This window comes from Aythya marila (genome assembly GCF_965140915.1).
Source record: "Aythya marila genome assembly, chromosome: 6".
Lineage (NCBI taxonomy): Eukaryota > Metazoa > Chordata > Aves > Anseriformes > Anatidae > Aythya > Aythya marila.
This window is the reverse complement of record NC_139047.1, coordinates 11,875,454-11,946,924: the sequence shown is the minus strand read 5'-3', so window position 1 is coordinate 11,946,924 and position 71,471 is coordinate 11,875,454. Positions and strand designations below refer to the sequence as shown.

The window sequence follows — 71,471 nt, the reverse complement described above, 5'->3', positions numbered from 1 at the left end:
TATCTGCCAGTTAGTCAGCTTCTAGTTTTTGTAGACTCATGGAATGTGTTTATTGGCAGTTCTTAAAACAGGCCACCCTGTACTTGCCCAAATGTTTTACAGTATAGCAGGCATGTTGAAGCCTGTTCGTTTTCCTTTACAGTACAGCCAATTGCTGCATCTGATTATTCTTTTCTTACATCCCTGTATATATTTCTCCTTGGCATTCAATCATTTCTTCGAGCAACTGCCATTGTAAACAGTGGGTTGGTTCCATGCAGTAGCAAATTTTGCACTGACATCAGTGTTGGTAGTTGCTTTTGAGCCCACTCAGCCCTCAGAGCCCTCTCAAAATGTGCAGGGCAGGACTTTAAGGTACTGGGCACTCTCAGCTTGAGCTGGAGTCAAGGCAGCATGTCAAGGTATTGCTAGCCAGTGTGCCTGCATGTAAGAATATTGGGAAGCCTAAATTTACAAAGAAAAAAGATAAAGCTTCTGAAGAATGATCAAAACTCCTTCCTATACTAGCTCCTGTCTTTCCCAGCTCTGCAGCTAGCTGCAGCTGCTGAGGCAATGCAGGGCTGGCTACATGAACGAGGTTTTAACGGGAGCAGTGGTTGGATGGGGGCTTGTGGTATTCAGATAAAGGTAAGAAACAGCGCAGGCAGTCTTGAGAAGCAATTGGGCTGTGCTAGCCAGCAAAGCTAGACCTTGCAGCTCTTTGTTTTTTGTTTGTTTATTTTTTTCCTTTTTCTATGAAAATCTAGATCTGTCTTTTTTAAATGACAGGTGGGAAAATTTCCATTTCAGCTCTCAGGCTATCTTAGGGAGTCTTGCAGCAAATTTGAGAATATAGAACTCAGTACAGCTGGCCCATTTTTAAATAAAAAGGAGTTGTTTTTTTTGAAAAAAGGAGAAGCCTTTCCACATTTCTTGTCCATGGATGTAATGCCGCAGGTAGCTTGGTTTTGTCCTTTTTCTGAGCATCAAATATAATATTATTTGAATCCAGAATGTTATCCTGCTGTTTGTACCACATTTTCCACATGCTGTGGTGTTCAGAAAGGCTTTCCATTTTCCTTTACCCACCACCCAGAATCAGCAAGTGTCATGTCCAATCTGTCTTCCTGTGTTGATCTGCTTGCTGCATGATGACAAGTAGGTTGGGTACTTGGGAGCCTACTGGTGCTCCGCAAAGATGCATTGCGATGCACACTAGACATGGGGGCAGAGGGACAAGAGGATCTGCCTTCCTTGGAGACCCCAAGTCTGGAGCCTTTGAACCCTTGCTGCTGAATGAGAACCCTAACCCAGATATCTCTGTCCCAGCTCAAAAAAAATAATATTTAAAAAAAAAAAAAAAAAAGAGAATTAAGCATGGATTTCCTGCTCTCTAACTGCAGGTTTCTGTGTATAACAAACTATTCTTCAAGCCTGATCAGAAGGCAAGGCCTTAGGAAAATGAGTCTTTTTCATGATGAGAAATCTTGCAGCTTCTTCCCCATAACAGCCTGTTGTTACGGCTGCGGACAGCAGGATGGGTTAATCGTGGCCCCATTTCCTGAGGTCTCCTGCGGTCATGATTTGTGAATGCCTGAGAATACCCCTGCTGAATTCTAATTGTTTGTGGCAGTCGGCACATGATTTCAAGTGTTTGGTCACAGCAGTGTTCGTTTTCTGCTCTTTTAATCTTTGATGGATGTTGCGCCTGGCTTCACTGATGTGGTTCACAACACAGTAGGCAGTGATTTCCTATAAGATGTTTTGTCTCGACTACAGGGGTGTGGAGTCCTTCTACGATGACCAATATTTATTAATGACATCTCAAGGCTTCTAAAGAGAAAGCTCTGCCATAGACCATTAGAACCTAATCTATTCCAAAATGTCAGATGCAGTTAAGCAAGAGTTACCTAGATTGCGCTGAGACTTTCCTCATTAGTTCAGACTCCGATTAGAAGACTGATTAAAGGCTTTCTTTCTGTAGAGGTTCACTCTTTATCTCTGCAGATATCGTTACTATGCAAGATGTGATAGAGCTAGCTTAAGGCTCATGCAAATACTAAAACTCAAAAGTATTTGTGTGTACATATCTGCACCGTCATTCAAGTCCATACAGTGCACATGCATGTTTTTTGAAATGCCTTTTATCAGTAACATGAAAAATGTTCATTTCTGAGAATGAATAGGATTGTATTTTATTGCACCTTTCAAACTGTTCAGCTGGTGTTAATAGTATGCACTTGTATAAAAGGTCAAATTTTCGTATCATATGTAAAGCTGTAGGATTAAGATTTTAACAGTAATTTGGGGGGTTGCTGGGATACAAAGTATTTTGTACAGAATACTTGGTATCTGAGATCATTAAGACTAGCCAAATTGCTTCCTGTGATTAAAGGTTGCTCTTGCTGTTCACTCTAAGCTACATGATTGTGACAGTGCTGAAATATTTAAGGCTCCTCCTGATGTTTTACCTACAAATAGCATTAAGTTTTAGCATATGCCTTAAATTTCTTATGATATCAGTGAATATGGTGATTTTATATACAAGCTCTTAGAAGAAAGGATTGTTGATCTGTTCCATGTTTGTATAGTGTTTAGCACAATAGGGATGAAGTCTCTTGATACTTCTGGAGCCAAGGTAATAAAATAGCATTATCAAGAAATAAAAACATTAATGAGGCAACTGCCAAAGCTTCCAAATGATTTTGCAAGATAGAGTTCGTAAAGAATTGGAGTTTTCAACTTTTATTCTTGTGTATTTTATAATTAACTGTCTTGTGCTTGAATGGTTTTACAAACATCTTGTAGGGTCATGATAGATAAATGAGAAAGTACAGACAGCTTTAAGAAATTGTGTGTAAGTCAGTGTTCTTACAAGATCGTTGTTTTCAGTCTGGTCAGAATAACAACTAAACATTGGTGCCATTTGATAGCTTGGCTGTGGATATTTTCACGTGAAGGGGAGAACATAGTATTAAGTAGGGGTATTGGTCCAGTTACTGCAGAACAGATAATTTGTTAATTATTGACAAACTAGCAGGGAGACCACTCTCTGGATGCCAGGAAGCATTACCTCACTTCTGTAAGGTTAACTTATAGACCTTGAAAGGGATAGGAGGGGATGGGAGATGGACACGTACCCATTTATGTGTCAAAGTCAATTTCGTTAACCTTGTTCTATGACTAAAAAAAAATAAAATAATTTAGCAGTTTAATTGTACATAAATACCTTGTATTATAGCTGACAGACAAGAGATCTTGGTTTTGTGTTTTCATGAGTGTCCCTTACGTAAGTGACTGAAGGTTGCCCTTTGTACTCGTAGATTTTTGGGGTGATCGTTTTTGGGATAGGGTTGCCAGAGCTGCCAAAGATGGTAGCAGGGCTTCTGTGAGCTTCTACAGAGCTGTGAAAGTAACAACTAGTCATAGGATTAAAACAAATCTTTCAGCTGCAGATCTGTCTGCTGACTAACTTCTAATTAACTTTGCCAGTTTTATTACAGACTTGCGGTTTGCCCTCAGCGTCCTGCACTAGTGACGCAGTTGTTTGTCAGAGGTGTCTGATTACTTTATATTTTAATGGTGGTGACCCCTTTTAGTTAAACTTGGGTCTTCTGAATCCCAGGCTGGTGTTCTTATCCCCTGCTATTTGTGACTTCCAACAAATTAATTTGAGCTAAAACATAGAGAGGAAGAAAAATTCTCAGTTCTCCAACTGGTACAGTCCTAAACACATACACATGCAGGCACACATTTTGTAAATACTATGTACTATTTTCTTTTTCCAATCTTGAGACTGTTTACTCCTCCTTAATGAAACTAATAGTGTGGATAGACAGCTGACCAAGGAAAGGGAAGCCTTAAGGGCTGTGACCACAGATTATTTAGATGTGCCACAGACTTGAGGGGAAATAGTTTTGTTGTAATTTATTTCCCAATCAAAGGTTGAATTCCACCTTTCAATGCTGTTTTTCAGGAAACATCTACTCTGTGCAGCCAGAGTTTTTTTTTTTGAGAACACCTGCAGCTGTTGATGACTTTAGCTGGGCTTGAGAGTGTTTCTGAACATCAGGTCTGGCAGTCTCAGTCTCCTGGTAGGTGTGTGGGCTGGATCCTGCAAAACGTGTGCTAGTGACACTCTGCAAGGCAGTATCTCTGCTTCTTGCTCCATGCCCTCCCAGACCCTCAGGGTATGCTTCCAAAATATATTTGGCAAGCTTCAACCCATGCCTCATCTAAATGCTAAGATCAACCTACTGCAATATTATCTCCAGAAAATGAGCGCAGAGGCACTCTAACAAGGAAATGTTAACTGTATCATATCACTGTGAGGCAAATCCTTGGCTCCACTCTACTGTTTTTACATTATTGCAGGAATAAAAAATTGCACATCTAGATAAATCAGTCACTTCTTTAACTGGTGTCTAAAGTTGTTTGATTCCTAAGGTGAACCTTCAGTGTTGGGAAATCCCTGAGTGGAGTATTAGAAAACCAAGATAGGGGCTCCCTATTCTCCTTCCCAAAGAATAAGGGATTTAGTTAGAGACGTGAAGATGTTGCCAAAATCCTCAGCTGCCTTAATTCTGTTGAGGTTGTTGGATAATAGTGAAGTAGCTAATGCTTAAGCCACAGAATTCCAGGATCAAGGAACTACAAAGGGTGGTTTCCAGTCATACTTGTGCACAACGCTTTTTGTCACCTAGCTAGCTCGCTGTGCCCAAGCAGTTGCTCATCAGGGCTGCTATAGTACTGACAAGCAATGTAATTTCCATCAACCCACGTCAGAGTGCCATCACTGTACCTAGACCCTGAAGTAGAGGGCAGATCATAGAATTATGATTTAGATCCCAAGTTGGAGTCCAACTTCTACGATGATCAGGAGAAAAGACTTTCTTTTCCATCTTCTTTGGACAGTTTTGGAACAAGAGCCTGGTCTCTGACATTTAGTTCGGAGACAGACTTGCAGGAAAACAAAATGAACAACCACTAGGAAGTGGCTGGAAGAAAAAAAGCAGCCTATGTTTGTTTTGTAAATTGTTTGGTCAACTCTGACTTGTCTTCCAGCATAAAAGCAAGCAATATTTAAGTATTTGTCAGAAAATATATCATACTGGATGAGGATTCTTGCTACCTGATGCTCATCCTAAGTTACTAATATCCTGGGTTATCAGGAAAATGGCACAGCTTAGTCTTGCTTAGTTTGAGAATTTACTGTCATAGACATCTGTGAACCTATAACTGGGTGTATATATAGAACAGATCAAGATGTAGGATGTTGTTAAAAATGAATAAATAAATTCTTGCCACAAGTTTGGGATGAACTCATTACATCACTGATGGTGGAGCCAAGAACGATTTAAGCCAAGTCTTCACAGACAAATCTGGTAGCAGCTCTACAGTATCTCACACCATCAGTGATTGCTGAATAAGTCTTGTCGTCTTACAAAGCCTCAGTGTGCTTTCTACCTCTTTTAAGGTAGAGTTGCTGCACTGCAGAAAAAAAATCATGTCATTGGCATGGGTGTAGCTTACTTGTTTTAATAGCAATGAGTTATGCAGAATACAAAATACTATTATGTAATTGCTCTGAATATTATACTAGGACTTGAGAAATATGGGAGCCAGAGTGATGAGTATCATGTGGGATGGCTGACACTTCCCTTTCTAATCCAAGGAAGAAAAAAGCCTCAGCTAGTTAGCATGAAAACTTTTTTCCAGTTGAATAGAAGTTGAGAAGGTTTGTTCCTTGTCAGGGTTCATAGACACGAAATCCACACATGAACTGGCTCCGTTGATGCTGATGGCAAAATTCCAGCAGACTTTACGAGAGCCAAAATCCGGCTCCATGTGGGCTTCAAAGGAAGCAGCTCTCCATACAGCAATGTGTTTGAGAAATAATTCACCCTATGTAGAGACACAGAGACCATGTTGGCACCATTTAAAACCTTAGAACAGGTACAAATTTAATCATGATAAATGAACTATAGCTGATAACTTTCAAAGAAACGAGGGGAAGATTATAGGGAAGATGATGCTAAGAATATGTTTCAGTATTGGGTTAATTTTATTAGCAGCTTATTAACATCAGCAAACAGCAGTAGTCTTTTTGAGGTTTCATGGAGTGGTTGTGTAATTTAACATCTAGAGGAACAGAGCCAGGGGCCTCATGTAAGTTGTTGGTTCTTACCTGCTTTCCTCCATATGCCATGATGGCTTTATGCAAGTCTTGCAGGGTGTGCAACTTCATCTGTAGTTTTCTTCCATATCTGTGGCCGCACAGATGCATTCTGCTACTGCCCATTTTCTATGAAGGCTCAGCCAGTTTCTCAGAATACAAAACCAGTGCACCCACTCTCGTACTGTAGGTTTTTGGAAGACACAGACCCAAGCAGTCCTTCATAATGCGCTTTGCATTTGAAGTCTTGCTAACATGGGAGTGACTGTCATGAGGCTTCCATTTCAAATAATCCTGAAACAGAAGGGGAAAAAAAAGGAGAAGGGGTAAAAGCAAAGGAAAATCTTTTATCAGTTTGGAGTTGGGCTATTTGTGGCTTACTTACTACACAGGAAATTATTCTTTCCTTACGTGCTTTCACCATTGTGGCTTTATCTGCTGCCATCAGCAAGCTCTGTTGTCTGCACCTAAGAATCACTGTACAGCATGGCTAGGACCTGAGCTATGCTGTTTTCCAGTAGATCACCTACAGCAGAAAGTACTGAACAGCCAGAGTTCAGGCTATGAATTAATGATCAAGACTTAGCCCACTTTGAATCTGGCAACATACTAGATGATTTCAGTGGGGACTTGGATTGACTCCTCCTGGATTGGAAGACGGCTTTGTGGATGAGGTCCAGACAAGTCCTGTTCTACCTGAAGATACAGTAGGTGTTTGCTGAGGGTAGCAGGCCTGCTGGGCAGTGCCTGTGAGCGTGCAGTGTACCTTGTGTATAACCTCAGCCCTGTAAGGCCAGGCAGCTACTGCTACTGCCACCAGGGTGGAGTCTCATTTGACAGGGGCATTCTGGCTTTTCTCCCTTTATCTCAGTGGCAGGAGCCTACATCTGCAGAGCTTTGCCTTTATTCTCCCGGCTCTGCCCATTTCAGATGCATCTCCCATTCCTGTGGCTGTTGCAGCCCCCAGTTTGCCATGGGAGCATTTTGCCCCCATTGCTGAGAAGTGGAAGGCACAGTTCTGGGCGCAGTCTGCATGTGCATGTTAATAAAGGATGCCCATTTAGAAACGTTTTGGGGATACTTCAGTTTTTACGTGGAGACCAGAGTGTCTGATGGGCTATAGAATACAAGAAATGAAGTAAAAGTGCTCTTAGGATACTTCTGAGTGAATCTGAGAAGTGCTCTAAGTATGGGAAGCACTTCAGGGGCAGTATTGAAGACATTAAACACTTCCCTGAGAATTTCTACATACAAGCTGTGTCATGCATAGTATATTGCTGTACTGAGAAAGTAGTACAGATGTCTGTTGATAAGCCTGACTGCTAAAGCCATATTCCTGTCAGTACTCAATATGGTTTGTATCACACCAGTTCTTCAAGACTGGGGGGTCACAGACTACAGCAGTCATGTTGGTTTGCTTCATTTCATCCATGACTACTATTATTGTGAAATGATTTTTTTAAAAAAATGCAAATTAATGGATTTGAAATGTAAAAGTAGAGGGATAAAATGTGTTATCAATAAAGCAATTGTAGCTCACTTCCTGATTCAGCTTAAATTTTATCTTTGCCTTTTCTCTTTGTTTAACTGATCTCTTTAGAAAGGGGGGTACCAGCTTCAGAAGCGTGGCCCTGGCCTCAGGTGGGGCAGGCAGTTGTTATGTTATAGAGATAATAATTATTTCTGTAGCATTCAAATCAGGCCATGGCTTTTTTATGCTGGATCCTCTGTGAATAGATAAGTCTGGCCCCTGCTAGCTTGAGAAATTTCTCTTCACACAAGCCCTTACATAAGTCATCAGCAGCAAAGAGAGAGTTAAATGTGCAAGAGAGAGGAGGTTAATGTAAAAAGACCTTAATATGGGGTCTGCTTCAAAAACTGGGGCTTCCCTCACAAACTTCAGCATGTTTGGGAAGGCAGCAACAGCCATGCATCTCAAACAGATTATGCTATCTTGACTGGGGGAGTCCATCTTGGTCTGAAATATCTCCCTGTGCACTCAGAGGTTAGAGGAATGGCTGCCCTATAAAGGCCGCAGATAAGATAGATGCTTTGCATCTGTTCTCCATTGGTGTGCCTTAAACGAGGTGTGTGAGAAGGGCTCTGATAAATCAGTTATCATGGATCATTGAGAGAAAAAAGTAATACTTGTATACAACAGTTTCTCTCAGGAGACTCTCTGGTATCTTGAATGCAATTAATAAAGTAGAGGTTTCCAAATTATTCTCATTATTGAGGTGTTCACATACTTTCTTTGATGTAAAGTTAGTGTCACGTTCTGGTTCCCACTGACCGAAAATTATATCTTAGGTGATTTTTTCTGGTAGTAATGCTAAACAGAGGAAATGGTCATGGTTCTTCTGGGCTGTACAACAGAGATTCAAAATTGACCTCAAAGTAGTGTCAGCAATTCACAAAGTTGATGCTTCTTTCCAGCCCTGACTCTGGTAATGCTGCTGTGATACAGCTGGGAGGAAAGTCTGAGGTAAATTCTTATCTGTATCCTGCACACTTTAGTATTTTGTTTCTTCTGCATAACTAGGTTCAGAATGTGCTCCTTTTAGGAATAATTCTGACTGCTATTGAGTCAGTGTTAGTGTTGTTGGTATGAACTCACAGGAAAAAGCTGCCTTTGGCTGTGGCTCTGATGTATTCACTTTTCATCGCAACACTGCAGAGCATCATATAAATGAATCTGTTCTTCTAGCTCATGTGAAACTCCCGTGATGGTATGTACTATTCAAACAAAATATTTCAAATCAGTATAACAGATGTAGGCTCAAAAAACTCACAACCCGGCATACAAATCCAGAAACTAGCAGGTTTATATATTGATCTGGCATTTAACAACACAAGAAGTTTGTTTTTTTGTTTTTGTTTTTTGTATAGAAATATGTATTTTTTTTTGTGTTGTGACCTTCAAAACAATAATTTTAAGATTATTCGGTTTTAGCTACAACAGACACATGTGTCTTGTATTATATTGTCCCGTTGGTTATTATGGCATTCTTAATTGTCATTGCAAATAAATGTTGTAAAATAATTTGGCATTAAAATGATTATTTCACTGTAAGTTAACATTCCAAAATGGAAGAGCTTCAATCCCCGAGAGCTGTGGTGGTGAATTTTCTTACAGCTACTCACCTCTAGTTCATAAAGCGCTCCTAGTTTCTCCTGGTCTTTTTTCATCACCTCCTACTGCTGCGCCTTAGCAGGGAGAGATTAGGCATTTTTCCCTGACTCCAGGATGGTCAGCAAGCTCTAAAAGATTGCAGTTTGCCGCTGGAATTGCAAATTTACTATCAGAGCACTCAGCCAGATTCGTTGTTCAGAAATGCACTAGTTCATAAATGCTGTGCCTTGTCAGTGTGCTACTCCAAAGAGCAGAAAAGCCAGACTTGCATCCTGCGTTTTTGAAAAGCATGAGGGTGGTCCAGAGCAGTTGGTCACTTTTTTCTCCTCTATGTCCCATACACTTGTTCTCTCTACTCTGGTTGCTTTGCAACATCTCAGGATCTGTGAACCACTGCCACCATCCTCCTTATTGTGCTCAGAGGTTGTTTCTATGTTGCTATGGTGGCAAACTGAAATTAAGTTCCTTACATCAGCCAGGGAGAGAGTGAGGGAGAGCACAAGCAAGCACGGAAATACTACAAGGGGCAGGTTCAGATGTAAAGAATGTGCTGTCCTGCAGTAAATACCTGTAGCTGACAGAACGACATTATTCTTCCCAACCTGCTTTATTGTGACCTTTATTTTATTTTAGTTTCCTTTATGGAAGTCCTCCAGATTCCATTATTTGTTAGCTGAGAATGGAGAAAAACAGTATTACTGGAGTTGGAAGAGACCAGTTCTGGGGATTGTTTTGTAGAATGCTCATCCCATGTGTATTTGTGTAGGTCTTTATGTAACTTGAATGACTTTGTCACTGGTTCTTCAACTCTTTATGCAGAAGCTTTCTGTAAGAACATTTCACCTTTCTTAGGTAACTGAAGAGGAAGATAAGAGTCTCAGCCTCTCAGTTGTGTTCCTGACTCCTGCCATAGGGATCCTGTTCTTTGGGCCCCACGGTAGTACGGGTTGCCAGGACTTATTCGGGTATTTGCTTCCTCCTGTGCTCAGATGTGCGATTCTTTACTCTCTTTATGCTTCATTTAAAGGTACAAGTTTCTTTCTCTTTAATTTCTCGCTAAGCTACTCAACTGCTGTGAGGATTTTTAGTGGGAACAAGACGGGTGGGGAGCCATCACTGAGTACAGGCTTGCTCTGCTTTCAGAAGTGAGATGTGAACACAGTGTGTGCTTTTGCCTGGCCTTGAAACCAGGGTAGTCTGTCAACTGCGCTTCAGCATCATCTTGTGGAAGTGCCCCCTGCTGCCATGTACAAAGACTTACAGCACACTACAACACTGCAACTTTTAACTTTATTTTATACAGTGTCTTTCACTCTCCATATGCTCAAAGTGCTTTACAATATACAAACAGCAATAGAAATTGTACAAAAAAAAGTATGTCTTCAAATAGAGGAGCTACTTTCTTCAGTTGGCAAAAACGACACTTCCTGTAACAGAACAGCAATAGAAATGAGCCTGTGCTGGCAAGGCAATCCTAAATACTCTCCCCAGCTTAAGACAATTTTCTTCCAAGATGTACAAATGATTGTACCTCATGACTTTATAATGAGTTAAACCAAAAGTAAATTAAGTTAAGAAAATAGAGATTTAGGTGAGAATATCAATCTAAATTCACTTCCAAAGCCTGTGATTGATTCTCTGCTTTGCATTTCTGTAGCAACTCTTCTGCAAGGCTGTGCCACATAGTTTCTAAGCAGTGCTTAATTACATTTCATTAATGTTGTGGGAAGGGGATGTGGCAACTGCCGTTTGTCCACTGCTTTTTACGGTTGTCAGTTTTATTGGCGAGTCTCCCTTAGTTTATATCTAAGAAGGATATGTATTTTACAAATAAAAATCCATCTGAGTGCTGCATCAGGTCTGTTTTAAATGCCATTAAAATTAACTTGTGAAAATTCACAACAACATATCATTGAATTAGGCTGTCCAAATCTGTAGGTATGGAACAGCTATGGAAAACATGCATTGTCATTGAGTGTCAGAGGGTATCTTACTGAGATAGTGATTGCAGTGAGGAGTTTGCTTGGGAAAAATGAGTAAACTCAAAGTAGGACCAGATGCTGGTCCGAATGTAGGTGGGCTTGAGAGCAAAGGAGGAAACAATTTGAGCAAGGAAAACAGAAGCAGGACCTGAGGAACGAAATGGAAAATAATTGGCAGCACTAAGAAGCGGAAGGGGACATGGGGTGCTGGGAGCAGAGAGGGAAAAAGAAAGGACTGAGGCATGAGTGGGGATGAAACTGAAGGGGATGTGGGCTGCAGTGGTGGTTGGGGACTGGTTTGTTGCAGAGGTCTGTCAGAGAGCTGGACATGATAATCTGTGCTGGGTATGGAGCTGGAGGAAAGAGCACAGGGAAAGTGCTGTGTCTGGGGACTCCAGCTGTCTAGTGCAGCATTTAGCTCCCTCAGTGCAGGAGAGTCTCCTTTTTTTTTGCACACTGTCTTCTGCCTCATCAGATGTGCATCTTCCACTTGGCTGCAACCAAGGATATGATGTATCAGAGTCCTACAGGCAGCTGTCATTTTTGCCCCAGAGCAGGTGTAAACCTTGTACTGCCGCTTGGATCCAGAGTATGTGTACAGGTCAGGGGGGACATAACACATGCAATTAGTCAACTGGGACATAGATCTTCCTGTGTGTGAGAAAGAGGGAAATACATTTTGGAAATGCACCAGTACTTCTTGCACTTTGTGTTTCTTGAAGGCTTCAGCTTGCAAATTTAATGAAATCCCTCTTACCATAGCAGCACAAATGCCTGTGTGAACATAAATGTAAAGATTGTGTATGTTTGGGGATGATTATCTTCGGTGAGGAGCTAAGCAACACATAGCAGGAGTTGGAAAGCAATAGCCAGTGTTAAATGTCACTCGCCAGCACGATAACTTCAGCACGTCCGCGCCTCTTTGTAGCGCAGAGGCTGGCTTATTAGCCTCTGTAACAATACCATCTTGCACTGTAGTTCTGTTTGCTCTTGCAAACTGAGCAGGATCACATCTGCCCAGGATCTTAGATGGAGCTCTGCAGAGGTCACTGACATGCCGTGGAAGCATGTTTGTTCAGTAAGTGACACTTTCATCCCGATGTCCCACTAAGCCAGCGCACCAGAATGGCTTCCTTTGCCACCGTGCAATATCTAGCTGGGTGTATGCATGTTTTAGACTCAAAATACAAAGTGCAGACACTCACTGTTTTTGATCATTGGAGATTTTGTATGGAACTGGTTATAAAACTGGGCTGTTAGCCCTTGTACGTTGCCAAAGTTGTGTTTAGATAACTGCTCTCTGGCTGTAGATATTTCTTCCAGTTCTTCCACTTATCCAGGGCTAACCTAAGCTGAGTTGCAGTGTTGTTTTTCCCTATTTTACGAGGGTTACGCAAGAACTTCTGTAAAAAGTCTGTGGTGCCCTGCCTGAGAGGGGGTTCTGCAGTGGGAACAACTGCAGTAAGCCTGGCATGCCTATCTGCAGATTAAACCCAGAAGTTATATCAGCAGCAGGCGGGCAGCCGCTGATCATGGCAATGCAGTAACTGATGAGGGGTCTCAGGGCCACAGCAGGCCCACGGACCCTCAAGTAAATCCATTCAGTGTCTGGTGAGACAGGAGCTCTCTGTGGAGGCACATGGTACATCTGTCTGCACTACAGTTTGCCATATTCACTTGTGTTCTCCCACTTCACAGCTATGTAGCACAGCCACGGAATAACTGTTAGCTGGAACTCCGAGGGGCTCTGGGAGACAAACTTGAAGTGTCATCTTGACAACGAGCAGCTGTGGACAACCAGGAGTCCAATTCTCCATCATCACCAACCTGAGCAGGAGTATTTTAAATTGGCTTTGCACTATCCACTCTTGCCAATCTACTAGCATAAATTTGACTGGCCCAAAGTTTATTGTACCTGTGTACAATATGTGCAGATGGTTAGGACTCACAGTGGGACTTTATGGCCACTTAGGCATTGTGATGGTATTGCTATCTCCTTTCCCCCAGGTCTTCTACGCTGTGGGAGAGGAATAAAAAGGCAGTAGTGCACTGGACCCCAACTCAGGGCTTGCTAGACAGCCGGCATTACCACAGGGTATAAAAAGGCTGAAATGGAGACTGGCAGGGGGAGTCGTCTTTAATACGCCATCAACATCTTACTTGTTCAACACAGCTAACAACCCTGGGGGATCAAAGCAGTTGCACGCAGCTAATGTTGGCTACTCAGGAAGGAAGGGGCTTTCACATGGGAATGGTTTTTAGTAGTTAGGAACCTGTGCTAGGTTCAAACTGGAAGCCCAAAGATGAGAATGTCTGGGACAAGTCATTGTCCCGCAAGAACTGCTTCCAAACATTACTGCTTGAAAATGGAGCGGGCAGGCTACTGTGTTCAAAAAAAGTTTTGGTTACAGCCCCTTGTTAGTTTAATTTTAGGTCTTATGAATTGACATATGGCAGGCATGATTTTTAATTAGAGCTTTAGCTGTGTTTTACTGGTAGGACTGCAGAGCATTGTGGAATTTACATTAAGAAAAAAAATGCTCTGTTGGTGGAGTACAAGGCTGTTTAGTAATCAGAGTGGAAAGTTAACTTTGAAACAAATTGGCAACTGATCAGATAAAATTCAAATCGGTAACATTTGTGTTGGAAACCAGCTCAGATCTGGGAAAAGTGGAATCTAAGCTATTCTGCTCCTCTTGCAGAGGAACTGACTGGTGAATGCACTGTGCACATCAAAATTCATGTGTAACACCCCCTACAAAAACAAAATTAATACTTTTGCAGGGTTGTCTGAGCACTTATCTGATTCCTTTTCACGTTAGTGTAAAACTGTTTGAAGAAAGTTTCCTCGCATACTTTCAAAAAACAAACAAACCTGCTTTGCCAGTCAAAAACTAAAGGTCAAAAGTTTCCCCCCTCTGATTTTCTTCTGAATCAACCAGGTATAATAGAGAGGTATCAGGAGATATTTTGCTCCTCTGAGCTTGTAACAGATTCCCATCTTCCCCGTTCATTGTGTGAGCTCTGTTGGGTACTGAAAGGGTTAATGGTGTGTTCAGGCCTCAACCAGCAAATGCATTTAAAGCTCAGTCCAGCGCTCACATGGTTTGTATTCTTGCACTGCTGGAGTGGTGTGTTCATGGCATCTGGTTCCCTGGCAACAGCTTTCATTGGCTCAATCAAAGCCTTTTCTTCTTAAGAAAGCTCCCACTGTGACACCCTACCACCACCACTAATCACCATCTTAACCGAGTGTTTAAGATGCAGCTGGTATGAAAAATAGTGCTTGTGCATGTGAGAAGATTAAGAGGCTACCTTGCGTAGTACACCTGCCCTGAAGAGTGCCCTCGCTGGTTTGTCCTGGGCAGACTGGAGGCTGTCTGCTTTCCTGCTGGAAGAACTGAGGCATCAGTTCACGAAGAGTCTGCTTAGAAATAATCTTTTGTTAGGCAGAAATCCATAAACCTTTGTGTCTTGTGAATAGTCATTTCCTCTTCGCAGCTGAGATGGTGTTTGGGCCTCTGTGCTATTGACAAGGGGCAGAAGTGGGATGTAAGGGGGGGTACAATAAAATCCATATTGTTGAAGTTGAAGCTGTCTCCACTGACAAGGAGGAAGCAGGAAGAAGTCTCCACCATATGAACGGTGTGAATTGGAGAACAATGGGAGCAAAGAATTCACATTAAGCCTCCTCAAGGGTTACATATGTTGGGATTTCTGGAGCTTCAGAGTTTGCATAAAAGTTGAGAGCCACTAGCGGTCATGCCTGCCTGTGTCTGGCAGAGTTCGGGATCTGGAGTGATCAGCAAGCTTGGGCATTAGCACACCTTGCATCGTGTTTCCACTGATAGAAATGTTGTCCTTTTAAATGACTGGAGCTCTCATTGACGCGTCAGATGACATAAATTTTTCCCTTATTTTGCCATTCTTGGAGATAGCCTTGCAGGATGCTATGTAACCCTCAGAGACAGTTGCAGTCCCCAGGAGCAATGCAGCTAGAGAGCAGATATGTAGGTGAGGGTAAGCACAGGGAGAGACAGCGTGTGCACTGTAATGTGTGCATGCCAGCAGTTACTTGTTTATCAGGCAGAGCACACAGGCCAGACAGCCCCCTTCTTTGCTTATCTCTGTGTTTTTGGGCAGGCAGGTGAACGCAGATTTAAGAATTGGGGCTGGAGAGCACATCATATTTTCAGCAGTACAGCTTCAGCCATAATATATGCTGCTAGAGAACACCAGTCTGAATTTGTGCCTGCATTGGTTAGGTTTTAAGGTAAACCACAGTCTCCTGATAGAGCCCTTCCTCGGGTTCATCACCCTTTTTAAACCAGTAAGTGATTGTATTCCTTTCAAGCTGGGGAGAAGGAAACCTTGTTTTCTGAAACACTGTATGGTTTATTTGACACAGAGACTGAGGCAATGTACGCCTAAGAAAGAAGCCAGGGAAGACAGACTTGTGGTTAAGCTACTATATTGAGACTTTGGGAATTTGGGTGCAGCTTCCCCCTCTGTGTGGCGTTGGGAAAGTCTGGAGGTAGGCAAAAGAGGCAGTTACCAAGGGCAGCCAAACCAGAAGTGAAGCTGTGGTGACTCCTTCGGCTGCGGCAGAGCACAGGGAAGCTGCCTTGGCAGCCGCTGCTGCCTGGGCTGAGCAGAGTGGGCAAGACAGCGGCTCGCTGCCACTGGCCCCTCATCTTTTCAGCAGCAGCTGGAACAGCAAGTGCAGCTCAGCCCCAGCTCTCCTTCCTCTTTCTGCCCAAGCCTTTGCCTGTGGCTGGAACACCCAGGCATGACAGAAGTGTAAGAGCAGAGCTACAGCGATTTGAACCAAAGCTAGACAGACCTAGCTCCTTAGTCTCCAGTGTGGGCTAACAGAAGGTCACAATGAAAAGTCTGTATGTATGTATAGATAAAATATATAAAGATAAAATATATTCTATAGGAGGAAAATCAAAAGCTTATGTTGGAAATGACAGCAGTAAAGAATGATGTTCTGAATGTGATAGGTCTGTTTTCTTCACTAACGTGTAACTTAATTAAATTTATTTAAACTTACTACCACCCATTCACTGAAAAAGGAGCCCTTAGCAAGTATTAGAACTGCAAGAACACCACCAGTTTTGAACATGAAGTATCTGATTTGGTAAACTTGCTTCAGACACTGAGTGCAGTGGGTGGTGGTGTCTTCCCCCCCTCCCAGAACGTTTCAAAAGCCCAGGGAAGTGCGTGTGCTTGCATGCGTGTGAAGAGCTGCAGTTTTTCTGCTGAGCTGACAATCTTGACCTTTTGACTGATTTATGGGCCTCAAAGCAGGCAATGAAACTGTGACTTCAGTGGGTAATTGGTAGATGTCACTGCTCCAGTGCAAACCAGGTTTTCTTTAGTTTAGTTATGATTTTGGAAAACATTCTTTAGTTGCACACTGGCTTACAATAAAGTCTGGAACAAAGCAGGTTTGGGAATCACCTGTGGATGCAGAAGGGCAGGGAACTTGCACCTGTTAGCGGGTTTCACAAGCTTCCCCTGGCCGTGCAGATGGATATTTTAAAATACATCAACTTGGCAAAGCAGTTAGGGAGCGAGCCCTGTATGCTGTGTCAGTCCTCTCCTTCACATAACTGAGGAGCTACTTCTGTGAAGAAATCCGAGGCCTTTCCTTTCACATAGCGAGGGGTGCATTTAAATAGCTAATACATTCTTGATTTGTGGACTGAAGGCATTCAAGTATACAGAACATGCTCTTGCTATGTAGCTGATGGCTGAGTAGTGGAGATTATTTTGCTCTGTAATTCATTGGGCAAAATGAGTTTTAATGTAGAGTTTGTTTGTTGTTTTTTTTTTTTTTTAGTTTATTTTCCTCCTTTTTAGCTGATCAAAGTGCTTTCAAGAAACCCGTGTAACCTTTACTCTGCCCCTTCTAATCACAGTTGGTACACATGTGCCTCTAATTATGTGATCGCAGCGTCGCGGATAAGCAACACTACTTTTTTCTTTGCCCCAAAAGATCAGAGGGCAAGCACGAGGCACATACACAACTGCAGACCTTTGAGAAAGGACGTAAATGCCAACCCTCTGCACAGGCCTGAATTTCACCCTAAGTAGACCTGGAGCAGGGTCATATAATATATTGGTCTGGAGCCACAGTAGTAGATTTATGTTACGTCAGTGAATGGGGCTGTGTCTCCAGTGCTGCTGCTTAACCTCTAGCAGAAGCTGTGTGGTGTGAATAAAGGCCAGAGGCCTGCTGTAAAAATGACGATTTAGGTGGTTGATTGGGACTCCAGAGATCTGGTCTCTTTTCTTGCTTCTTTTCTACTTTCTTCAGAAAGTAACTCAATCTTACTCTCTACATTAGCGATAATATTTCCTCACCTTGTGTTTTGGGGATAAATGTGTTAACTAGTGCAAAGCATTTGGCATTCTGATGCTGAAGAGCAAAGCAAAACCAACACAGAATGGAAAAGTATCCTTGTTCATGCAGTGTTGCGACAGTTTGTAGTAGGTTTAGCTGAGCCCCACGCTGAAGAACCGAGATTAAAAAGAATATTGAAGAGCTGCTTTGTATGCAGAGCACTGTCAACCCTGTGCCTGGAGTGAAGCAGGGGCTCTTGCCAAAAAAATGAATGTGGGGGTAGTACCTGGTCAGAGACTGAAACAGTATATTATACCATTCAACCCGGAGGCAGAAGGAAGGTTATATTAGGCAACCTTTGCTTTGCTGTTTCATGATATTTGAGAGCCTCGTTTTTCAGCCTTTGATTGTTTTGTTTTAGACAACATAGTTTTTAACATGGAACTGACGATATAGATCTCACAGTGCACCTGGAGCTTTACAGGAAAGTGTGCAGATAAGGTCTCAGCCCCCTAGATCTTACAAACTGGGGCCTTTTTCTTCTGCCATTGACCTCATTAGAGTAAGTAATGCAAGGAATTCTGTTTTTACAGCAGTGACCCATAATTCAGCATTGTTTTAGGCATAAATCTGCGATATGCTTCCATGCAGTTTCAAACTACAGAAATGCAGATATTTTCTTTTCCTTTTTTTTTTTTTTTAAGTCTCGTTTGCATGTGTTAGTCCTGTACCACCTTATACCCAGAAGGAATCACAGGACCTTCTTACAGACTGGCACCCAACAAATTAGAAATCAGCAGAAACAGGAGTTACCAGCCCTACTTTTAAAACTGCTAGCACGTCTTCATAGGCTCAGTGACATTTCTATGCTGTATCCTGATAGGGAAGCAAAATCAATTTCCTCCCCTGTCCTTGGGCAAAGACTGGTGAATTAAATTTAGTTATAGAAAAAACTACTTTTGGGGCAGGAAGGGAAATACTTTGTAGCATCTAAAACCTCTTCTCTTTTAGATGCACTTCAGATATCTATTTTCTTTTTCTTTTTAAAACACCTCCATTCCAGAATATCCAGCCTGATGGAAAAGAAAATGTTTCTCAGTCCCAGCAATATTATTTATGAGCACATCAGTGGCTTCAGGTAGGAATACTCAATAAGCCCGCTAGCACTCTGGAATGGCTGAGCCCTGCCTCAGCGCTCAGCAGCACACAGGCAAGCCCTGAGAAGCGGTGGGACTGAGCGGGGTAGATTGCAGATGGGAGGCTGCAGTGGGAAATGGACTCAGTGGCCTCCGGAACTGGAGCTCGCGCTGGAGCTTTTCCACCCAGCATTTTAGAAAACAGCAGGAATCAACGCTTTCAGACTAGGAGTCAATTAAAGAAACCCAAATTATTGCCATTTGAATAAACAATTATTTCTTTTTCACCCTCACAGAAGCTTGTTACGATGAACTAAAAGCCAGGACTAATTAAATGATCTGATAGCACAAATCATATTAGAAGTGTTTCATCTGGTTTAATTAATTCTTGCCAGAAATCACTGCTACTCTTAACATATGCTGAATGATTTCTTTATTATTTTTTTAACAGTTTCCTCTTATATCTGTTTCCAATAGTGTTGGGATTCTCACTCTGCAGATAAATTGGGAATGTTTACAAGAGTGCTTAATGCTAGGGAGGTTTTTAACCCTAGAGACACTCAGTCTGACAAACACCTGGTAGGTTGGGAAGACGGACATTTACACCTGAATCTAAGAGGATGTTTTTTTAAAGCAGGGTGAGATAAATAAGATACATGCTCTTTGGTCCACAGATGCATGGTAAGTGCCTTGGCAGACTGACCTTCCTGGTTAATTCTTAATTTCCTGGTCATGCTCTAAGGAAAATGCAGTGGCTATCACTTGGAAGAGGCCAAGAGAGCACTCAACACTTCACAGCATTCACTGACCTGTTTTTCTCTGTGCATAAAATGGGTCAAGTTGTGTTGGTTATTGCTAGCCAGCTCTGCAGCAGGATATTTCTTTGTCAAGCAGAGCAAGCCTCAGTCTGGTTTCCTGAGCCTGTAGGAAGAGTTTCAGAGCTTTGCACCCAGGGCTTGTGATCAAGGCTTGAGAGCATTCGGGTCTAGGTGTCAAGTCTGCAGCCCTGAAACCCCACCCAGAGTCAGGAGAGGATTTCCAAGGTCTGTGAGGATGCTCTTGTCCCTCAGTCTGCTGCAGAACGTGCCCGTGGGCAGGCAATGTGTCACAGCCTGGCCCATCTTCACCCTTGCTGCCACTGCAGTCTGCTCCATTTGCTGAGCTGCTGCTTCAGACAGTGACACTTCTCTGAGAATTTTGCCAACATAACAATCAAAATCCTATGAAGTCAGCTGTTACTGTGTGATAGGTTCTGTGTTTTGGCTCTTTGTAAATGGGAATGGAAAGCTTCTTCCTTCTGAGACATTTTGGGGAATCCTAAACTGTAGGAATATACCTGTATGCTGTGACTGGAGTCTGGGCCTCTGAGGCTGAAGGCAGTTTGAATTCAAGACTCTCTGGTCCTCTTGATCTCCAAGACTCTGTTTTGTGGTCTACTTCTTGATCTCTTGCTATTGTACCACTAGCAATATAGATCTGTGTCCATACCAAGGTGGGAACAGCCACACGTGGTGTTCGGCTTTGTGGTCTTTGACTTGTGTATTTATTTCTGATTTGATACTGCATTCATTGCTCAACCAAAACTCCAAGTCAAGGTGTTGTAACTGATGGAATACAAGCCCTTGCATGTTGCAGATGTGCTGTAGTTGTAGTACTAAAATTTGCCCTTCAGTTGCAGTCACAGGACAGTACCCTGCAAACCGGCTACATAAATTCTTGCCAACAGGAGAATATAGGCTTAATCTGGGAAATACTGCTTTGGATGTAAAGACCAGAAAAAATATGGGACTAGCATTATTTTCCATCTGACTTTCATGAGGACAAGTGACAGGCTTTAAAGTTTAAAATAGCACTATTAAAGCAGTATAAAAATGTACATATTCAAGATATGTCAGTAAGATGGGACATTGTCACAGAATAATGGGTGCTAGCTACTCAGCTTTCAAAGTAGCACAAAACCGAGGGAGACACTAATGTGATTCTCAGTTTCCCAGGGAGAAGAGAAAGAGAAATAAATAGAGAAGAGGGACAGCACAACACTTCTGAGTGTACTGCTGCCACAGTAAAGAGTGTGTGAGCTGCATCGGCTGTGCCATGCAGCTCTGAGCGGTGCGCACACCACAGCAGAGGTGGCACTCTCTGCCATCCCTCCCCTGCCACAACCAACATTAGCTGACCCAGCAGCAAAGCTGCCTGCTAGCATCTTGATTGCAGTTTTCTGTCTTGTCAAGCACGGCAAAGCCTAAGCCTCTTGAAAAGCAGGGCCTGCATAACCTTCCCCCTGCCCTGGCTGGGGCTCAGCCACGCTGCAGGGGATGGGGCAGGTCAGCTGTGGGGGCTGGCAGGGGCCCAGCCCAGGTGCTCAGCTGCCTGTGACATGAGAAAGGCCTCGTCCCTCTGCAGGGCAGCTTGCCTCTTCCCCTGCCTCCCTCTTGTGCGGGTGATTCAGGAGTGTCTCCTTTTGGCGCTGACTTTGTAAATTCTGGTAATAACGGTGCCTAGAGCTCTTCTTTCCCCCAGGGAATGAGTGGAACTACCCAAGGTCAGGGCAGGATGGGCTTCGGGCTCAGTGCTGCAGGGTGGAAGGAGTAATCCTGTGGCAGTCTATGAGGATGGGGTTTGTAAAGAGAGGAGGCGTTAGTCCTGGGGAAGGGACCAGCTTTCTGGAGGGTAAGGTTGGTGTCGGTTCTTCCCCTTCCCCCAGTCACCGCTGCATTGGCACAGAGGAGCTTTCCCGTGGAAAAAAAGCGTCTTTAGACTCTGTCCTGTGGTCATGTGCCCTATTCCCCAAATGTTTGCACTCTGCCTTTGAGATAGCACAGGCTCTGTGTGTTATGGCCATATTGGGGCATCGCTCAAACAGCAGTTAAGGTTGTGTTTGCTCATACCTTAACTCTTTATTTACTGGTTTCCAAGGTAATAGCTAGGATCGACATTCTGGAAGGGCACTGTGTGCTCCTGGCACCCTTCCTGAATTTTTCTGTCAGCAAACATCTTACTTTTGAAAATTGGAGTATCTTTTGGTGAGCACTGACGTTGATTGCAGCAGTTTGCCGTCAGCTATTAGTTTGCCCCGGAGATGCTACTGCAGCTATGTATGGCTAAGTTTTCCTCTGCAGCCTGGCCACTTCACCCTGCGTAACGGGTGACAGAGGCAGCAGCTTGCTGTGTTTGGAGGCCTGCCCTGTTGACAAAACAGCATTGAGGAATCCCAGAGTAACACCTGCCTGGACAGGGGCAGGCAGTCACATATCTGTCTTGTGTGGGCTCTAGGCTGGCTGGCTATGAGCCAGATGAGTCCGCAAGCCAGCCCAATGTGTTAGCTGGCCAAAAGGGCTCAGTGCTGAGCAGGCACAGAGGCTTGGTTTCACACAGGAGATGCTTTCTCTCTGGCCATCCTGAAATCCAAGAAAGGCAAGCGTACATGTAGCTGTAACTGTGCCCGTACACGTCTTATGTCTCAATCTCAGTTGTTTTCATTGTTCTCTTCTTTCTCTGCTCTCCACAAACACTCCCCATATGTCATTTCTAATCTCATCAAGTCAAATAGAAAGTTTCCATTTGCTACCTACCCAGTGCCCCTTATTACCAGGCCTGCATTGTGCTGGTGGAGTGGGTCAGACTTTCTCAGTGATACGGGCAAGCTGCCCACAATCCGAGCCTCATGCCTCTGTGTTTCCAAAGCCGAGCTGTCTGCCTTCACCTGTCTGTCTGTCTGTCTTGACCATTGCCTCGGTCCATCCAGGCTGCCCCTTAGCTCCAGCTGAGCCTGATAAGGTTGCCTAATGTTTTTCACTCATTTTGGGTGCTTTTCAAACTCAGACTTGGAACTGCTTCCTTTAAGAAGCATTTAAACAAAACATTCAGACATTTTCAGCTTTCCCCCTTTGTTTTCTTCTTCGGTTGAAGCAATTCAGAGTGAAGTGGTAAATTGTTTTGCTTAATTCTAATCCATATTTTGGTGGTGTGGGGGAGTAGTAGTTGGCTCTGTCCTTGCTCTGCTGCTCAATTACTTAATTGGTTCACTAGTGATCATTTAATGAAATACCCAGCAAATTAGTGTTTTTCCATTGCAGATAAATATTTTCCTTTTATGAACAAGATAGTTTCCTCAGTGTCTGGTTTTCATTTTTAGTAAATAGTCAGCCAGCTAACAAGCCGACTGGCCAGCACCAATTCCGCTCAGCTGGAGATACTTTGCAGTGTGTGCTATCACACAGACCCCACATGGCAGCACTTTGTACAACAACCAAAAAAAGACAAGCAGAAGAGGGCATGTGATGGTAAATCCCATCATCTGAAGAGTCCACAGAGACTCTTCAGAGAAGGGAACATTCCTCACGCATGTTACACAAAAGCCCCAAAGGTGATGAGTGACACTTCCCACTTTCATTTCTTTGGGAAGACTCAGTGTCATCACATGTCTCTACTTTGCCACTAGTGTTTGACTATTTCCCCATAGAGAGAAACGCGCCAGCTCACTCTTTACCATTCTCTGCCTCTTAATGATCAATTATTTTTAATTGGAACCTCTTGCATTGTGCCGAATCTTGAGAGGCCCCTGTCAAGATCAGGGCTCCAGCAAGATGGGAACAGCACCAACACGTACACGGGGACAATAGAGACCATTTTTTTGTCCCAAAGAGCATGATCCTATTTAGAGAAGGGCCGAAAAAGAAGTAGAGGTAAGGATGATTGGAAGAATTGGCAGACCATGGGCAAGTTTGGGAAAAATATGCCAGTCTCCTGACCCCTTGTCTGAGGTCCTGTCTGCTGGCACACGCTGCTTCTCATTCACTAATAAAAACGTCGCTGTCTGCACAGAATTACATTTAAGGACAAATAAAATAGGCTGGTATCTGTACGAAGAACTTTATCAGGTAAATAAGACACAGCCAGGGATGACACTGAGTAGTAGAGCTTGTGAAAATAGCAGTTATCATGATAGAGTCCTCCATGGGCTTATTTTTATGCATCTAACACATTACTACGCCTTTAATGTCTGTGTTCAAGTAATGTATGGAGTCTGAGGGCAGTGCTGAAAAGCTGGCCCAAGGACGTTTTATTACAAAACTGATTTTAATGAAAATTGATAGCAAAACAGAAGAGTCATTTAAATGAAATTGCTGAGTCTCTTGAGATTGTTTTCTGAGAAATGTTTATTTTCAGTTCTCATTTGAGAAGTTTTTATTGAGATACGATTCAGAACACAGCACTGCAAAATCCTTACTTGAAGACAGTGAGACATAGAGTTAAATTGTGAACTCTGTTGGTTAATGTCAGCTCTGCTAGCTAGATAGCAAAAACTTCATGGGTTCTCAGAGACAGTAGAAGAAATCCCTGTCTGTTGGCAGCGATGCAGTGCTCTTTGCCTTCCTAGCACAGCAAAGCTATCCAGTGATGAAGTCACCTTTGCAGATAAGCAATTTCTTACCAGAAAGCATGCTTTCTGGTGCATGGTAAATGTAAATACAGTTGAAGTCTTCTAATGTCTGGTGCAGGGGTTTGGCTCAGCCTGCCCTAAAAGCAGAGTGGCGCTGGGGTTTTACTCTGGCTCTGGAGCCGGCCTGGGGCAGGAGCATTCAGGCGCTGCCTGGCCCCAGCGGGGATGGGCACAGCCCGGGCCCTTCCTGGTCACCGCATCTCTGCCTTCCTCTGCTCTGGGCTGGAATTCTTTAGTCATCACGAGGGTTGCTTCTGCAAATGCAATAGCTGATTTACTGTCTTAGTGAGCAGTGTGTGTAAGGGAAACCAGTCAGTATGAGTAAATCCCCTCGCGAGAAGGGCTTTCTATCCACTCTTTAAAGCCACCCTGTCCCAGCCTGCTGCGCATATTGTGTAAGGGTGTCGAATGGCATCCCTTTTACTGGCCACTGGCCCTGCTGGAATGCAGCTCTGCACATCTTGTGAAGGACGGGTGGGAAATGCTGCCTGAAACTTCTACGTTTTGCCATTAATGGAAAAAAAATAATTGAGAGGCAGGAGTGTTACAAATAGGAAATGGTCTTTTCATCATGGATTAAATAAAAAAGATTCCATCTTTACATTTCGTTTTTTACCCTTTCTAAAGATGGACTCATGCTTTAGATAATCAAAGCTGGCTTTGAACTAGCTCATACAAAAAATCTTTTTTTTTCTTTAAAAATAGCCCTATAGATATATATACATATCACAGCCTTTCATTCCTTTTATAGGTGGTTTCATTTGCTGTGAGAATGTGGAAGTTCTGAGCGATGTGAGGCTCATGCAGGCACCACAACAAACACAGGGAACAGGGTCCAGGCACACTACTGCAATTAACACCAGTGTTTAATTAGCAGACAGCTGCGTTGGGTAAGGGGCTTTTGATTTTCTCTCTTCAAGGCTTTTTGATGATAGATTTACCTACAGTTTTAACTCAAACTTGTTACACTTGCATGCACTCACACTGCATGTGCATACACATGCACGCACACATACACGCAACCCGCATGGAAAATTTCTGGAAGGAAGCCAAGCCATGTCAGGCAACTGATCTAATTCATGCTTGAGGTAAATATTTTAGGAAGTAGCTCCCTTTGACTGTCTTCCATAAAAAACTAAGTTACAGGTATTTTTTGTGTGGAGGGGATTTATTGTCTGGTGGATGCTTTGGTGTATTTAGGAATCTTGTTTGTGTTGTTGGTTTAGAATATTTAGCAACAAAAAACTGACGTGTGATGAAGGTGAATGGGTACAGAAGTCTCTTGCAGGAAAGGCTGGCACCAAGGCAACACGCAGCCGTTTACCCCAGGCAGCTTAGTTCCCTCTGTATTTCATGGTGAAAGACGGATAGTAGTCTCATGCTGTTCCCTGTTGTTGAGGCAGGAAAACGTCCAAACAGCCAACTAATCCTTCCACTTGGCCATCTTTAGTAAAGAGAAAAATGCTGTTGGAGGTCATGGTAACAGAAAAAAACGTTGAGGAACTGAGTGATGAAGTGAAGACGTGTTAGGGAAGGTGGGTTCTCACTGTTAAGAGCTGTCATGAAACCTCGGATCTCTCTGGTTTAGGCTTTCTACTGTGATTTAGATACTGCCTGCAGCAAGCTGAAGTTAACTATAATAATTTAAGATAGGAATACAGTGGTGTCACTGAGTCTGTTGTTAATAACTGTTCATGGCACAGAAAATGAGAGATCGGAGAGTACTAGAAGAGCTAAGCACAGTGCACCACCAGCACAGATGGGCCCAAATCCTTTTCTCTGTTATGCATAAGCAGCAATGTAACACAAGTCTGTTTTGTTTGATTGTAGTCAGTGGCTTTTGATTTTCATGCATGCCCTCACTCCATCTTAATTTTTAATTACATCTTTATAGCTTCTCACACCTTATGTTTGAGCTTTGGGTAGAGTGATACTCCTGTGAAAGCATGTGCTCAGCCTGCCTAGTTTGGGATAAGGTATTGGAAAACATACAAATCATTTGTTCCAGCTGGTGGTCTTAATTCGGCATTCTCTAGAATGGGAGCTATTTGCGAAACTTCAGGATACAGGATAAAGATCTGACAGAGGTATTTATATCAACCCTGTTGTCATAGTATTTAATTTCTTCTGATCTTGAGAGTATTTATTCTCACAACATTCCTATGATATAGGGAAGTGCCACTGTTACCATTTTACAGACGGGGAATTTGAGACAGAGGTGAGATTTTTCAGTCAATTCTCATGACATGCACCTGGCAATTTAAGCACTTAGAAAAAGAGCTCTCCATGTACCTGTGTGCGTCTTCAGCTGCCTGAATGCTGCTGAAAGTCTGATCAAAAGTGATCTGTCCACCATCTGTTACAGTGCAGGTAATCAAGCACTTGTCTTCCAAATCCCAGATTAGTGCCTACTTGCTGAATACCCTTTTGTGCCCATCTGAGCCAGATAATGGATAATGAATTTTTCTTCTCCTACACCCCCTGTTAGAACTCCCCATTCACTGGAAGCTTCTCATTAAGTACCACTTAGGCATGTTAGCCTAAGGAAAAGGACAGCAATGGGGGAATAATGTTACTCCTTGCCTGCCCTGAGAACAGCATTGTCTTTCTGTGGATTGTTTTGAGAACAATGCTAGAATTGCTAATACTTCCAGTAAAGCTGGAGGTAGTTGAGAAATGGACCTTTTTTTTTTTTTTTCCCAGTTGTCTTCTTGGCTTTTGGGAACCTGGTGTTAATAGCAGGGTTCATGGCTACCTTGGTGGCCATAGGATGGTGTTGATTTCCAAGACCTGTGCAGCCAAAGCCTATTCATGTAGACTACACCCCTAAACAGCATACACTGATTTTCCACCTGTACTTGTAAGAATGATGTTTTTAAGCGAAGGGTTGCTTATAACCAAACCAAGTTGTTGTGACACAGCCAGGGCAGTCAAAACAAACAAGTTGTTGCTAGCGGGATTTCCTTACTAATACGGTTAAGTGATAACACCAGTTTACAAATGCTATTAAAAATGTGCTCTAGGCCTTTTCTGTTCCTGCTCTTTATCCATATTTTTTTTTTATCCCAGTTCCATAGTTTCCTGGGCACGGTTAAGCATGCTGGATGGAGAGGACCAAGTTGTGTAGGGGAGTGTGTGTTCATCATGGCCCTGCTGGGTCTCTGTTCTCACTGAGCCTTGTTCATCTGAATCCAACTTGGCTGCAGCAGTGGCAGTGCTGGGCTCGAGCCTGGTCTTTACCTGCATTAGGAGAAGGTGCTGTGTCGCGCTCCCACTGCCCTGGTATTGAGATGAGCAGTGCCTGGCCTTCCGAAACAGGCAACCTTGGACCTCGGGTTTAAGCAGTGTCAGAAACCACCCAGTCCTCTATCTGCAAAGCAAATACCATCTGAGCGGTGTTAAGCCCCAATGCTTGTATTTTATAGTCTGGGCATCATTTTAGTCAAAATTTGTCAGTTCTAAGTGGGGCATTTGGGAACTTGCCATTCTTCCAATCCTATATTATTCTGTGCAGTGCTGTAGCTGCCAAAACCACACGCTCGTGTTGGCATGAAATAATTATCCTGGTTTATATAGAACAGGCTTGGCAATAGTCTATCTCAATGAACAGTCATAGTGCTGAAAGATTCAGAGTCTTCTTTTCCTCTCCAAGCAACAAACTAAATTTCTTTCAGCTGGATTCATGGTTTTAAATAATAAACAGGAGTGGGAAGAAAGTATAGAGAGCAGACTGTATAGAAAGTACCTGTAAGGTTTAGAAGGAAGTGAGAATGAGATGGAGAAAGAAAAGACTATTTAAATACAAGCTAGTAATTTGGTTTCTAAACCCATGAGAAATTATAAATAATGTTTACTGTTGCCAGTTGCTGAACAGAGGTGTGTGGTTTTTTACTTGCATGCAAAGCTATTGGTTGTGGGTGAAGTACTTAGACAAAAACATTCAATCGCTGGTGTGGGTATTCCACCAAAAATAAACCCAAACAAACACTGACGTGTTATGAAAGCACTTTTTTTTCTGTGTAGACATTCAGTTGCTGTTGCTATCTGTGAATTACAGAACTTTTCAAGCATGTTGTTTAACTTGCCTGAAGTAGCAGTGTTTTCTTATAGAAAGTAGCACTAATACCTCTGAAACATAAAAACCATACAGGAAGTATTGGATTTTCATGAAAATGTGGTATGTGCTCTAACCTCACAGGGATAATTGTCAGTGATAGCTATTACTTGCCTAGGTCTTGTGATTCAGAAAACACTGCATGCATGTTGGTCAAAGGAGAAGGGTAGGGAATTTGGTCAAAGAAAAATTGTTTTGCAGCGATTCACAAAGGTTGGTAAAGGCTTGTTTTTCCCCCTTTTTTTCCAGGCAGCTTCAGAGAGAGATTTGTTTTAATTGTACTTCACTGTGAAAGTAAAGTAACTGCTATTTTGTTATCGGATCGGTGGTACAGATTTTTATTCCAGAAGGCCAGACGCTATCGCTACTTGAAATTCTCCAAATTGTTTCCACTGTGAGCAAATTCAGTCTTGATGTGAGTCACATCTGCTTAAAACTTAACAGCAGTTGCTCCTACTTTATACCAGCATCAAATTTCACCTACAGTCTCAAATTTTAAAAATCAAGTTACATCCCAGGATTTGGATAGTTTTGTATAAGTGACTTTAAATCCAGAAGTACCTAATAGGAAATCCTGAAATAAAAGCATACAACTTCAGTGGTTTCTGGTGGAAAGAGAAACGTTTCCTTTCAGATATGAATATCTCATGTGAACAAAAGTCTAATTTAAGTTTTTTCCACATACCAACAAAAAATAGCTATCACACCTAAATGCAGTTTCTCATCCAGCTCACAGGGATGAACAGTGAGCAGAGAGAAAAGCGGGGAGATAGGCAGCTTGCAGAAATGGCAAGCTTGGCTGCTTGTGATGTATTAAGGATTAATTGCATGTTTAGCAAGGCAGCCGTGGCTGCACAGCGCAGGGGCACCGGTCCTACCGCTGCTCCCCAGTCCTGAGCACGAGCTCTTTTAGCCGTTCCTTCGTTCTGGCCGGCACTGGCTGATTACTGGGAGGAAATGTTTATAGAAAGGTTCAGGTTTCCTGAGCGAGTGGAGTGAACCCCTCAGCAATTATCAGTGAGCTCATGTCATAAAGCAGTTTGAAGCCGCCTGGCTCACGGGAAAGCAAAGGCCTTTTCAAAAAAGGAAATTTGACAAGTGAAAGATTCTAGGGAGCATAGCGGTGGTTTCAAATGAAAGATGGGGCTTTTCTAGAAAGGCAGCAGAAATGGGGACAGCTCCGAAAGCATCTTAAATCAGTAGTTCATAAACTTAAAATGTAAAAGTTTTTTTTTTTTTTTTTTTTTTTAAAGCACAGCATCCAAATAAAATAGTGCCTAGAAAGAGCAACTGCTGCAGCGTGCTCAGTACGTGAAACATTGCAGCCAGAGCTACCATGATGGCATGCCACTGTGGCATCTTAGATCTGTTTTGTAACTAAACTTCTGATATAGTCATGGTTTAAGGCAAAGGAAAGGTAACGAACCCAATAAATAAGATGAAGTCATTACAAATAAAATGTTGGAAATTATCAACATTTCACAGATGAGGAAAGAAGTTATGATTTATTTTATAGGACCTGTAGCACCCGCCCTTTCCTCAATTTCAGAGTCCATTTGGAATGGGAAGAGAGCATTATCCTTATTTAATAGATAAGAAAACTGGCTTATCAGCTTGCCTTTACCAAGAGGCAGAGCCTGGAAGAAGGCCTCAAGCAAGGGCAAACATTTGGAAAAGCCTCAAAATGCTGTGTTCTATTGTTAGGAGCCAGGACTTCAGAAAGACTAGTTTCAAGTCATGCTGAGTTTCTGATCAGTTGTGCATTTACCCAAACATCTCTTCCATCTCTCACAACAAAGCTGGGGGGATGGACACAAACGCGATCCAGGACAGGGCTAGGACACTCCCAGAGCTGTCCCCCTTCTATAACATGCTACATGTTCCAAGACTAAAAGAATTTCAGAGCCCTTGTATTAAAAATCATTTATTTAGTGATCTGTACATGGGATGAAGCAGGGCCTCATACAGACCTTCAAAAAAAAACAAAAAACAAAAACAAGTAAAAACATAAATACATATTTTCTTACAAAAAATGAGATTTACAAAATATACATACTGCACTTGTCTTACAGGTGGTTTTTTTTGTTTGTTTGTTTGTTTTTGTTTTTTTTCTTTTTTCTCCACATGCACATTGTAAGAGACAAAAACTCAAGCCCTGCAAGTCTGAGATCAGATATACTGAAGGATTTGGCTGATGGGCCCATTGCTCATGCCCAGACTACTGGTATGCCTTCAGCCAGCAGTCTGCACCCTCACCCTGAACATTTTTTTCCTCCTCTTTAAGTTTAGTTCCAGACAATTCCCCACTCCACCCCCCTCCCCCCCCCCCCAAAAAAAAAAAAAAAAAAAAAAAAAAAAAAGAGCAGCCATAGGGTGGAGACTTGCTGAAAATCCAGAGTTTCCTATTTTGTCCTTAGGCAAGAATACACACACATATATATACTTATAAAAACAACCCTTCAGTGAATATAAAGGTAAAGTAGTTATGTAAAAAAAAAAAAAAAAAAAAAAAAAGAGTAAGTCAACATAAAAATTTAATAGAAAAAATCTGTCACATTTCAAAACAAAACCGATGGATTTAATGATTAATTTCTCAGTGTCCTTCCTTCCAAGATGTGATCACTGGAAACTTAAACAGACGTATTTTAGCTAAAATGAAAAGGCTTCTCCCTTGCGATAATTGCTTTCTTTTAAAACCAAAACCCAGTCCCCCCAGCCCCCTCCTGCACCATGAGTCATTGTAATGCAGTTCAGGGAATCTGAGGAGCAAGCAAATCGGTCCATCATGAGCCAAAAGTATTCTTCCTGTCCCCAGAAGCCAGCTGTATGTTGACTTTACCTGCAGCAATCTCACTACAAAGCAGGAGAGAAAGCAGGTTTATGGGAAGGAAAGAAAAAAAAAATAGTATCTTTGTGTTATATACTTTAATGGATCTTGTTTTGGCAGGTGCTCTCAGTTACACTCTTCTTTCCCTCTAAGCCTTGCATTTCCTTTAGTTTAGAAAAGCAACCCATATTGAACAGTACGAGAACATCCTGCCTCCTCCTTTTTCATAAAAGGAATGTTTATTTCTGTGAGCTCCTCACATCCAAGGGTGAACCTCAACGACTTCTTTTTGTTAGTTTGCCCATAAAAACCGATCCCATGCTTATGCCTTTCTACACAGAAAACACTTTTGTTTCCCCCTTTGTCTCCTAGAACAAAGGCAAGGGGGAAAAGCCTTCTGCTGAAAAGCAACAAGTCATTTCTTTTCAGGGTGTGCAATAGCAACCCCCTCCTTCCCCACAGCAGCAAGAACAACAGACTGAGGGCCGAATTCTCACTTTGAAATCATTAAAACAGGTATCACTGAGATTAAAAAAAAAAAGAGGAACTTGTAAGTTGACAGAACAGAGGCATCTCACCAGCACATGATCTGGGCTGTAGCTGGTTATAGAGTACTCACGTGATTGCTCCACGTTTGAAGGAGTAGACAGTAACCTAAGGCTCGGGAGCTGCCCTGTGGGCTGCAGTTTGACCCAAGCAATTCAGAGTTTGGCTACGTCTCGGCAGGGACAGCTCGACACATCAGGCTTCCCCTTCTGCTCCTCTGGAGCGAGGCAGGATGGTTTTAGTTGGGCTGGTTTTGCTTTCCTGCATCAGGGCCTTGGGGGAGAGAGAGGTAAAGGGGACTCCTGGCAGGTGAAGGACTCTCCCACCCCAGCAGCAGCCTCTTTCTGTGCTCTTCCACTTAGTTGGGCACGAGCACCATTGGACACGGTACATCTGGTCCCTTATGCAAATAATTTTTTTAAACCCTCTGGGAGAAGGAAAGTTTTGAAAAGCCTCCCTTCCTCTGTGTTGAGGGAGCTGAGCTGTTGCCTCCCTTCTGCTGAGTATCTCTCTCCTCCGTGTGTGTGCGTGTGCATGTGTGCGCGCCAGGAAGGGCAGGAGGGTCTCATACTGCCGTCTCGCCTTTGCTGCCGGTGCTCAGTCTGTGGTAGAAGCGTCGCCAGGACTGAAGGGTTTTGCCAGACCAGATCCAAAAGCCAGTTGTGATACCAACAATCATGGTCATGAGGTACTTGATCATGAAGACTGTGAAGTCTGGGCTCATGGGGGCAAAGTGGCTGGGGCAGGGCACAGCATAGGTTTTGCAGGTCTGGAGGAGCCACGTCTTCTCCCAGGTGCCACGGAAGGCCTGCTCGTAGAAGTAACACGCCAGGACAATGGTGGCAGGTACCGTGTAGAGGACGCTGAAGACCCCGATGCGCACCATGAGCTTCTCCAGTTTCTCCGTCTTGGTGCCATCGTGCTTCATGATGGTGCGGATGCGAAACAGGGACACGAAGCCGGCAAGCAAGAAGGAAGTGCCAATGAACAGGTACACAAACAAGGGTGCCAGCACAAAGCCTCGCAGCGAGTCCACGCTGTAGATACCTACGTAACAAACCCCACTGAGCACATCCCCGTCCACCTGCCCCATGGCCAATATGGTGATGGTTTTGACAGCGGGCACAGCCCAGGCAGCCAGATGGAAGTACTGGGAGTTGGCCTCGATGGCCTCGTGGCCCCACTTCATGCCAGCAGCCAGGAACCAGGTGAGGGACAGGATGACCCACCAGATGGAGCTAGCCATGCCGAAGAAGTAGAGGATCATGAAGAGAATGGTGCAGCCTTCTTTCTTGGTGCCTTGGGCCACGGTGCGGTAGCCGTCCTCGGAGAAGCGCTCCAGGCACACCACCCGCTCCTCCAGCAAGAAACCCGCCGCGTAGGCCACCGCCACCATGAAGTAGCAGCCTGAGAGGAAGATGATGGGCCGCTCGGGATAGCTGAAGCGGCGCATGTCCACCAGGTAGGTGAGCACGGTGAAGAGGGTGGAGGCGCAGCAGAGCACGGACCAGACCCCCACCCACAGCCGGGCGAATCGCACCTCCGCCTCCTTGAAGTACATGAGCCCGTTGGGCCGCGACGGCTCACAGGGGGCTCCGCAGTCCCGTTCCCCCAGGAACCGGTAGCCCAAGTAAGGGGGCACCTTGAGCTGCCGGGGGCAGGAGAAGGAGAAACCAGAGGCAGGCTGCGGTGGGGTGAGGAAGTCGGGGAGGTAGCCGGCTGTGGGGTGGGCGGTGGCCCCCCGGCCCGCGGCCCCTCCGGGCCCCGGTGGGGCATCCGACGTGTTCTGCCCCACGCAGATCTCGCCCGCGCCGTGGACGGGAAAGTTCTCACAGCGGAGCCGCTCCGGCCACTGGAAGCCGAACTTGTTCATGAGGGCCTCGCAGCCCTGGCGGGCCCGCTCGCAGAGGGAGCGGCAGGGCGGGATGGCCTGCTCCAGCACGGTGCACACGGGCGCGTACATGGAGCAGAGGAAGAACTTGAGCTCGGCCGAGCACTGCACCTTGACCAGCGGGTAGAACTGGTGCACCTCCAGCCCCGCGTCCTCCTGGTTGGTGTGGCCCAGCAGGTTGGGCAGGATGGTCTGGTTGTAGGCGATATCCGTGCAGAGCGGGATGGAGATGGGCTGGCAGAAGCCGTGGTCCGGCACGGAGATGCCCTTCTCGCCGTGGTACTGGTGGGCCGCCGCGCCCGCCGGGGGGACCCCCAGCAGGGCGGCCAGCAGCAGGGCGGCCGGGCCCAGGACGGGGCAGCCGCCGCCGGCCGCTGCTCCTCCTCCGGCCCGCATCGCCGGGGCCCCGGGGAGGCCTTCAGAGCCGGGCGGCGCGGCGCCCCAGGGGCATCGGCAGCGCCCGGAGGGCGGCGGCGGAGCGCGGCTCGGAGGCTGCCGCCTCGGCTTCGGCGGCGCGGCGGCGGCGGCGCTTCCCCGGCGAAAGTTTGCCGAGCCGCTCTCGCCGGAGGAGGCGAGGCGCGGGCACGACCGGCGGCGACGGCTCTCGCCGGCTCCGCGCAGGGTCCCGCGGCGGCGGTGGCAGCGCGGCGCTGGCTGCTCCCCGGCCGGCTGCCGAGCCCCGACGGCGGGGCTTTGGGTTGCGGCTAAGCGGATTAGCACCGCGCCCGGCTGAGCCGTGTCTTGCACTCGGGGGCTTAAAGAACTTGGAAAATCCAATTACTGCGCCGTGCCATGCGATGCGATCCTCCCTTCGGCTCCGCTCCCGACGGGCGCCGCTGGGCCGGGGTAGTCTGTGCGCGCCTCCCGCTCCGCCCGCGGCCCCGCCGCCACCGCCCGCCCCGCAGCTCCCGGCCCGCGGCCGCGGCGGGCACAAAAAGCCCCATATAGGCGCGGGCGCGCCGCCGGGCCCCGCCCCCGCCGCCGGCCCCATTCACAAACCGCGCTGGGGGCGGGGCCTCGCGGGGCCCGCCCGCCAATCCCCGGCGCCCGCCCGCCGGGCCCCGCGGCCGCCCGCCAATCCCGCGGCGCGCCGGGGGCGGGGCCCGAGGCGCGGCGGAGAAGTTGCGCCCAACTTTTTCCCATCGCCGCCAGGGCAGGGCGGGCTGGGGGCGGCCGGGCGGGGTGGGATGAGATGGGATCGGATGGGATCGGCTGGGTTGGGACGGGATAGGATGGGACGGGACGAGATGGGATGGGATGGGATGGGATGGGTTGGAATGGGATGGGGGGAGCCGCCCCGGGGCCCCCCACCCCTCATCTCTCCTCCCCGCTGCAGGGCACAGCCGGGCGGGGGGGCTCGCTCAGGGTGGCCCGAGCGAACTAAAATTAACTGGCTGCTTTCTGAGCAGGCTTTGAAAATGCAAACAGCTGCCTGTGCCCAGAGTTATTAAAATAAAAAATAAAAATGCACCGCCCGGGTACGTTTGCAGAATGAGCTGATTGCGTTGTTGGGATGTTCGTGTCTGCACGCCAATGCCTCCCCCAGCGTGGGGGGGTTGATTTGTTATCACAGCATGAGCGTTGGTTTTTGCTGGCAGAATAAACGCTTTATTAATGCAGATCTAAGCTTTAGCTAGGGGAAAGCTGATTTTTTTGAAACGTCCAGTGTTACTGGAGCTAAGAGGAGAAATTTTATATTCCCAACCGTATTGCTGCAAGCCCTTAAAGAGACTCCAGAAGGCTGTAAGAAAAGCAGCATTTCCTCTATGGAAACACCCTGCCTGTCTGCAAGAGAAAACACGTAGGTCAGGGGAGGGATGTTACCAGCCTGCCGAGTGATGAGCAGATCTAGAGCTAGACCAGCATGCATTTACTAGGGACAGAAGTGTGTGTTTTTGCAGCATAGTTGTGTTTTGAAGTGCACCACCAAGCTACAGATTGCTGGAACCATCATGCTTCTGGAAGGCTCAGGCAAGGAGGGTGTCCTGGGCAGCACAGAGAGGGGGCGTGCTCAACAAATGCCCTACAGTGGTGACTGCTTTCCCCTTCATGCTGGCCTGCAAGAGCCTGTGGTCAAAGACAGGCTGTGACCAAGTCTTATCCAATCCACCCCATCCCTCTCTGTGAGGAGAGAGGAACTATACTATTCAAGTTGCTACTTTTATTTTACTCTTGTATTCAGGATTGCGCTTGTATTGTGCCTAAGCAAATACACCGGTCTGTACCGGTGCGTGTAAGGCTGTTCGAGAGAGCAGAGTTTGGCTCAGGGAGCTCCAACAGCAATTGTTGGACAAATGTTTCCCATATCCTCTCCTGCCCATGAACAATGTGTCCTCATACCAGTAAGACCATGGAGCTTCAGCTTTTGTTATGTTTGTTAGGAGAAGTTGGCAGTTATAAATGGGCTTACTAAAATTAATTTACTCTCTAAAACTGGACATGGATTTAAAAATAATGTTCTGCTCTCTGAAATATGTACATGGCAGGACTAGCTACTTGTGCTTGCAACAGCTGCTTATAGAAATGAAGTCTTTTCTTCATTCTCAATTACAGCTGTTGGAGGGCGCCTAAGAATGTTGGTTTTTCAGTTTGGTCAGGCTTGTTATCTGAATTACTTGCTTTTATACACCTAGTGACTAAGCAGGTTTTTCTGATACGCTCGCCTAAATAACCTCCCATGGTAAAATCTTCCACAAACTTATTTACTGTTATTTTTTTATTATTATTTTTTTCCCCTCTGGCTGTTAGCAACCTTCAAAAAGATTATTCTGATTTTTTTTTTTAATTATTTCCCCACCCCATCTTTCCGTAACACTCCATGAGCTGTTGAGTCATCTATCTGTAATAATCACCTTAGAGCTTCTATTTTTTACTTTGGCTTATACAACTGACTTCATCTGCAAAGCATTTTGTGACATTCAGTATGAAAAATGTTAGAGGAAAAGAGATGTTTCACTGGCAGGCAATGACAATGCAGAGAAAGGAAAGGAGCTGCAAGCTTTCTACCCTGTGAGTGGACCATTGTGATTTCTGTATGTAGTGAGACACATTCTGAGCTAGTAAAATGGTATTGCAAGAAACTCTCAGCAGTATGGATACAGTGACAGAAACTATTCAGGGTAAGGAATGTCAAACTAAGTGGCAAGACATTTACTGGGTATTTATTTACAAGACAGGGCAGATGGCATCGGTGGTTCCCCCTGTTCTCTGCTGGTCCCATTCATTAGAGTCATTGCTGTGAACCATAGTATGAATGAAAAGACGGCTGGGAGCTCTGGTGTGTGCAGTAAAAGCAGTATGACTCCAGCACATTTATGTTGAACGTAACGTAGAATCAGAGAAGCAAAAGGAAAAAAAAAGTAAGCAGAAAAGAAGGAAGGAAAGCCGTATCTTCAGTTATTTCTTAGTGAGATAAGAAGAGAGTAAACTTATCATGTGGAATGACACTGCTAGGACATTTGAGATGGCAGGAATGTACAACAGTATTTACTAAGATGGAGGAAGAAATTCACTAAGGCAAATTCCATTTTTTTTCATATTTAGGCCATTGGGAGATGGGATACAGTCACTGAGAGAGGGAGCGGCACTCTCAGAATGACAGATTGTGGCCTGGGAAAATCTCAGACTGCCAAGTCAGTCTAAGGCATCCTGACAGCTTTCAGGAAACAAGAAAAAAAAAAAAAAAAGGCAAAATCCAGGATTCTGGAATGTAGGGTACCCCAAATCAAACAGGGCCTCCGTAAGTAGCATCAATCTTGTTTCAAATGGCAGCAAATTTGTGCTCATCTCCTGTTTTTGCCTCCATCTAAATTCACAAATTTTAGCCTGCAAAGTTACTTAAACTTCCTCACAGCAGCAGGGGCTCTCATCAGCACGAAGGCACATGCAGCCACCTTAGGAGGTTATCAGCCACCCAGAACAATTGCGCCGCACAGGACTTCACAGACTGAGAAATTGTCTGTTGCAACCACACAGGAGTTTAAAAGGTTTTCTCTAAAAATCTCCCAGCTGCTGATGTCCTGAGTATCTCACGTTGCCTCTTGCTTGCCAGCAATAAACCTTGAAGACCAAAACCCTGGTAAGTCCTCAATACCAGAATAACTACAGAGGCTCAGACTTTGGTACCAGTTCTGGAGCCATCTGACTACACTGCTCTACACAGCGAGAAATGGTTAGGAGCAAACAATTATATGTCTTTTTACACATTTAAAAATAGATCCAGTGTGACTTCCAAGCTAAGTGTGAGTGAGGAGCAGCAATCCCGACATGATGTCTTTTCCTGCTGTTTTAAAGCCTCCTTAAACGTTGCCAATATCATTTTCCTTGTTTCCTATCCCATCTGATAGAAAACTCTTCCCATGGGGGGAGGGAAATCAAAACAAAACACCCCCTCCCCACCCTGCCAGCCAGTAGTTATTTTGGGTGCCTGAGGGCGAACATTTTCAGATTATCTGCTGCAAGGTTTCCAGTCCTCATTGCCCTCAGGAGAACAAAGGGCAGCGCTTCCCTCTGCTCCTTCCGCCCTCTGCAGAAACTCCCTGCTGGTGGACGGCTCTCACCAGCCCTCCTGCCACCCTGCCCCGATGGAGCCAGCTGAACTGTGAGACTCGTTGAGGTTACATGACTAAATAACTTCCACGACAATTTCCATCTCAGCCTTCTGAGGCACACTCACATCTATTCTTACATGATCAGGCAGGCTGTTGAGCTAAGAACATCAAAATTTGCACTCCCTAAAGCTTAGTGGGGAGATGCCAGGAGCCTGGGGGGGAAATGATGCATGTAAATTCTACGTAACGATTTGCATAATTAGAAATAAAATAAGTTCGCAGTATTATATCTGCTTGCATTTTTATCAGTCCGGTAGATTACTCTAAATTGCGTATTGTTTGAGCTCACCAAAGAAGTCTGGTGTTTCTGTAATGAGACAGGAGAGCCTGGTAGTTCACAGGCAGAGCAGGGAAGGGAAGTCCCTGCCCCCCACCATGGAGCCTTAATTTGAAATTAGATTGAAGGCATAAGAAACTGATTGAAAAGAGCATATGGGGAGGGCACAGGTGACAAAAGGAAGGGGATACTGCTGGAGGGGATGTGGTTTCCCACAGTGAAAGAGGTAAAAGCTGGTTGCATCATGGATTTGTAAGATAATTATTAGCTTATGAAGTAGTATCCCAAAGGATACAGTGGAAGCTCCACTGCCTTCCACATTTACGATCAAATTGGAGAAAACATTAGGAAACACTCACAAAGATGGACTGTTGGGCTGGTGATTGCTTTCATCTCTGAGATCCATGAATAAGAAAACAAAACCTGAAGTTGATCAGCTCATCCCCACTCAGCAGCTCAGTGAGGACATCAGTTACACTTTAACCCTTGCGTGACTCTTTGAATTCTCCTGTTCCTTTAAAGTGGGTTTACTCTCTTTTCTCAGTATTTTGGGGTTGCAGAGGCCTTTGGTATAAATGCAGACAACTCCTCCTCTTACTTTTACTTTCCTAAGCAAGGTGCTTTTTGAACAAGACAAATTGTCTGCTAGCAGCAGTATTAGCAGCCAGGGCCTGGCACCCCTCTGGGCACAGTGATATCACAGGATGGAGGGAAGCTTCCCGTGGCAGGAGGGTAAAAATGCCATTTGTGTCTGTTGTTCCCTGTCCACCAGAGGGGAAGATGCTGCTCTGAGAATCTGGAAGCAGCATAGGCACATGCAAACTTTCTTTCTCGTTCTTTCAATCTTAAAAGGTACTTCTGGTGTGGTACAGTGCTTGGACACTTCGGAGACTGCTGTAGCTGATTTTGGCTGATGTGTAGTGGGATATGAACGTGCTGAGGGAGCACCACACGTGGAAGGGCTTGGGACACTGCTGCCCCAGGCTCCCTGGGCCTTCCCCCACAGGAAGGCCTATTTTTTCTTGGCTGTGAGCCAATTTAATTGAACTAGCCTGGGTGCTCTGTCCGTCATCCCTTTTCCTCCAATATGCAGCAATTTTATTCTTTGTGTGTAATTCCCCTACCTATAAATCCCCCTTCAGTTTCTGAGGCCAAAGACAAGTGCTACTACCTGATTTCTGTGTCCTTCTTGAAGGAGCAGCACAGTTACAAAGCCCAGCTGTCTGCAGAAAAAACAGAGAAGCCTGGTTCTTGCTTCAGCCAGCTGATTCTGCATAGCTCTGCCATTTGTGTAGCTGCCATTAAGGTGACTGAAATCTCTTATCCAGGAGCTTTCCTGCACCCGCCTCTGGCTGGCTGAGGTATGTAACGCACAATGTAATGAAAACCAGCCATGTTCCTCAAGTTTACACAGAAATTTCCCATCTCATTGCAGATGGTGGCACAGTTTTTGTGACCGCTTGAATTACATTTTGCTTCCAGCTGCTCCAGGTTGGTGCGGGTTTAGTGGCTGGCTGCTCTGATCACTTTCCTGTTGGTACCCTTTGATTGTGGGGAATGCAGCGGTGCAGTGTGTTGTGCTGTATTGTTGTCCTTTATGCCCAGCCTTGTTTTGTCTTTTCATAGTCCCATTTATTTGAGATCATAGTTTAAACTCTTTAATGCAGAGGCTGAGGGCCTGCATTTGTCCTGCTTGTGTTAACGGGAAATGTTTCACTTGCTTCAGTGGAAACAAAGGCAAGGCCTCGAATTCTGTTTATGTAGGAAGGAGAACCGAGTTTAGCCCAAAATAAGAAATGGGAAAGAGCCATTATATTGCTCAGTCCCTGCTTTAATAAATGCTAGTGGTTTAACTAGTCTAGTTTTAAATACCTTGAATAATGGGAGCGCTGCTATTTCTCGTGGGATGTAGATTCTGCCATCTAACAATCATATTGGCAGGAAGCCACTGCCTGATGTTCAAACAAATGGTTTATCTTTGCTTGATTAAGGCCCGCTAAAGATGAGCGCAGCCTCCAGAAACACCACGTTGTTTCCAAAGCTTAGAAAACAAGGGAAGAAGAGCTGTTATTCAATACAGAATTTGCCAGATGTCTAAAGAGGCAAAGGAATTCCTAAGCCTCTGTTTACAAAATCCTCTCTCCTCCTCCCATGAATGCTTAAATTACAAATCACTGCTACCATCCTATGTTTGGGGTGAAATTTCCTTAACTGACTTCACTTCCAAAATGAGCTCGGAAAAAGAAACAAACATTTTAATTACTTTTATTTTCCCTCTTCCTCGTGGACCTGCACAAATTAACCCCCTCGCTTCCCAAGTAGAGATAAACCGTTAAGCAGAGTTGTTTCCTCCTTGGGTTTCGATCGTGCCCCAGGGACCCGCTTCCCGAGGTGGTTCCCTGCTGTGAGGCAAGGTGAGGCTGTGCTGCCTGGGCTTCTGCCTGCTGCAGCCCCCCGAGCCTTGGAGATGGGCCCCGGTGCAGGGCGCTGCTCTGTGCAGAGCATTTCTCTTGCCCTGTGATCCCAAGCGTGTTTCAGCGAAGCAGCGCTGCTAAGGAAAAGGGACAGAGAGCGACAGACAGCTCTCCTGAGAAACCGGGACTGTGAGGACCAGCATCTCGTGCTTTTCTATGCCTTTTCTTTTAAACAGGCATTTCCAAACTGTAATTTCTCTCTCGGTGTCAGCCTGCATTGACTGAAGCTGCTTTTTAGTGGGGAACAATAGTGCTGAATGGTGCTGGAGATACCGCGCTGATCTCCTTCCCTGGAAGGAGGGGAACCAGAAAGAAGCACTTTAAATAAGCTCCCTCCTCATGGAGTCTCTGAAGGGAATGAGGGCCCATTTTCTTAATTACATGTTCATTAGTATGTTTAGTGCTCTCCTCCCTCTCTTCCCCCAGCCCTGCCACCTGGGAGTTCCTACTATGTTACTGGAAAGCCACAGAGGTTTATTTAAATACCACATAGTCAGATTGGAATGAAAAGCTATGAAGCTTCCCCTCTTTAATACTTTTTGAAATTATTTATGGGCTATGCTTCTTGCCTATGTAGAAGGTGCCTTCTGAGATTCCTGCAAGTCAATGCAGAAATAGCTGTTTGAATTGAGCAATAATTAGAAGCATATGGAGCAAAGCAAAGCATCAGAGAAGTCCCATTCTGCTAAAGAAACACTGCTGTCTGAAATAGATTTCAGCTGCATGTAACATTTTCTCATATGGGCTGAAAAGAAATAACATCATATGTCTGGTTTGCACCTACCAAAGCTGGGAAATTCAAAGTAACGTCTGAAATTCTGCTCTGAATTTAGCCTAATATTGCAAGGCATTTGCAGCCCCTGTGTTTTCCTGGACCATAGTTACAATTTCTTTTTCTTTTTTTTTTCTTTTTTTTTTCTTTTTTTTTTTTTTCCTTCATAACAATGGAGATTCAACTTTTTCCAGTGAATGTGTGTATATCTGTATCTGATATTTTTCTCTCAATCGTTGCATTTTTTTAAAAAGGGTTTAAAACGCTACGGGAATGTTCACGGTGAGGACATGGTTACAATCTTTTGTAATCCACAGGCTCCGTCTGGGGAGGTGCTCAGAGCTCTCAAATCCTAATTTGCTGCCAAATTCTTAGGTGCTTGATGTGGTAGACTGTTTCACTCCTGACTTCTAAAAATAGCAGGTCCTGCTCTCATTGCTCCCACAGATCATCCCTTTGAGTTAGAGATAACTGCAAACTCTCAGCCCCTTCAGGGGAGCCATACAGCACCCAAGTTCTGGTTTTAACGCTGTATTTCTCATTTGCTTTGTTCGCACAAGTGGAACTGAACTCAGTTTGCTTTGGGACTCCTGCAGGACCTCCTTGTTAGCATGAGATGATTTTCTTTTGACAACTCTGATTTACTGACCTGATACCTAACCCTAAAAGCATGTTCTAATCAGCTGCTACATGTGTACAGTAAAGCTATGGTTTTAGTGACCAACTCATTCATGTTTATTCTGTATTTTTCAAGAGGAAGGAAACCACAATATGCTGGAGTATCCACCAGCCATTGTGAAAAAACAGGGGTGTTTTAAAATTACAAGGACACAAGGCATTTCTGAAAGCATAAATACTGTAGGACTCCAAGATGTTCAAAATCTGTGCTGCTCAAGAATTTTTTACGAATGGGTTTGACGGTTTTGCCTGGAGTGGAAGTTACAACTCACGGAAAAAAAAAATCAGATTCTGAAGAAAATGTGCAGCAGTGGCAGGTTACTGCTTTCTTCCCAAGGTGAGCTAGGGACCTTGTAACCGTGCGGTGTCTGGCCGCACATGCTGGTGCCCTGAGGAGCAAGCATCATAGCAAGACCTGTGGTGTGCCAAGTGGTGCTCGGAGCATGGTTGGTGGCACTCTCCTGCTTGCCCCTGCGCCGCAGGCCTCTGCTGCCGTAGGCACAACGTTTTGCCTGGGGAAAACTGAAATTCCAGCTGCTGAGTGCTATCAAAGTACAGTTGCAGAAGCAGAGATGTTAGTGCTGGTGTCTGCCAAGCTCCTACCAGTTTATTTTTTGTGAAGGCTGTTGTGGGGCTGTGCAACACAGGAAGAGGAGGGCTGAGATGAAAATGAGTTTCTGTGCAAAGCAGATGAGTCCTGCAGCATTTCAGAGTTGTCCCACACAGTGCATTGGTGGCGGAGTGCAAATCCTGGAGACTTCTTGTGGACGCTGATAGCATTTTGTTAAGGTTGGGGATCTGTGGTCATTTGCGTGGTGCTTCAAATGGGAATTTGAAGGGTGGCACAGTCGGCGTAGTGCCCGTGGTTCCTGGGTAGGGAGGCAACAGGCCTCTGAAACGTGGTGGTGTTACTGTTGTCTGTAGGAGTTGCTGTTGGGATATTATGCAGATACCATAAGTTTGGGCTCTCTGAAAAAAACTGAGCAGCTGCCTAACATCTAGTCCCCAGCTTTCAAGTTTCTGAAAGCTGAGTTTTGTTTGTTTGATTGTTTTTAAAGTAGGGCTGGTTCCCCCTTTAAGATGCTCTCAGATTCTGGGTACAAACCACGAGGAACAGGGGAGTCTGGTGGGATCCCAGGCTGCTTCTGAGCTTCTTCAGAGGCACCGAGCCACCCCGGGGAAGCTGCTCATGAGCTGGAACTGAAGGTGGGCAGCTGGGAACCGGCACAAGTGGTATTTTGCTAGATGGATTCCCTGGGGTCAAAGGGCTTGTTTCTTAGCAGGGTCAGCTGAAAACAAAATCCCAGGACGGGTATAAGGGTTATATGAAACTTCATATTGCTTTTGTTCATCTTTAAAAGTATTGATTTGCTTACGAATACCTTTTAAACTATACTCTTATCAAAATCACTTTTGAAAATACTTGTTCATTGAAATTTTAAAAAGAAATTTTAATTTATTGGTGGCATTTAGGGCAGTCTCTTTTTCAAACATGATAAAAACCAGTACTTGAGGTGGAAGCTCCTGAGAAAGCATTGCATGTGTGTGGGGATGACCCAAAATGTAAATAATCCCAACATTTTCTTCTGAAAATACTTGAAAAAAGGATTTTTCAGGAGTACATGACATTCTTTTCCTATTCACGAGTATACAGTTAAAAGAAAAATCAGGTCCATTTTTAATGCAAAAATTCCAAGTGTTTATAAACAGAAGCAAAAACAAAAGCTGGGTAAACCCAAATTGTATAGCCAGCGAGCACAGGCACCCCCTGGACTCCAGGAGGAATTAGTCTCTTGCATAATCAAGCCTGGGGAGCTCATTTTGTCATGCTCAAAGGGCCACAGTGGTGCAACAGTAGGGGTGGAGGGATCAGCAAGCACCAACAATGAATTCCCTTAGTTTTTCCAATTTAAGGCCTGAGCAGAGGAAATGCAAAGCTTTTCTTTTTCTCTCTTTTTTTTTTTTCTTTCTTTTTTTTTTTTTTTTCCCAAGGGTAGATGAAAAGAGTGAGGCAGTAAAGGAGCCAGGTTGACACCTGTATCTGTGACAGCTCAGGCAAGGGAAATAGTGGGAAGGAATCTGCTGGCAGCAATTTGAAACTGTACCCCTTCCTGCCTTGGACGCTTTGACGGATGGCGCAGCTTTGTGCAGCCATATGGTCGAACATCTTGAAGGGCCAGCGCAGAGGTGCTGGTGCCAGCGCTGGGAAGGCGAACCAAGTCATTAGCGGCAAGCAGGTCTTCGAGGGAGAGGAGCCGTTAATTCATAACCTTCCCTCGAGGCTCGCTGGCCTCTCGGCGCAGCGGGGGGAAGGCAAGGTGCGGCGGCACCGGGGAGCTGTGCAGTTACAAGGACGGGCTTCATGCTTGGGGCGCAGCGTGTCCTGTGCGGGGAGCGTGCCCTGCAGTAATCTGGGGGAGACCAAAGGACTCCCTTGTCAGCATTCCCCTCTTTACTCACCTCCCTCCCTCTTTTTATTCATCCCAAAATAATGTTTGGCTTCATTACAAACCGTCCCATCGGTTCCTCCCTGCGGAGGAGCAGCACCGGCAGGACACGGCTCACGCAGGCAGCGCTGGAGCCAAGGAGAGCAGAGCTCCCCAGCCCGGGCCCCTGCCCGCACTGCTGCCGAGTAATGGAAAGCGTAAAGCAGCACCAGGGCCAGCAAGATAAGAGCTGTAATGACCGCTGCGGGTTCCCGCTTTCCCTTTTATTGCTTGGTACGTTCCATTTGTTTCCAGCAGCAGAGAGTTGCTGTGTGAGTGGCTGTGCTGGTTGCATTGGGCTGAGCTCCCTACATGGTTATGTGGATGGACTCCAGGGACAGAGCTACACTTCCCCTTAATAAGCTCCTCGCACCACATTAAAGATAAAAGGGGAAGGGAAATATTTATATTCTGACAAAGCAGCTCTTCCCTTCAGGCTCTTGTTTTATTTATTAGCTTGCTCTGTCCCTCTTCTGCAGTTTTTTCTCAGTTTCAATGCCTGTGCTCTCTTTTTCTCCTTTATTCACTAATTTCGTCCCTGGGAGACGGTGACAGTGAAACTTAAGAATTGCTGTCCGAGACATCAGATTCAAATTGTGTAATTCCCAGCTGATAACTACAGCTCTCCCCCATCTGTGTTTTTAGCACAGAGTAGTGATTTATAGTGCTTGAACAATTGAATATATTACATCTGGCTCACTCCAATTGCTTTTAGATGAAAACTGTAGAAATGGGGTGAGTTGGATTTTTGATGGTTGTTGTTTGTTTGTTTTTTATACATTGCAACACAGCTGCTGAATATCCTCCCTTGTTTGTGTAGGCAATGGAAACCACTATCATTCTTCTCTGTAGAAGCCCTTACCGAGGCATGACACAGCTACACTGAGACCTTTCTAACCTCATTCATCAAACACTTCCTTCCCTCTGAGGCCTTATCCCTGGGGACTATTCATTTCCTTCAACTAATACGCCACGTGAAAGGAATCTTGGGTAGATTCTTGTGTCTGCGTCTAGCTCCGAATTTGTATGAAGGTTCAAGAAAACATAAAGAATGACACTAATACATGCAATGTATAGTATTCCCTATACATGCTTGCTTTTGCTGCTTCTCATACATTGTGGAAAATCGTGTGCTAGCTTCAAGTGTCAGGGGACACCAGTGCCTGTGTTATAATTATTTTTAGAGCTGTATTGTCTCGCTGCAATCAAGTAGCTCTCCTGAGCGTGAAGCATCCAAATGAGAGAGTTGGTGCCCAGAAGCGTCACCTCGCTGACATTGTCACGTCACTGCCCGTTGTCATAGAATTCCAGAGCATCTGCGAAGGACAGCCTGTGCACCACTGTGTTTAAGGATGTTTGCTGCGAACTGATGAATGAATCCCTTGCAGCTGGCTAGGGGAGCGGGCTCGTTTTTACCATTCACAGTCCCAAACAAAAAAGTGCCAGGGCTCTGTTTCCAGACTGATCAGGAAGGCAAAGGAATTTGTTAATTGATTTTTCTCTCTCCCGTATCAATTAATGAAGCCCATCAAGGGAGATGTGTGCTCTTCTCTCTTAGTTAATTAATCCTTTTCCTTTATCTTCGCAAATAACAGCAATAAAGCAATTAGCAAAGGATTTACAGGGTGTGGAACAGTGAGAGATTCCTCTGGCCCCTCTGCAACTCAAGCTGTTCAGTGTGGCTGCAATTCAGGCTCTGTCTAAGGGGATTTGTGTCCCCCACCCTCTGCGGTGTGGCTGCTGAAAGCCTGGCCTCCTCAAGATGTGAAATCCCAGCTTGCTTTCCCCTAAGGGAGAGTTAACAACTTCGGTGCCAGTCCTCAGCAGAGGCTGGGCTGGGACAGCAGTGCCAGCATTCAAAAGCGATGGGTGCTGTGACACCACCGCCCCTGCAGCCGCTGAGCCCTTGGCTCCCAGGAGGCTGCAGTGGGGCAGGGGGTGCTGGGCCACCCCAGCCCCTTGCTCCTTAGAGAAGGGCAGCCCTTCCTGTCACAGCACATACAAGAAGCCCTTGGAAAATGAACCTACCTAAGCCGTGATGCTGCAGGATGGGAGCAACAGGAGGAGGGAGCTGACTGCTCTTCTCTGTGACAGTGAGGTGTTCAATGGGTTTTGATGTTTTCCCCAGCTGTTTGGGCCCACCTGAACAGCAGACCCCAAACTGCCCGACACAGCTGCCCTGATGGTGGATGCCCTTTGCAGAAGTGGCTGCAACTGCACGGCACGGGGAGAGCGCTGGCAGACAGCAGTGCCTCTGTACAGGGTGTTCATGCCTGTGGTGGGGCGTCTGGCCCTGTCCTTGGCTGCTCACGTCAGCTTCTGCCAGCGGCTCTCCTGGCTGGTTCCCTTCTGACTCACTTCTTTGTACCTGCCCACACTTTTCTTCTCTCTTGGTGTGCAGGTGAGTCCTGTCACTTTGTCCATGGCAGGAGTGCTGGGTGGAGAACAGCAAGAAATGGGCAGCATCCAGCATCTGGCAAGGAAAGGGGCATTTCTGATTCTTTCTATTTTGAAATGTTTGTATGACGGGCGAGTAACCGAAGTCGAGGCTCAAAGATTGAAAGCATTATTTAGACAGGTTTGAGAAACGAGCTTATCGTTGCTTTTGCTTGTGCACATGATTGGTGTGAGCTGATTCTGCCTGCTTCCCCGCATGCCTCTGCACAGGGCTTGGCGTGGAGGGTGTAAAAGTTCACCCTGCACCAGGGAGCACAGCATGCTCGGCTGGTTTGGGTTATTTCATGGTTCCACACAGTAATTTCTTGTAATTTGTCCTTAAAGGTTATTACTAAAGAGTAAGTTCGTTGATAATAACCCATTTAACGAAAGCTTTGCAGAGTGTTTCTCTTTGCCTACTAATTAAGCAATTTGCCAGCACATGAGAGCGAGCAGCAGATCCTGAGGCACTGCAGCAAGAAGCATCCGTGTGTTCAGTGCGTGCTCAGCCTCCTCCCTCCTGCCCACAGCTCCCCCTCTGCCTTCTCATTAGCAGCAGCGGTGTGTTGCTGGAAGGCCCATCTCCACCCTTTTTCTGGAGGCTCAAAGAGCTGGAAATGAAAATCTCCCTTTTTTGTGCTCCAAGCGATGAAAAGTGGGTTCCCCAGATAGCTTGGTGGCCTGGGAAAGGCGGCAGAGTAGCAGAGAGTAGAGTGGGTCAGAGAAGTTTGTCCCAGCAAAGAGATGAGGCAGGGCTGGCACATACTTGGCTGCCCCTCAGGCTCCCGTTACCACCCCAGCTGGCCTAGTTAGCTCTGTACTGGTTTTGGCTGCCCCGCAGGCTTTGTGAACTGCCCAGAATCAGGGAGGGGAAGAGCTGGAGATAGCTAGGAAGCGTTTTCTGCTCTTAGAGCACTGGGCTGCTTCATCAGTCCAAATTCCCATCTCCAACACAAGCTCCACAGGAAAACTTCCTGATAGAGTGCACTTTATTTTAACTACGTGTCCGCTAAATGTATCTGACTCGCGTTGATCCTTCTGTTGCTGGGAGGAAGCGCTTTGTTTTTTTTCTTTGTCTACCTTGTAGCTCGCTCACCTCTGCCATGCCTATCTCCATTTTGAAATGTAAACTTGGTGTGCCACTATCGAGTGACAGTGAAGAGATGTGGATGTTCTGTGTGACAGAGTGTATATAGCAGATGCATATTTGTCCTGAAGGCGACTTGCAATGTTTCATCCCAAGGGAAAGAAGAATGACCTTTAGTCTGTCTGGATATTTTACAGTCTGTCCTTCCTTTTCTGTTTCCTGTGAGGTTAAAGACCTGCTGGTGATGATTAAAAGCGCTGCAGTTCCTTCTCTCTTTAAATAGTTTTTTGAGTTCTTTCAGAAGCAAGGAAGAGGCTAGAAAGGTTTAGCTGCATCTTCCTTTTCACCCTGATGTCCACCAAAAGTCAGATTCTGCCGCATTTGACTTTCTAGTGAAAGGAAAACTTAATAACCTTTCCTTTCTGTTCCTATCCAGCAGCTGAACACCCCCACCCCTCTCAGACACATTCACAGGATATTTTTTCTCTCTTCATACCAACAGCTCAGTTGCATGGTGCCAGTGTGGGATCTCTAGACTGCAACTTCTAACCCTGCTGGGTCCGTGTTTGGTAGCTTTGGAGCTGATCGGAGCCAGGTTCAGAAATACCTTGCTAATTACAGCAGCAATGGTAGTTGGGGTTCGTATCAAATCTTTTTCCTTGGGCTTTTTTTTCTAGTCCATAGCTGCCATACTTTTTTCTGGAGAACTGTGGGCAGAAATGTTTGCCAAAATATTGTGGAGAAAAAAACATAGCAAGGTGATGCTGGAAGATCATCTGTGCATTGTACAGATGGTCTGCACGTGTACCGCAAACCTAGTGCTTTGGGAAATGTTGAATTTACTCTGCCCTGGCTTCACAGCTGATTCCAACATGCACCACCAGCCCCTTAGACACTTCGCAGAAGTGTTGGACTCAGATGGCAGCTGATCAGTACAGTGCTATAGAAATGTCTGGGGATTCTGGACGTGGAGTAGCCTGGGGGTTGCTGCCACATGGTACTTCCAGCTGGGCCATTACTCCCAGAAATCCCCCACAAAGGTAAAGAAACTCCTGCAATTATCCCTTCCTCCCAGACAAGATCTGTGGGCAGAAGAGGGCATAGCCAGTTAAACCCAGATGTGTTAGCCATGCTCTAAGCCATCTGCTGGATGTCTGCAAGATGTGGAGAGATCAGGCAGAACGTGAATGCTGTGGCATCTAAAACCACCCGTTGCTGTGAGTAATGTTAACATATTGAGGCAGCCTTTTGTTCCCAGTGTTTCTCAAAAGTAATTAGTGTGAAGTTCTCCACAGGATCAACATTTGAAGTACTCGTTTCACTCCACATAGTCTCCTTTCCCAATTTCTAATCTTCTCTTAATTCACCATGTGTGCTTAGTGGCAAATCTGTGTGTAGAAGTTTGATGTCTTTGCGTTCAATTCTACCTCTATATCTGGGATGATCTGAATTCTCTCACTGAACACAGCCCATCCTGTGTAGCCAGGAGATCGGATGAGGCCAACCATCCTGCTCTCAGACTTTTCTGTACAAGAAGGATGTAAAAAAAGCTGTTGTCTGTCCCGGCCTCCCAGCTAGGGCTCGCAGCCATTCGGTTGGAAGGCACCGAAGGAGATCTGCCTGAGCTATGGGCTTTGTGTACACACGGTGACTCGGATGAACACCTATGGATCTGCCAGCCAGGCCAGGGCTGTGGCTGCTGCCTGGAGCTGGGGTGAGGAGAGCTGGGGAGCCCTGGCTGCCACCCTGACGGGGTGCTGCAAAGGGGCCTCTCACCTGGACCCCTCCTGTGTTGGCGGGCAGCACAGCCCTGAGGCACACAGTGCCTTGGTCTCTCAAAGACAGGCAAAAAGCATATTTCAAGACTCAGATTAGTCATCAGCCAGGCTGGAAAAAGCATCTTGTCTTCCCTGTTTCACTTACTCTCCCTGCACTGCTGTCTTTGGGTTTAAATATTACTTTCTGGGGAATTTTTGGCTGGCCTCATTTTGTACCTGCCTCATTCACCCACCCTCTGCTTTGCTTCCCTGGCAGATGGCTCCTCTCAGCTCATGAACCTGCTGCTTAGTAATTACATTAAGGCAATGGAAATGGGGCCTTTTGTTTCTCAATTTTTTCTCCCTGTAAGCAGGGTGGAGGTAACTGGGGACTGGAAGTGATGGAGCAGCAGTTCACTGCAGATGCCCTACAGTAGCCAACGTGTGTAGTCAGATCCCCACACTTATTGAAGTACATGGAACTGGAACAAGGCCAGACCTGCATAATTGTGTAAAATCGGTATTCAGAATGTACCCACTTTAATTACCTTACATGGGGAGCACAGTTCCTGGTGTAAAAGTTTCATTTTGTCTCCAGAAGTCCATTTTCACATGGTCTTGCTGGTCCCGGGGTGAGCCTACTACATGCAAAGCGCCTGCTGCCCTTGTTAAAATCACCTGGACGTACAGCTTTTCTGTGCTAAACGGGAGGCCCTTTAGTATCAAGACATTAATATATGAGTCTCACTTCATTTAAGTAACTTTATATAGCTTAATAGGGTCATGTCCTGAAACTGCCAGGAAAAGAAGGATTCCCTTTTTTCCTTCAAGTAATTTACTTTTAACGGGATTCGTACCTGGTTGCCATTCTGTTGCCCTGTGTCACTGAAATGAATCTGCTGAAATCTTGAATATAAACCTGTGTGTATCTCCATCTGTGGTATGTAACATCCCAGCCTCCTGAGAGCAGCCTGCTAGGGAAGATACCACGTAATGGTGCAGTAAATATAGGTCATCTTCAGTAGAATTTAGCTTTTAGCAAGTGGAAAAATCTTACACATGAGAGGAAAGAAAATTCCAAGTGTGGGCATCAGCTCTATTCTTACGATGTGACCATATGCTTGAGCTGTATAAGCATACAATATAGCAAGCGTATGATGAAAAGCGACATATTAGCTGAAGAAATATTTGCAGTATTTTCTATTGATGTCTGAAGCTGTCTGAATCTTTCAGGATGTCTTTCTTATCCCTTATATGTAATAGCAGTTGAAAAACGTTCTCTGCCTTCTAGAAAAATAGTCTGTTTGTGATGCAGAGGCTTTTACTTTTAATCTGTAAGCTCTGACATTGACAAGTGACTTTAAGTCTAGGGTGTGAAAGGGAGAGGAAAAACAACTTCTTCATCTGAGTATGGACTTGAATGAACTCGATCAGGTGTCTGAATTACTTCTGATGCCGCAACACCAGCGCCCATCAAAGAGCTCTCCATGGGTGATTTTGAAGTGAACTTTTGAAAGCACTTTGAATTTTACCTTTTCCTTCTTACTCTGTGGCAAGACGATAATGTTCGACCATCAAACAGAGAACACAGAGGGAAGCTGTAATTTTAATAACAGCATTCAGGATAAGCTAAACATAAAAAGCCACGAAGAATGCATTAGCCGTTGTCATAATATGACCAGAACCTTGTGGGTTTGTTTAAGTGAAAACTTTTGTGTCGCATCTGTTCTTTGTTCAATCCATAGCTTGGAAATTAATCTCTAATGAGTGCCTAATCTGCTGCACTGTTCCCTGTGACTTGGCATAAACACTGATTTATTTAGTATAGTTTGGCTGTAATCATTTGCTCTGAGCTGGAATCACAGCTCTGCAGCTCTTCATTAGGGAATAATAAACACTTGGCATATTATGAGTCAGTTAGACAGTGTCTAAAGTAATTTTTGCGACGTGGGTTGATTGGTAGATTGAAGTTACTTGGTGTTGAGACCCCTACACATGCACTGCTGACGGTTTGGGAGTTTAACTTTGGACTAGATGCTCACATGAATGGCTTATTCCCCCAAAGATGCGTTTTGAAGCTGCCCAAAGGAGCAGGCATTGACTCAGACCAGTTACAGAGTGGAGCTCATTAGCTTGTTATCCACAGCAGTTCTGGCTTAGCATCCAGGAGGAATCAAGCTGGTGCACACCAAAACCACTCTGCAAAGCAAACCAGTTCCTACTAAGTGTGGGTACTCAGGAAATTTGTATTTGCTTCAAGCCTTTACTACTGCTCTGGACCACAACCCTGATGTAGAAACACCCACTGGAATGCAAATAAAATAAATAAATAGATTTTTTCCTGTATCCATTACCTAAATGTAAAAGCTGTTTTGGTTAGTTGATTGTTTATTTATTATTATTATTATTATCTTTTTTCCTTTTTTTTTTTTTTTAAATGTACTACTTCAGGTTTTTTGTTTTTGAAACCAGTTTCTTTAGTGACAGGATTTGCCATTCAGTGCTGAAAATGAAAATCTGTATATTTTCATAGCCAGATTCACAAAAACGCTTGAGGGCTAATTTTTAATGAGTCAGCATTTCTAGCTAGATCCAGATACTCAACAGTTCTGATTTTACCTAGAGAGCCCTTTACCCGCTGTGCTGAGCTCTCCCCTTGCTGCAGCTCACTGAGGTTCCATACCTGCATGTGGCTTCACAACGACCTTTGTCCGACCACAAATCCCATGTAAAGACATGTATCTGTGCGTGTGTGTGCATTTCTGGTGTTACTAAGAGCTCAGTCTGCTCTAATGGTGTTCCGTGCAAGATATTTCAACTACAGTAGGCTTTACATCAGATTCTGATGCCTTGGTTCAAGTGCCTGCCGGATTTACCAGTTTGCTTAGGTCAGCCTCGGCTGAGTTAACCTAATCTCTCTTCCTGGACCATCATCTGTCAGGATGGGTTTGGTATCCTGCCTCAAGGTGTATTGTCTATGATTACAAACACAGTCCTGAACAATGGCTATTATCTTTTGTCTTGTCTTTTGAGTCACTTCAGTTCTTTATTGGTGAAAATTCTTGCAGAATGCCACAGCTTCTTTACGCATGGAAGGAGTCCTCCACGGCAGCACCCAATTTCCCAAGAAAAGCCAGGTACTCACAGGCAGCCGGAGTGTGTGACAGATGACGCTGTGCCTGGGAATTCGTTTCAGGTTTCTAGGGCTTCTTTTCTGAACAAGCACAAGGACTGAACCTTTTTCCTGAGACCCTTTTGTGCGTGGTCACCAAAATCAGGTTGTTTCCCTTTGCATCCTTTCCCATCAGAGGGAGTTTTCTTTTGTGCCTGAGAAATGTGGAAAATAAAAGCTGCAGCTCTTATTGCAGGCACCTCTGGCAGAAGTTAGCCTCCCCTCCCTGAACTCAGGCATTTCGTTCTGTCTGTCTCATTTTTAGTAATGCACACTTCCTGTTTCTTCAAGCTCAGCTCATACATCTGATTTTATCAGCTGTTCTCCTAATTGTACCGTCTTCAGAGATGTTACTATAAGGTGAGATCTCTTCCCAGGACTTTTTGTACCGGCCTGAAGTTGTCAGGGCAAGATCTTTACTTCCCCAAGAAAAGGGGGAAATCCTGTGACTTTTTTTTTTTTTTAATAACAACCAGATACTTTATAAACTTAGTGTGTTTGTGACTGATGCTGATGCACAGGCACTACTGAGCAGTTTCTTTTGTTCAGGCAAGCAGCTGGCTCACTGTTACACCTGAAGAGGTAATTAGAAAGATAAGTTGGAACACTAATTTGCAACATTCAGGCCTTCCCTGGGAAGGTATTGCCATGACAAAAGGAAATAAAGGAACTTGCAGTCAAGAACAGGGGCACTGTCCACCATTTTTCACTCTTACTGGCAGCTCTAGGTAACCTTTAACCTCTTCCCACCAGCCTCCTCAAAGAGGCTACAAGATGCAGGAGAGTAAAGGCAAAGGCTCCGGTCTCCTCACACACAAGGCCCCGTGCATTTGTACTTAGAACAAATGTCTTTTATTCCAGTTCCCTCAGGCTCTTGTTTCTCCCAGGTACTCCAGCAGGCAAAAAGTAGAAGCAAAAAACCTGAACATACCACACATGCAAGGGGTAAGTTGCTTTATAACAAATTTATTAGACACATTTGAAATCAGTTTTAGTTTGATAGATTTCTAGCAGTTTGTTTTGCTGTTACTGCTGTGGACAGAATAGTGAGTAACTCTGAATCCGCTTCCCCCAGAGGAGTGAATGAACTGTGCAGCGCAGGCTGTGAGTGCAGACGCAGCTTGCAGGGAGAAGTACCGCTCAGTGACGCCGCACACAAGTAGCCGTGATGAGTTGCACACTCAGCGTCAGAGGCTGCTGCTGCTGCAGTCTTACCCTGTCAGGACGTGGGACTCTTCTGCTACTCATCACATTTCGGTGATCAAAAAAGCTTGCCTCGTGCACTCTAAGACCCCATACCGCTTATTTCAGTGAGCAGAAGACTAGGACTTAGAAAAGGAAGCTCTATCAGTAACCTGGAATCAGTTGGTATAAAATTTCTCCCTATTTGGATCTTTTTTCTTGGGAGAAATATTATCAGTAGCCCTGTGTTAATTGGCAGGAAATTGCTTGCCCTGGGCTGCCTTAGCAGAGGCCTCCCCCTGCTCTCTCCTTTCACTGAACTCCCCTCTCTACTGTACCGCACTCGACATTTGACAGTGCTGAAGGCAGAGATGAATTCCATGAAAAGTAAAAACACAACTTTCCGCTCCATCGCAAGGAACCAGATGACGGATACTATTTTCAAAGACTTCTTTGTCCATAAGATGGCGTTTGAATTAGGAACTTGTTTGGCCAGATTCTCTTGTTACAATTTACTGATTCATTGGGTGGAGAATGGGAGGGCAGAATGACAGAGCCAGACAGCTTCAATTAATGATTTTTAAAAAAGATTTCATTCAAGTACAAATGCATCTTATAATACATCCAGAATTAGACAGCACGAAGAATTACAAATTTTAACCTACTTGTGCCTTTAAATGATCTGCTGTGGGGTAGTAAGCTGTTTTATCAGTATTTTTCAGAAAAAAGATGTAAAGCTTCAGCACATGAAATCTCTGGTGATTTTCTTAGGAAACAGAGATGGTGGAGAAAGGTTTGTTTGTTTGTTTGTTTGTTTGTTTTTGAGAAAAGAAGTCTCCAAATCTCTCCTGATTGCTAAATGATACCATAACAAAAGTTAAGTATCAGGATTAGTAACATGGAAATGAATTCACGTTTCAGCAACAGAAGCAGCAAAGCGAGGGATCAGATTCAGGTCTCACACCTGTCTGCACAGATGTAGTTCTTCTGACTTCAGTGAAGTTTTATCTCTGCATCACATCAGTGTGGATAAATCTGGAATTAGATCCAAGGAGACACTTACGTGTTATGCCCCAGTCTTCTGTTTTCTGCAGCCTGACCTAAGCCCGTTTGGCAGCAGTTCCCACCTGCACTGGGAGATACCCCAGGACCTGACAGTGCCAGCGCAACCCCTCGTCTTCCTCTGCACTTCTTCAGCCAGCCCTGAGCAGTTTGCACCCTGCCTTTCTCTTGTCCTGGCTTCCTTCTCTGGGATGCTGAACACTGGTGATTTTTACAACTTCTACTTTAATCTGTAAAGTTCCTTGGAAATCTCCCAGGGTGTCTAATCTTACTGTTGGGGGAAGGGGAAAGGTCTGGACTGGTCTTGTGTGACCTCACCCATTTAATTTGTCTGTCATTACTTCATGGGTATAGGTTACCAGGAATGTAATTCTCATCTTTCTTGCTCACAAAAAGGGTAGTAGTCTTAAGTTTTCATTCATTTCTTTGGTTGACAAAAGAAAAATTAATGTATTTGGGAGGCCTTTTCTCTTTGAGTCTTTATTCCTCTGTACACACACACACGCGTTCATTAGGAACATCAGGCACATGCAAACATTTTTTTCTAGAATTTAAGTAGCAAGAAATACCGAACCCAAAAGACTATGTTAGTGATACAAATGGTGTAAACTTTTTATGAAGTCCATTTTCACATCACAGGTTTCTTCAGATAATTTTTCAACTTTCAAGTTCCTTTTTTTTTTCTTTCCTTTTTGCCCCTCTCAAGACAGCATTCAGAGTGGGTATTTGAGTGCAGGGAAGGGAGACTGCTGAATGAACTTTAGTCAATTTAATAAAACTAGAACAAATCAATAAGCCACCCAGGCTTCTAATGCTCTCAGTATTCCCACTGACGGTTCCACAACATCAAACAGTATGGAAAATATTTTCAAGGTAAGTCTGCTGTATTCTGAAACAGGTCCCTAAAGGCAGAGAGATGGAGGTTTTCTTGGCCTACCTGTTTAAAATGGGTCATGCTCTGCATTCACAATCGGCTCGGAGTCAGGCATACTTCTTCAAAGCCAGAGCTCCAGTGAAGCCTGCTCTGTGTGGGCTGAGAGCATGCCACAGCCTAGGTGAGGGAGGTGGCACGAGGGGCACGTAACCCTCCTCTGTTCGGCCATGTTCAGAAAGCCTCAGCTTTCCCTTAGCCTTGGCTAAGGCAGCGAGACCACCTACTCATATCTCCGTGCAATGTCTGCTCATGCTTCAGGCCATCCTGAAGCCAAACCTTAACCTCGCCTCTCTGGTTTCAGCAGTCCCAGCTTTGTGGTCTAGCTATGATACACAGCTATGAGCAATTTTTTGGAGACAGCCAAACTGAGCAGCATCTGCAGAGCTGCCGTGTAAGCACCTAACCACGAACCTTTCTGCAAGAGGCAGTGCCTCCACCCTGACACACTGCTGGAGTGGCAGGGAGTCACCCCGTCATCTGCTTTATCTGCACTACTACAGCAGTTTTGTTACCCTAGCAGTGGAAGTGAATCTTCTCCCAGTAGTAGATGTCCTGTGCCGAAGTAACATGTTTCTGTTTGCAGGGAGCAGGCACTATGCAAGCGAAACTACTTCAGTCGGTACAGCTACCTCATGGTTTTGCCTCTAAAAGTGCAGACCCAGGATGTTTCCACTGGCAAACGCTCCTAGCTTGATCTTGTAGGAATAGAGGGATACTGCAGTGGTATCCTTTGGGGCAGGGACAGCTGCTGCGGGTGAGACCAGCCGTTTCTCTCTTCTGTCCTTCCTTGCGCCATCCCTCCCTTCTTCCCCCCTCCCCCAGGTGAAGCTGGCTGTACCAATCCATTTAACAGCGCTTAGTTTAAGGACATCTGTCAGCACAGTGAGGCTGGGCTGGGATCACAGTGCATGCAGCCCCAGACTGGCCCCAGGCACTGCCAGCAGAGCAAAGCCCTTGTTGCCCTCCATGGCAGGTGTGTTCCTTCACAGACCACCTGCTTTTCCATTTTTGGTCCACCAACACTCCGGTGTTCTGTGGAGGTAAGGAGAAAAGGTGTCAACAGGAGTGTGGTTCTGCCAGCACAGTTTGTTCCACTCACCACAGAAGATGTCAAATGGTAATTCTTTTGGGTGTCCCCTCAGCTACTTTGCTCCTACCTTGCTGTTAGAGGGTCATGAGTGCTCACATCAGTTTGGTGCTCCATGTATGTTGGAGAGGTCTCTCAGTTCCTCCCTGAATCCACTGCTGGTGTCAGAGATGGAGGTGAGTAATGCAGCTCTTAGCAGCCCTCTCTCTCATCTCTAAGGTGTTACTAAATAACAGGTGATTTTGTCAAATGAGCTGGTGTATTTTCCCAGTGATTGCACAGAATTGAAGGAGTCCTTTACTCATCCTCACGGGAGAGGTTTTGGACCCTTAAGTGTAATTTCCAGAAATGGCTCCTGTTTCTGGGACCTTTGAGCTTGGATGCCTGTTGGGATACCAAAAGGAATGAGGTAGAAGAGGGGGGGGACTACGCTCTGTGCTTTTGAAAGTGAGAGGCAGAATATTTTGAGCCCACAGACCACAGGAACCCCAGATCTGGAGCTGCACTGGAAAAGCTTTGCCTCATTCACACTTGATTGGTATGGCAGCTTCACACTGGTATGAAAATGACTGATTTATCCCTGAATTTTCTTGGTACAAGTGCGAGGGAAGCAGTCTGCTCTTCATTGTGCCCCAGTGAATAGCAGTAACATTTCCAGCTAGAGGAGAGTTAGCAGTGACTTTGAAAACCAAGCAAACAGGGCAATGCATGCAATTGTGTTAGTGGTGGAGGGGATTTATAGCATGTTGGGAACTACCCACTTAGGCCCAGAATTTAAACGGGGGGCGGGGGTGGGGATAGAGAGCTCAGGAAAACACAGTTCCCTTGTTAAAATGAAATAATGAGTTTAATATATACAGGCAGAAAGAGGAGGCAAGTCCTCTCCCTGTTAAATATTTACCATTTGAGCTCCGCTCAGGCTCCTGATTTTCTGTATCTCTAAAGGTGGTGGCACTTGTGACAGTAGGATATGTTTCGTAATGTATTCCTCCCTCTCAACCCACCTTGCATGGGAAACGGCAGCGGTAACAAAAAGCAGACTGTTCCCTCCTCATGAATATTAATTAGTAAACTCCCCCTGCTATTTTAAATCGAAGGCTGGTGCTAAAGCCCTTTTTTCCCCAACTCAAGCATCCCCCGAGGAAAACCCTGAAAGTCCTGGGAAAGCCGTGCACAGAGGCTGCCGTGACTAGAGGCCTTCTAGGCAGTGACATATAAAACTCTGAGGTCAGGGGGCACAGCAAGAGGAGGAATCAGCTTTGTTTCCGCTATAAGTTGCTGAAAGCTAAACCTTTATGGAACTTTTCTAGCTGCATTTTTGGCTATTTAGCTTTGAAAACAAAAGATTTATTTATTTTTTCCTATTCATCGCAGTTTTTGTCCTAAGTTGACAGCAGTGACATAAGAAGGACCCTCCCTGCTCCAAGCTGGGGCTGTGCATGCTCCGTCGACCATCAGTGCTTTAGAACAAATATTATATGATCTTTAAGGGAATGGAGGAGAACAAAAAAAATGATTGCCCAGAGCCAATGTAAATACTCGTGACATGAATTCATTCTTCTAAGTAAGAAAATTAAAACTCTCCCTGGCAAGTAAAATACATTGGTCAGAGCTTGTGGAGAACTAGATGATGTCCAGAAACCCAGCTGTGTGTCTTCACAATCCACTCAGCTTCAGATCAAACCAGAGAAATATTCCCAAGGACAGGGGGTGATACGGCCGGAGGTTGGCTTGCCTCCTAGATAACCCTGAGCAGTGCTGAATAATTCTTTGAACTCAGAGCAATTTGCGACTGTGTTCAGAAATAACACACAGACTTGCCAAAATCTGAGAGTGTATCAGCAACTGAAGTGTATTTTTCCAGTGCCTGTAATGATAAGCCGATGCGGAGTTTTGTTCTTTTCTCTTTGGGGCAGTGTTGGCACTTGCGGTGTGCTAGAGGATTTCCCATGCCAAAGACGCAATTTGTGTTCTGAAGAGTGTGCAGTCAAGAATCATGTTTTAAAATCTTTGTCCTTTATCAAAGGATCTGGATAGACTTCAAAGAACATTTTTATCCACGTCCACAGCTGGGAAAACTCAGGCAAGGAGGGACGACGTGGCTTCCCCAAGGTGATCTGCAAAGTTGGTGTCAGATCAGGAGTCTGTTTCCTGCCTGCTGTGTGGGTGCCACGTCCTATCACGCTGGGAAGGTCAGTGCTGGCTGCTGGACGGACCGGATCTGGGGTACGGGTTGAATGGGGTACTTGAGGTGGGGGACGGGACACGTTCAACATGATCAGCCCAGTCTTGCTGGGAGCCCACATTTCATGGTGAACAATAGCTGGTGGTACAAAGCCTGTGGTAGAAGGGCAGAAAAGCTCATGGGAGAGGCTCTGGATGAGCATGGGCAATAAGCACGCCTCATTCCTTGGGATCTCCAGGACATTGCTAGGGCGGGAATACGGTGATTTTTGCTGTTTTGCTTACTCTGCACCTAAGAGTACACATTTGATCCAAATCAGCCATAAACACACAACTGAACTGCTGATATGTTTTTCCCTGAGTTATTCTGGCTGCAAAAGGAGAGATTATATCTGGTTCTCACAAAGACAGTGTCATGAATCAAAAGTAACAAATCCAGCATAAAGCTTGTGAGCACAAAGATAAGCCTTTGCAATTCTTTGAACGTTTTAGAGCTTGAACAGTACAATCACATGAGGTCAGCATCTTAGGTTATGTGGCTGCAGTGTTTTTGTTTCAAAGCCCTAAAGCCAGGCATAGTTCCATATGCTGGGGACAATTCTGAGTTACATAGCCAGCTGTGCTCAGAGGAAGAGATCTTCAGGCAGAACCTTTCCTTCGTACTTGCAAGATCTGGATGGAGTGAATGGTTAACGCTGGCATGAAGCTACATGTATTTCTGCAGCAAGGTCTCAGGTAAAATGCTCGGTAGATCACAGAAGGTTTGATGGGATTTATCAAGCTGCAGATGTCTTGTTCAGGACTTTCTAGAGGAGATGGCAGCAATACAGTTCTTCCAGGACACAAGAATCAGGAGCAGCTGTAACTAATAGCTGCATGTATAGACATGAATCAGTCAATAGAGGTAGTATACAGTTTCCTGGCTCCTTTAAATGCTTGCAACTGACATTTACTCTTCCTTTCACCCTTCTCTGGAGGAACTGAGCTACAGCTGGCTTGTACAGTTGGTGGTGAACAGGATGGCAATAATATCAGTCAGTTTTAATGGAATTCCTTAGATGTGTGTGGTGTAAGAATACAAATATTAGCTAAAAATCAGGTTACTCACTTCAGATGGAAGTGTTTGGCTACAGATACGTTTTGAATACTGTGTTGCATGATGACAAACAACCCCAAAAGAGATCAGAATTACTGTAAGTTGAAAAAAGTTTGTTCTAACTGAAGGAACTGAAGGAATGCAGCAATTATCAGTTCAGGAAACAAGCCTCATGACAGTGTTTTGTAAAGATGTAAAATCAATCACATTAAATGGGAGGTCCAAGCCCAAACGGAGAAATGTGTTTTGAAATGGACTTAACACTGGCAGAAATTGGGAGAGATCAGAAACACATCTTAAGAACTGGCTGTTTCCTCTCAGCTGAACACCTTCCAGGAATCCTTTTACCTTCATGCCAGGAGGCTGTATTTATTCTACTAGTAGAGGCAGGTATTCGCTGCTGTGTTGTCTGTGGTATATTAACAGCAATGGAGAATTCCCAGCAGGCACACATGGCACCCTGGGGATCATACAAAGTTGACTCCTGATCTCAAACTTGCCTTTTTTTTTTCCTGAAAGTGTTACCTAGCCCTGCTAAGCCAGCTGTACTCATCCACCATACTTTGCCTCCCCAATCCTTGGGAAGAGAACAGCAGAGATGTTGAGACATCAGCTGTCAATACTATGGATGCAATAATCTTTTACCTATATCAGTCAGCTGTTACTCCAGATGCCAGAGCCAAGGCTGGTCGTGTTTTGAAGAGAGGGACTAACTCTGTGCTGCTCTGCTGCACTGCTACTTGTGCTCATTGTGTCTGAGTAGTTTGCTGTGGTACAAGTAGGAGCAGAATCTTTATTTCTACTTTTTCCCTGTTACTTCACCCATCTGTCCTGGTGACTTCTGCACACCACACATTTATCTGTGACATCTCTTTCTCTATTGGTGTTTTCTCTTTACTTATCTAGAGATTTAAATACCTCCCAGTTGGTGATGTCTGGCAGAACAATGTATGCCAATGATAGTACAGTTTCTAGCCAGCTTGTCTTTCCCTTTTCTGTTTGACCTTTTAAATTTTGTTATTTCACAAATATTCGGTCTTGAAATTTTACACACTAACGAAACCTAAAAGAAAATTCTCCACTGGTAAAGTCGTCAACAAACTAGCCAAACCTTGAAAGGATATCATTCCACTTAAAAATGCACCCTCACAGATAATTGATAGCATAGCCATCTTTCAGTCCAGATGGTTTCCTTTTGGATGCTTACACAGAATAAAGTCGGAGGAGCAAAGTAGCCCTTATACCCTCAAAACAGAGCCTGTCATTGCTTTTTAGACTAAAATCACCATTCCAGAAGGGTATAAGCTAATGAAAAGAATCTTTGCATTTCACCTGATGATAATTAGCTGCATTGCAAGAGAAAAATAATTTCCGTGCATTGGTTGGTTCTTTCTCTAATATTTAGCATTGCAAGATACTAAATGTGGATGTGTGTGTACATACACATCTATGCAATTAATATAAAGCAAGTATAATGTTACATTGCAATTTATACTTGCATTCAGCTCATGCTCTTCTTCACGGAGATCCGTAAAGGGGTAAAATTAGAATGTCTTCATTAGAAATGAAGCCACTTATTGTGTGGAATTAACACAGCGTTTACAGTACTTCATAATCATGTCTAGTAGTTCGTCTAGCTTTCCATTTTGGGACCATCGTGCAGAGTGTAGTAGTATAATATTACTTCACTTCAGTGTTGAGAACAGGAAGAAGCATGGCACCAGCCCTTCTTCATCTCGTGTGGAAAAGCTTTAAGCGCTGCACTGTTCAAAGGTATGCGGCATGCTGGCCATTTTCTGCTGCGGTGTTACACACTGCCCAAGCAGAGGTTCCCTCTCTGCTCTGGAAACATAGCAGAACAGATGGGAATATCTTGGAGGATTGCTTGTGGCGTGGATTGCACTGGCTAGGGTAGAGGTGGTGAAAGAAAGCATCAGTTTTAAAATAAAGAGATTTTGGGGAGGCAGAGAGGAATCACACACTTTGAAGTGTGAATGTAACAGTGCACTTCAGCAGTTCTAGCAAAAAAAAATCACTTTCTGAAAGTATCTCTGTGTTACAGAGGGAAAACACCATGTATTTAATCAGTAGCAGCCTAACTACAAAGTGTCTCAGATGTTACTTGTTTGTGCTTTTTTGTGGGCAACTGTACTAATGGACTGTATTCCCCTGAAATGATGAGAATAGGGGATTGTGAGAGGAGGGAGAGGATATTTGGGCCAAACAGGAGGGGAAGCACATGTCTTCTAAGGAGGCAATACTTGGGCATTCATCAGGGGGAATTATGATGGCTATACACTTCTGCTTTTTGTCTGCCTTCCCTGTGAGCCTATAGAGTCACAGAATCATAGGGTCATTTAGGCTGGAAAAGACCTTCAAGATCATCAAGTCCAGCCACGTTTGGCAGAAGAGACTGCAGGACCAGCAGTGTGGGTTGTACAGGTGTGGTAGGAAGGAAAAAAATTAAAGTTTGTGAAAGCAAAGTAGTGTAAGAGACACCGGTCTGCTGTTCTGGCAAAACCAGCATTAATATGAAATTTGGGGGCTAATGTACCTACAGTCCATACTATTTTTTATTTTTTTTTTACATTCTTTAAGTTCTACTACTCTTCTTGCCTCTAAGAAGTTGCTTCACCAGAACGGAGCAGTCGGATAGGTGATTCATGTAGCACTCATCACCATGTCCAGCCTGAGTAACGTTATCTGATTCCTGGAAGCCTTATCCTTCCCATCTCCACTTCTTGTTCCACCCTTGTCTTACACTGCGTTCGAGCTGGAAGCAGGCAAGGGCAGGGACCTTGCTGGGTCATGTTTTTGCAGTGTTTGTGCAAGAGAGCCCTAATCCTAATTTTCAAGCCTTTGGGAACAGCGTAAGTCAAAGCAGTTGTAACGCAGATCTTGCTTGTGGAACGAGAGGAGTTTGTCCTCTGAAGAAGAGTGCTGTAAGCACACTGGTGCAGGCTCTTGCATGACATAGTGTTTGTGGAGGGGCTGGACACTGCCCGGAGAGCCTGGCTACGCTGGCAGTTCCCTCCCTGGGTTCCCAACCAGGAATTCCCTCAGCACCAATAGCAGTGGTGGGGCTGAAGCTGGGACAGCACCACAAGTAGGTGCCTTGGGAAAGGATCAGCTGCCCCTTTGTGTGCCCCTCTGGGCCTTGGCATAGCCGGGCCTCGAGGAAGGCAGATAGGAGAAGGTCAGGAGATGAAAGGATCTTTAGAGTAAAATCCTCTGCTGAGATGCAAGGCAGAATGACTTTGTCACTCAATTAGCCTGGACTTTCAAAGCAGAGAATGAAGTGTGTGATGCAGCAATGCAGCCCTTGTGAGCGCGGCGTGTGGGAGGCGGCGGCAGAGGGGCAGGAAGTGAGGAGGGTTTGTTCAACAGCTGGCACAGCAGCTGGGCCCTGCCAGCTCCCATACGAGTTGCATCAGGACTGTTGGTGACCAGCTTCTTCTCTGGCTGCGGCATTTGGCACTCTGCTGAGGCTGCCCTTAGTTCTTCCCGGTGCGAGGCGCATCAGCAGACACGTGCCCTGAGGAAGAAAAGAGCCCGCGACCACCACAGAGCTGGTCTGTGCAAAAGGTTTTAAGGCCTGCTCATATTAAGAGATTAACGCATCAGTTAGTGGCTTCTAAACTACAGAGTGGCAAAACTGCTTTGGGAAGCCAAATAGCCTTGAATTATATGGTTAAATCCCTGTTAGCTGCTCTGTGCTTACTGAATGCTTTGGCTTGAAGGCTGAGCTGTTTCACACATCCTTCTGTCCAACTCAGTGAGCACCAGCCAAACTCTCACCGTGAAGTGTGAAACTCAGAACCAGGTGAGAGGAAGCAGCTCCTGATGGAATTCAAGGCCTCTGTAGCTGTGCAGAATGGATGGAAATAGAAGTGAGGGTCTTCTTGCAGGCTGCCCAGTCCTCCTGGCTCAAAAGTACTCAGCTACCAGCTGTATATGTAGCTGATCTGTCAGTGTAACACGTGTTTCAGTGCTGTATGAACATTGCAAATGTGCACGGTGGCTGGGATTGTCAAGTCGCAGGAATTAAGGCACTTGTAATGGGCTGGTGCCTAAATTCCGGAGACTGCCAGGAAAGGCAGGCACAGGCAATGCTCTGAGGATACCCTGAGGAAGGAGCTCCATGTCCTAAATGGAAGCTGATAGGTTTTACAGGAAAGGTGTCTGTTTAAAGCATTTTCCTGAATCCTAGTGTCATTTAATGGTTTTGGGATGATCTGTAAACCACACTTTATGACAGCTAGGTCCAAAAGAGCTGTTCTGGGAATCCAGGAATGGTTGGATTTCATAGAGGTGATACAGCCTGTTTCCTTTTATGTTTTGTGTCCTTCTTTTCTCGTCAGCCCCACAGAACCTCTTGCCAGTGTCAAGCACTATTAGATCAACGGCTGTAGTGCACCACTTAAAGATTTCTTGTCCGAAAGTGGAGATCTGACTGAATTTCCAACTCTCTGTGCTGTAGGGAAGCTGGAGCATGGCTGAGCAGTTGTTCCTGTGCTTCTTCAGCTCAAGCAAAGAGCATTGCATTTACTTCTCTGTGACCTGAGTGACTTGGAGCATCCAAACTATTCCACTCCAGCCTTCCAACCCCAAGACGCTGTATTGCATGCATTGTTTGAACCCAGACTCTGGTACCAGGCACTTCTTTTGGCAGGGAAATCAGAGAGTAGGGTACTGAGGCATTCTGCACCTTCCTGACAGCCTGCCTTGGGAAGCAAGGACCCAGACCGCTCCATGGTGTGGTGTATAACAAAGACAATGTGGCTATAGCCAGTGTCCTGAAAGGGTGCTCAAAACCAACCATTTCGGGTGGGATAGCTTGATAATAACACCCTACTCATCTTCAGTGCCTTCAGTACCTAGTACAGGTGCTTCTGTAAGTGATGTTGCCTGGCAGAGGGATTCGCACGCGCTGTAGCTTCATGACAGCTGGAAGTCCTCAGTCTGAGCAACTCACTTGTGAGTAATCATTGTGGAAAGCAAGCTTTGCCTATTTTATCCTTTGTTAAGCTTTCCTGCAGCCCGGTTGCTGTCAGAACACCACTATCAGCCCAGCATCCATCAGAAAGTGGGAACCTGTGTTGTTAGAAGGGAAAAAGAGCATCAGCTCTATTCAGGAAGGGAGAACTGGTAGCAATTTACAGTTTACTGTCAAAGGGCCTGACGAGTATCTCACTGAAACTGATGGAACAACTGGCATTGATTGCATCGAGTTCAGCTTGAGCACGAAACTCAGAGAGCACTTTGCAGCATCTAATGATGGCTTCCCACATAACCACCTTGGAAACCTGAGCTGCCTTCCTTCCAGCCCATTCTGGTCCAGGTTGGCCTGTGTTTCTTTGTTCACTAAATCTCTTGTTGACTAAACCTTCTGGGACAAACACGTAACTGGTGCTTAAATCCCCAGACAAAGGCAAGCACAGATGCCTTTTCTGCTTTGAAATATCCAAGGTCTTTCTCTGCATAGCAAGAATCTGTGCCCTGAATGGACTCAGGGAGGGCAGAAAGGAACTTGCTGTCTGCGAGGCCTGGTTAATATGCCTCTGACTGGCCGCCTTTGTGCCTTCTCTTTAGCTCGTTGTGAATGAGAATGGCCTGCTGGCAGGTAGCCTGAGGGCTAGATATGGCTCGCTGTGAAAGGATGAGCTGGGAAACAGGAGCAGGAATAAAAGTAGGGAGCAGCAGATGAGAAGAAGGGAGCCCTTCTCCTTGATGAGCACTTCACTACTGAGACTACATCTGTGTGTAGTGTAGCCTTCTCTCTTTTTGTCTGCAGCAGCTCCCTACAGCACCTGTTAGCCTTCTCATTGTTTCTCACCTTCTAAAAGTTGCTCAGTGCTGTTTGGGAGCCAGCCTTGCTTTGCTTGAGTATTTTCTCAGCTCTGTCAGCACCCCAGGGCTGAACCACAGGTTCTGTATCTGACGGCAAGGGTTTTAGGTGCCACGTGGCAGTGGCATTGGTGGGATCCTGAACCTAGGTACATGTCGCTGATGTATTTTCTAGTTTGGGGAGATCCCAGTTGTTTCATTTACAAGGCACACACAGTGTGGGCAGACCTTGCTGCACTGCTGTTTGCTGCCAGACTTTTTTTAGATACTAGCCACAAATTCGAGGAGCTAAAATTTGTTGCAGTGTCAAAGTTACATGTTATAAATCAGAAATAGCCTACTGCAAGGGTGCTCTGCTTCAGCACAGCAAGTAGCCTGCTTCCAGCTTCTAGAATTTGCTTCATAAACCCAGTCACTACAGCTAATGCCTTTTATTTAGGCATTAAAGGTTGGACCAGGTGAGGTATTTTCCAACCTAAATGACTCTATGATCTTGTGATTTCTTTGTGTAATTTTAGTGTGAAGGCAAAAGTGAACTTACAGAAGCTCGGACTGGTTTGCAAGATACCTACTTGGTTTTCCAGGTGGATTCTAAAAATATTTGGAGGCTTCTCTTCTGTCTCACTCAGAAGCCATTAAGCTTAAGGAGTGTGTTCAGCAGCTGATAATGGTACTGAGATTTGGAAATCATAATGGGAGAAGAAATAGTACAGCAAGATGATGTAGCTCATGTGAAGGTAACAGGGAGAAACACCCAATGATTATTCAGCGTTAAAGCCTAGAATGTGTTCAGGCTGATTTTGAAAGAAGGAAAGAAAAAGAAAAAGAAAAAAAAAAAAGAATAAGCATTCGTTGAGGAATAAAAAAAAGAGGAAACAGGAACTAGATGCCCTCTGGCAGCTCACACGAGGCTTGTTCTCCTCTGCTGGGAGCTCTTAGTGCTGCAGACGGTGCTGGGGCTGGGCCCTAGCTCTCTGCTTCCAGCCCCATGTCTGTAGCGAGAGGGCTGCGTGGAGAAAGTGTCGTTAGAAAGCCCGTGGTCCTTCTTGGCTGTTTCTACTGTGTTTTCAGTCTGCGGGGAGGTCTCAGGCATTTCATTTGCAAGAAGCATTTCAGTGAGAATTTTCTGCACTAATTGCCATGCTCTTTGCTGCCAGAGATGCAGGCTTTAGTACTTGGTGCGCTTGAAAAGTGGTGGAGGGTGACAGGGTTTTAAGATTTAATCTCCAGCAAGTGTCTCTTTCATTGGGGGTAGGTGAAATGTTACTATCATCTGTTCAAAGGTGGAGTGACAGTTTTGTACTAGCACCCAGCTAACTGCATCTCAGAAAAATGCTGATACAGTCGCATGTGAGAACTGGATGAGATGAGACACATTTCGCTGAGTTTCTGCAGCGCGCGGTGGAAGCTGCTGGTATTTGATGAGCAGTAACAAGCTGCCCTACTGTGAAACCCCACCAGTGCCAAGTGTTTGTGCCAAGTCTGCTGAGCTGCCAGCGTGCTGAAGAGGCAGTCGTGTTTAGCACAATGAGAGCCGGGGACACGGATCTGTTGCAGTGTTAATTCCTGATTATCGTTGCTGCTGAGGAGAATTTCTCCAGTTTGACAGAGGCAGAAAAGTGCCCTCCTGAAAAGAAGAATGACGGACAGCAGGTGTTTGTGCGTGAGCTGGTCCCATCAGTCAGACCTCAGGCTCCACATGCCTCAGGTGTGCAGATGCAGGGTGCTAGGTTAGCCTAACCTCAGTGTTGCAACTACAAATCCCCCTCCAATCCCCCTCGCCCTCAGTAGCTTTATTATTGATGAGGGCTTGCAGAGAGCACCTTCAAGATGCATTACCTTAAGTCGTGGTTTGCCTTGCCTCCCTGCACCTCTTCCTCCTGCATCCTCTGCAGCTTCCCTGCTCTCTGTGGTGCTTCAGCCTTGCGCGGCCACGGTGCAGCTCTGGGAGCCCAGCACCTCTGTGTCCAACCCTCAGCAAGGGGCTTGGGGGTCACCTCTGTGTCCTGGCACAGCTTTGCACGTGGGCACTGCTCGTTGCTTGTACAGGCTGGGGGGACCTGCACAGGCGGGCACCACAGGGTCGCAGACAGCTGCAGGACTGCAGATGATTCACAGGAGTACGATCAGGGTGTTTTTCTGGTGTAGTATGGGGACTCATTGCAAAGCACCAAACGTTTTTCCATTTGGTAATCTGAGAGAGCAGGTTTCTTGCACTGGCTTGTCTTTGGGTCCCTCTGGGGTGGAATGGGGAGATACCTGCTTCCTAACTTCGCAGGCTGAGCTTTTGAACACCTCCCAGCTCCTCGTATCCTTCTGTGACATCCTTGTACACTGTTTCCCAATCTCCCCCTCTTCCCCTCCCTTATCAGGGTTATTCAGCCTCCTCTGCTTCCCTCTGTCAGTGCTCCATGTGCTCTCATGCTGCACACAAAAAGGCTCGGTTGGTTTCCAGCTTCTCCCATTCCAAAGCTATCTCTTTGGCCAGAAGACAGGGACAGACCTAGTTGAAACTGTGGAGCCAGGAACTGGATGCCAGGGCCCTGTTGTCCCTTTCAGTGTTGCAAAAACATCTGTACAGCTCTGCATTCCCCCAGCAGGTCAGGGGCCCTTCACTGCAAGCCCTGGAAGAGCAAATTGACAAACACCTGAGACAGAAACAGACCTTCCCTGCAAGGAGGCTGGCTACAGCGTTAGAGGAGAGGGAAATTGAGAGTCATTAAGTAGGAAAGGACCAGCTCATCACGTGCCCTGGACTTTTTAACCAAACACAGCAGGAGAAAAGAGTAACTGTGCCTCCCCTTCCCCCACACAAATAACTGGAGTCCTTATTTCAGCAAGTGCTGCACAGCACACAGCTACGTGACTCATTTTCATTTTACAAGGCTTCTTGGTTTTAACTGTGACAAAATTCAACGCCTGTAAATTTGAATTTTTATTGTCACCTTCAGAAAATGGCACACCTCTTCCTTCCGCTGTCAGTGGCTGTAGACTTCAGAACTTCCCTTACTAGGACACATTGGAGGATTTAAGAGATGGTCAAACAGTTTCCAGATTCCCCAGTGATTCCCCAGTCTGTGCAGCCCACGAACTTTAACAGTGCAGGTACAAGGAATATGTTCTGCTACAGCAACTTCTTGTGTCCTGTGCAATGTTAGAAAGGCAGAGAGTGCCTGCTCTGATGCTTTTGTGAACACTTCTGCAAAGCAGACTTACCCTCAGTGTACTGTCTTGACGTGGGCCTTCTCAAGGGGGAGTGGAGTACTCCTCCTCTGGGTCTGGCTGATCCTTTTCTGACCAACAGTTCTCTGTCCTTCAGCTCTGATATGGCTTTACCTTTCCCTAAACTGTAGGTGACCTTGTTGTAGTGTTTATATAGAGGCCCACCCCCACTCCCCCATTCATACCCCGGAGAATCTGGTTTTCTTTACAGCATCTCAAGCCCTTTGTGTGTATGAGTTACGCGCTCTTGAAACCCAGCCTTAGACACTGAAGTCTGAGCTGGCCCATCCTTGTGAGACCAAACCCCTCGTATCTCAGCTGGACACAGCTCAGCCCTAGAGAGCCGAGGCCAGCAGCAGCTCACAGGCATAGGATGCGGGAGCTCCCTGTGAACTCCTGCTGCTCGCTAGTCAGGGATTGTGCCAGGGCAGGCTGTGAGGTCCAGGGTAGCTCAGCACTGCCAAGTCTGCCTTGCTTCATTCAGCAGCAAGGGATTTGTCCAGCCCTGTGGTCCCCACGCCAACACAGCCCCGGTGTCAGAGCAACAGCATGAAACCCCCAAAACGCCCAACAAGAGCATCAGCTTCCCTCTGCTGTCCCTCGCACTTGCTGTAGGAGACTGTCTGCAGAACAGCAGCTTTGTCTGCCCTACAGGATGACAGTCCGGCCCCTGGCTCGCTTCTGAAGTGCCAGGAGAGGGGCAGCTGGCCCTGGCCATGGTGCAGCAGCTGCTAGAGCATCTGCCACGAGACCTCACCTGATTAGAAGTGCTTATCTGCTGCAAAACTTCAGGAAAGCTGCCTGGAACTGCAGTGAAATCCATCATTCTCTGACGCTTAGTTTGTGCAATGAAAACCATCACCATCAGGGTACCAGTGAATTTGAGCTGGAAGCTTTCCATTTGTTCTATCATTTTAAGGGGCTACTATTCAATTTGTAACAGGTGTGGGTGAAACCAGATGTTGGGATCAGCCCTCCAAGAAGGAAATCCAGCTCTGCAGCCCTTACCCAGAGAAGTCTCTCAGTGACTGAGCATTTTCTGATGACCTACTTGTCCCGCCTGCTCTCTAGACACAAAAACAGTTTCAAATAAGTCAGTGGATTATTTTTTAGTTAGGTGTTGTAGCAAGCTAACAGGAGGTAGGGAAGCTATTATCCCATAGGAAAAAGTCACTTTAATCTTCTAGTACACAGTTGACTGTGCAAAAATAACAGAAATAAAAATAAAGATGTTACTCTTCTGCTCAGATCATTCAGCCTGATTTCCATCAGGGCTAAGAACTCTTCTGGCACAGCTGAGGAGACAGTGAACTGTAACGTGGCTGAGGAGAAACAACAAGAGAGAGGGGCAGGAACTTCTTAATCCATATAATTGCCAAGCCAGCATATTATGTTAGTATGTCCTAACATCTCTAACTTGCTGGCCTCTTCAGATGTCTCTGATCACTCTGTGTGACAGCAGAGAGGGTCAGAATCTGGTTTTAGGAGATTTTCAACAAGCAGGATTCATAGAGGGAGTTTCTAAACTGT

The 71,471-nt window shown here is 45.3% G+C and overlaps 1 protein-coding gene across 1 annotated transcript; it reads right to left on the bottom strand.

Moving 5' to 3' along the window:
• Positions 1 to 30,631: 30,631 nt before the first annotated feature.
• On the bottom strand, positions 30,632 to 34,448 carry FZD7 (frizzled class receptor 7). Its single transcript, XM_082763254.1, has 2 exons — positions 31,761 to 34,448; positions 30,632 to 31,167 (listed from the first exon to the last, which is right to left on the bottom strand). Exon 1 carries the CDS (start codon positions 33,972 to 33,974, stop codon positions 32,253 to 32,255), a length of 1,722 nt encoding a protein of 573 aa, XP_082619380.1. The 5' UTR covers positions 33,975 to 34,448; the 3' UTR covers positions 30,632 to 31,167; positions 31,761 to 32,252.
• Positions 34,449 to 71,471: the final 37,023 nt, after the last annotated feature.

Coding starts and splice junctions, on each gene's coding strand:
- FZD7 (XM_082763254.1), bottom strand. CDS start 33,974: ATGCGGGCCGGAGGAGGAGCAGCGGCCGGCGGCGGCTGCCCCGTCCTG.